Here is a 72,089-nt window from a genome sequence, read left to right as displayed (position 1 = left end):
TTGGAATCATTTTCTTTTGGCTTTCTTTCTTGAATGGTTTCCTTCATCAGGAAGAAAAAGATGTGGGTGATGGAGAAGGGGAAAAGGCATTTCTGTAAAGCTATCAAATGGTTTATTATAGAAATAAAAAGAGCTGGGAGGATTATTTGTAGTAATTCATGTAAGAAAATAATTGGTAAAGAAGTTATAAAATAGTTATATCTCCAATATATCTAAGCATAGCTCATATGCAAAATACATTTGATATTATGACAAAGTGTAATAAATAGAAAATTATACCAGGTGGGATGGAACCTAAAATGAAGAATCTGTCTAATGGTTCTGTACCCATTGTCAATGTATGGGGATGGTTCTCCCATACTAGCAAACAGTTCTCAGATCCCAGCTGGGTGTCCTACAATTCAACTCAATTCTGACACTATGTACCTGGAGCTAGCACTTTGTTGTTTAGTTGCTAAGTCATGTCTGACTCTTTGGAGACCCCAGGGACTGTAGCCTGCCAGGCTCCTCTGTCCATGGGATTTCCCAAGCAAGAATACTGGAGTGGGCTGCTATTTCCTTCTCCAGGGGATCTTCCCGACCCAGGGATCAAACTCATGTCTCCTGCATATCCTGCATTACAGGCAGTTTCTTTACTGCTGAGCTACCAGAAGCACTAGATCCCACGTTAGGGCTCAGTCCCTAAAGACTGTCTCCATGTACTCCCCACACCCCACTCACAGACCACTTCAGATGCCAGCTGCAAGTCCAGGTGGTCACCTGTGCTTTTGACCTACTGGCTATGAATTAAGGTTTCCAAAGACCCCCCAACCCTCCCCAATCCCCTAGGGTCTGGTTAATTTTCTAGAGTAGCTTTCAGATCTCAGAGAAACATTCTACTTCATAGTTTACTGATTTATTATCAAAGGATATACTTCAAGAACAGCCAAATGGAAGAGATGCATAGGGCAAGATATGGAGAAAAGGCACAGAACTTCCATACCACTCTTCCTGAATCTCCATGCGTTGTTCAACCAGAAGCAATCCAAATTCTGTATTCTTGGACTTTTCAGTTCAGTTCAGTCGCTTAGTTGTGTCTGACGCTTTGCGACCCCGTGGACTGCAGTATGCCAGGCCTCCCTGTCCATCCCCAACTCCCGGAGTTTACTGAAACTCATATCCATTGAGTCAGTGATGCCATCCAGCCATCTCATCCTCTGTCGTCCCCTTTTCTTCCTGCCCTCAATCTTTCCCAGCATCAGGGTCTTTTCAAATGAGCCAGTTCTTCTAATCAAGTGGCCAAAGTATTGGAGTTTCAGCTTCAGCATCAGTCCTTCCAATGAACACCCAGGACTGATTTCCTTTAGGATGGACTGGTTGGATCTCCTTGCAGTCCAAGGGACTCTCCAGAGTCTTCTTCAACACCACAGTTCAAAAGCATCAATTCTTCGGTGCTCAGCTTTCTTATGGTCCAACTCTCACATCCATACATGAATACTGGAAAAACCATAGCTTTGACTAGATAGATCTTTGTTGGGAAAGTAATATCTCTGCTTTTTAATATGTTGTCTAGGTTGGTCATAGCTTTTCTTCCAAGGACCGAGCATCTTTTAATTTCATGGCTGCAATCACCATCTGGAGTGATTTTGGAGCCAGAAAAAATTAAATCTCTCACTGTTTCCCCATCTATTTGCCATGAAATGATGGAACCAAATGCCATGATCTTAGTTTTCTGAATGTTGAGTTTTAAGCCAACTTTTTCACTCTCCTCTTTCACTTTCATCAAGAGGCTCTTTAGTTCTTCTTCACTTTCTGCCATAAGGGTGGTGTCATCTGCATATCTGAGGTTATTGATATTTCTCCCAGCAATCGTGATTCCAGCTTGTGCTTCATACAGCCTGGCATTTCACATGATGTATTCTGCATATAAGTTAGATAAGCAGAATGAAAATATACAGCCCTGATGTACTCCTTTTCCTATTTGGAACCAGTCTGTTGTTCCATGTCCAGTTCTAACTGTTGCTTCCTGACCTGCATACAGATTTCTCAAGAGGCAGGTCAGGTGGTCTGGTATTCCCATCTCTTTTATTGAGGCTTTATTGCATAGGCACAGTTGATTAAATCATAGACCATTGGTGACTGAACTCAGACCCCCACCCTTCCCCTCCCCAGAGGTTGGACTCCCAGAGTGGGTGTAGGGGGCGAGGGGAGCTGAAATTCCAATCCTCTATTTACACAGTTGTGTCCTTTGGTGAGTAGTTTCCATCCTTAGGTGCTTTCTGGAAGCCATATCATCAACATAACAAAAGATAAATTTATTGTTCTCATCCCAGGAAATTTCAAGAGTTTTAGGAGCTCTTGCCAAAAAAGGGGACAAAGACCAAATATACTTATCTTACTATAAATCACAATATCACATTATGTTAGAAAGGACACAGATTTTCTTTGGAGGAGAGAAGAGATAGCCTATATACAAAGTGCATGCTAAGTCGCTTCAGTTGTGTCTGACTCTTTGCATCCCCATGGACTAGAGCCAGGCTCCTCTGTCCATGGAATTCTCCAGGCAAGAATACTGGAGTGGGTTTGCCATGCCCTCCTCCAGGGGATCTTAATACCTAGGTAGCAATCCACCATGGAGTTGACACATGCTGTTGAAAATCATAATTAATATACAAATAAGAGAATCACAGAATTACAATTTTGAAATTATATTAAAGGACTGTTTAAGCAGACAGAAAATAAGTGATTAATGTGCCTCTAGTTCAAAATATAAGCTTGACATTAGGTTGGATATCTTAATTCATGAGGACTTTAACTGTCAAGACATAGACTGGAGCTTTTCTTAGGCTAAACCAAAAACATCTAATGAGGAGTGTTTGACTTTTATTATTGGCAGTTTCATTTGCCAGTAGGTATAAAAATTGACCTATAACAAGAACTGCATGACAAAGTAACCCTGCCATCTTAGTGTCCTTTGGTGTCCAGATCTCTGGGTTCATAAGATAAACTTTAGCTATAGGAGAACTGAATGTTTGAAGACACATTAAATAAGATAACACATATGCAACACTTAGTATAAGGGTTTAGATAAATACTAAATTACTTTGTAGAGCTCTAGTGTATAGCATTATTCATGAGATTGTCAGTATTTCTGGATCTTTGGTTTTTAAGAAAGTCAAAGTATTCTGTATTTAACATAGCAAAATACTTTCTTAGTTTGTTAACTATAAAATATTTCGTTTAAATCTCAATTTATTTATTAGAATGTGTCATTAAAACAGTGCTTGTTAGGACCAGTAGGAACCAGTGTGGGTTCACAAAACCAGCTCATTTTGTACAATAGGCTTACATTAATGCTTTCTTTTATAAAAAATTAGAATAAAGAAATGGTATATTTTTTACAACATTCTCATAGACATGTAGGAATAATGTGAGTTGGATGGTTTTTTAACTAGATGAATGAGTAACTGACAGACCATGCCCAGAGTAACTATAAATGGATTAATTTGAGCCCAAGGGAAGTAGTGGAAAAATTCTTCCACTGGTTTTAAACTGTTCAAATTTTATCAATAGCTTCAGAATAGATGTTTGATACAGATTTAATTTGCATTAGATAAGTAGTAGGAATATATTTTGTGAAAGAGTTAACATAAAAATATAAAGATTTACCAAGATGATATTTGATGAAAATAAATATAATTTTTATATTTTTCACTGAATAAATTATGCAACTATTAGATAATGGAAATATGACTAAAAAAGACTTAGAATATGCCAGCAACTTCTATGCCCACAGAATTAGGTCCAAGGTGGACCACTAAGATCATAAGTTTCTGCTCAACCTAATGGATTCTATAGAGTTCCTCTGAATTGGAGAAGTGAATATTTACAAGTGGGCTACACAATTAGCAAATAGTAATGTTACAGAAGAGTGAATAGTTTGCCAATCTGACCCTTCCAATGTTGTTCAGTTCAGTTCAGTTCAGTCGCTTAGTCGTGTCCAACTCTTTGCGACCCCATTAACTGCAGTATGCCAGGCCTCCCTGTCCATCACCAACTTCCAGAGTTTACTCAAATTCATGTCGATTGAGTCAGTGATGCCATCCAACCATCTCATCCTCTTTCATCCCCTTTTCTTCCTGTCCTCAATCTTTCCCAGCACCAGGGTCTTTTCTAATGAGTCAGCTCTTCACATCAGGTGGCCAAAATATTGGAGTTTCAGCTTCAACATCAGTCCTTCCAAGGAACACCCAGGACTGATCTCCTTTAGGATGGACTGGTTGGATCTCCTTGCAGTCCAAGGGACTCTCAAGAGTCTTCTCCAACACTGCAGTTCAAAAGCATCAATTCTTCTGTGCTCAGCTTTCTTTATAGTCCAATGCTGTAAAGAACAATATTGCATAGGAACCTGGAATGTTCGGTCCATGAATCAGGGTAAATTGGAAGTGGTCAAACAGATGGCAAGGGTGAACATCGACATTTTAAGAATCAGTGAACTAAAATGGACTGGAATGGGTGAATTTAATTCAGATAACCATTAAATCTACTAGTGTGGGCAAGAATCCCTTAGAAGAAATGGAGTAGCTCTCATAGTCAACAAAAGAGTTTGAAATGCAGTTCTTGGGTGCAATCTCAAAAACAACAGAATGATCTCTGTTCATTTCCAAGGCAAATCATTCAATGTCATGGTAATCCAAGTCTATGCCCCAATCACTAATGCCGAAGAAGCTGAAGTTGAATGGTTCTATGATGACTTACAAGACCTTCTAGAACTAATACAAAAAAAAAAGAGAGAGAGAGGAAAAAAATGTCTTCTTCATTGTAGAGGACTGGAATGTAAATGTAGGAAGTCAAGAGACACTTGGAGTAACAGGCAAGTTTGGCCTTGGAGTACAAAATGATGCAGGGCAAAGGCAAGATTTTGCTAAAAGAATGCACTGGTGATAGCAAACACCCCCTTCCAACAACACAAGAGACAACTCTACACATGAACATCATCAGATGGTCAACACTGAAATCAGATTGATTATATTCTTTGCAGCCAAAGATGGAGAAGCTCTGTACAGTCAGCAAAATCAAGACTAGGAGCTAGCTGTGGCTCAGATCATGAACTCCTTATTGCAAAATTCAGATTTAAATTGAAGAAAGTAGGGAAAACCACCAGACCATCCAGGGATGACCCAAATCAAATACCTTATGATTATACAGTGGAAGTGACAAATAGATTCAAGGGATTAGATATAATAGACAGAATGCCTGAAGAACTATGGACAGGGTTTATGACATTGTACAGGAGGCAGGGGTCAAGACCATCCCCAAGAAAAAGAAATTCAAAAAGGCAAAATGGTTGTCTGAGGAGGCCTTACAAATAGCTGTGAAAAGAAGAGAAGCTAAAGGCAAAGGAGAAAAGGAAAGATATACCCGTTTGAATACAGAGTTCCAAAGAATAACAAGGAGTGATAAGAAAACCTTCCTTAGTAATCAATGCAAAGAAAGAGAGGAAAACTATAGAATGAGAAAGACTGGAGATCTCTTCAAGAAAATTAGAGATACCAAGGGAACATTTCATGCAAAGATGGACACGATAAAGCACAGAAATGGTGTGGACCTAACAGAAGCAGAAGATGTTAGGAGAGGTGGCAAGAATATACAGAAGTATGCAAAAAAGAACTTCATGACCCAGATAACCACAATGGTGTGATCAGTGGGCTATAGCCAGGCATCCTGGAGCCCGAAGTCAAGTGGGCCTTAAGAATCATCACTATGAAAAAAGCTGGTGGAGGTGATAGAATTCCAGCTGAGCTCTTTCAAGTTCTAAAAGATGATGCTGTGAAAGTGCTGCACTCAATATGCCAGTTCATCTGGAAAACTCAGCAGTGGCCACAGGACTGGAAAAGGGCAGTTTTCATTCTAATCCCAAAGAAAGGCAATACCAAAGAATGTTCAAACTGCTGAACAATTGTAGTCATCTCACATGCTAGCAAAGTAATGCTCAAGGTTCTCCAAGCCAGGCTTCAACAGTATATGAACCAAGAACTTCCAGATGTTCAAGCTGGATTTAGAAAAGGCTGTGGAACTAGAGATCAAATTGCAAACATCCATTGGATCATAGAAAAAGCAAGAGAGTTCCAGAAAAACATCTACTTCTGCTTTATTGACTACGCCAAAGCCTTTGACTGTGTGGATCACTACAAACTGTGGAAAATTCTTTAAGAGATGGGACTACCAGACCAGCTGTCCTGTCTCTTGAGAAACCTGTATGCAGGTCAGGAAGCAACAGTTAGAACTGGACATGGAACAACAGACTGTTTCCAAATAGGAAAAGGAGTACGTCAAGGCTGTATATTGTCACCCTGCTTATTTAACTTATATGCAGAGTACATCAAGCAAAATGCCAGCCTGGATGAAGCACAAGCTGGAATCAAGATTGCCAGGAGAAATATCAATAACCTCAGAAATGCAGATGACACCGCCCTTACGGCAGAAAGCAAAGAAGAACTAAAGAGCCTCTTGATGAAAGTGAAAGAGGAGAGTAAAAAACTTGGTCTTAAAACTCAACATTCAAAACATGAAGATCATGGCATCTGGTCCCATCATTTCATGCAAATAGATGGGAAAACAATGAAAACAGTGAGAGACTTTATTTTGGGGGCTCCAAAATCACTGCAGATGGTGACTGCAGCCATGAAATTAAAAGATGCTTGGTTCTTGGAAGAAAAGCTATGACCAACCTAGACAGCATATTGAAAAGCAGAGACATTACTTTGCCAACAAAGATACATCTAGTCAAAGCTATGGTTTTTCCAGTATTCATGTATGGATGTGAGAGTTGGACCATAAAGCAAGCTGAGCACCGAAGAATTGATGCTTTTGAATGTGGTGTTGGAGAAGACTCTTGAGAGTCCCTTGGACTGCAAGGAGATCCAACCAGTCCATCCTAAAGGAAATCAGTCCTGGGTGTTCATTGGAAGGACTGATGCTGAAGCTGAAACTCCAATATTTTGGCTACTTGATGTGATGAACTGACTCCTTGGAAAAGACCCTGAGGCTGGGAAAGATAGAAGGCAGGAGGAGAAGGGGACGACAGGGGATGAAATGGTTGGGTGGCATCACCGACTCAATGGACATGAGCTTGAGCAAGCTCTGGGAGTTGGTGATGGTTAGGAAAGTCTGGTGTGCTTCAGTCCATGGGGTCGCAAACAGTTGGACATGACTGAGTGACTGAGCTGAACTGAACTGATCCTTCTAAATCTGAGATTCCAGTAATGATCCTTCAGTTTTTCAACACACAAATGCATTGAGACGCATTCCTTAAGCCTTCTGCTTTCATCTAATAAGAAAGCAGGAGTATTTACATACTCCTACATGACAGGTCACCTTGGGCAGGGTCTCTGAGTAAGCTCTCCAGAGCAGGTCCCTGGAACCAGCCCATGCTGCCCAGATCTTTGGGTCATGAAATAAACTTTAGCCTTTTGTGGCCGCTTCTGTAACCACATCAATTTGAAAACATGACAATTAGAGGCCAGTAGTTAAGTTTTGCAAATTAGTATGAGTATGGCAGGTCTGGAAAAATAGCTTGAAGGAACAAGTTTATGTTCTAAAATACTGCAGCCTGAAGCAATCTTAATCTCTGTTTATGGTTTTAGTGACTGCAGCTTTATCATCTAAGTTATAAAATCATTTCAACTACCATATTCTGTTGAACAAAAAAGTATATGCTTTGGTGCCTTCTGTGTTTTTATACTGAATCTGTAATGACTGAGGAGGATCATTGCTAGTTCATCTTGGCCTCCTAAGATCACAGTACCCAGGAAGGCTGGATGGAACATAGCTCAACTTTCATGATTATTATTATTCAGAGAATAACACTACGTAGGGGAGTGGAGGTAAGGACAAAAGATGACAGCATCACTGTGAATGGTGGAATAAAGAGAAACTAGCAGGGCTTCTCTTCCTGTTTTGGTGCAGAGAAGAACAGTTAGGAATCATTACAATTTGAGAGTTAATGATAATTTGTAAAGACTGAATGAAATAATGTGGATAACACAAGACCTAGCAAATGCCTGCCACACAGGAAGCAGTCAGTAAATGATGGCTATTATTTGGATTGTGATTGTCACATTCTAACCAGATGGTGTAGGATCACAGCCCCTCAGAATGACTTGGCTGCTTGAAGAAGTTACCTTCTTCGGAGAGTACAGAGTGATCTGATTAGGGCTCTAGCCTGAACAATTTTCTAAGAAGTGGGGAAAGTTCTCCTATCAGGGTTCTCTAATCCTCATCTGCCCTGCCAGTCCAATCATTCCGGTCCTTAACCTTTGAAAACTCATAGACTAGTGGTGCAAACAGCTATCTGTCCTTATATTAGTAATATACTAAATGGATGCTGTCTCTCTAAGCCTAGTTACTTAACAAACCTTTCCTCCCTGATGCCTTTTCATGCTGTGACATTCACATTGCCAGTATAGAGAAAGGCGTGCTGGTATGGGTTGAATTATGTTCTCCCAAAAATATGTTGAGGTCCTAACTCTGGCACCAGTGAATATGACGTTATTTGGAAATAGGATGTTTGCAGATATGGTTAAGTTAAAATGAGGGCCTACTGGACTAGGGTAGGTCCTATTCTGATATAGCTGATGTCTTTACAAGAAGAGGAGGATTTGGACACAGACACAAAGCTGATGGCCATGTAAAGACAGAGGCAGAGATTGGAGTTTTGCTCCCACAAGTCAGGGGATGCCTGGAACTTCTAGAAACTGGAAGGAAGGGAGGAAGGATTTTCCTATAGAGCCTTCAGAGGGAGCATGGCCCTTCTGACACCTTGATTTTGGATTTCTAGCCTAAAGAATTGTGAGAGAATCAATTTTAAAGCTACCCAGTTTGTAATATTATTTATAAGAGCAGATCCAGGCAACTAATACAGGTTAAAGAATACAAAATAAGCAGAGAAGAAAGAGGTAGAAAGAGAATTTCATAACTAATAAAAACAAGTGTATTAGGGCTGAAGGTATTTTAAAAGTTATTACTACTTTTTAAGCCAAAAGGTTCTGCTTGTGGATGATAAATACTTTAATTTTCAGGTGGGATAATAAAACTAACATGCTTCTGGGCATTTAAATTTTGAATTGTCTTGCATTAGAACAATTGTTCCAGTGATTCTAACAACAAGGCCTATGTGCTTCAGAGTGGAACTTCATTATTTCAAGAAATGGATGCCAACAGAATTTATTTAATATATGCTGCTTGATACAGGCATGATGACAAACCTGAAATTAGCCCAGTTAGAAGTCTCTTGTACAAAAATTTGGTAGTTAGTCTTAACCCTGTTTCACTTGGCCGTGGAAAGGCAAAACTTCAACTGATTGGGTCCCGAGAAGGCAACATTTTCAAAGAAGGTACCTTTGATTCATGATCAGAACCAGCTGGCTTACTGCACATCAGAAGTAAGCCAGAGCTTCTTGCTAAGACTCAATTGTCTGATTCTCCCCCCAAATTTTGGTGATGGTTTATTGGCATGTAGAAAAGTGTGAATGCCCATGAAGGGAGGGGTGGGAGCACTCTCATGAGAATGCTTATCCGTCGTGGTTGGTTGGAGAAGAGACATCACCAGGAGTGGAGAGCAATCCTGATTTTTACTACAGAGCATTTTCATACTTCAGGTCCAGATGGCTGAAGCCACATTTCTCATTGCTCTTAGCTATTAACGGAGCTAAGCCACAGAGATGTGTTTTGGTTGAAATCTAACTGCTGATACTATGCTTTATTTTGCAAATTCTAGTTAATGGCCTACAATCATTCTTGGAAACAACCTGAGAAAATATGTAGTGCAGTGTCTTAATTTGACAGATGAGAAACCTGAGGCCAAGGAGATGATTTGGCCAAGTTTATGCTGTCACAGTATAGAAATAGATGGGGAAACAGTGGAAACAGTGTCAGACATTATTTTTGGGGGCTCCAAAATCACTGCAGATGGTGATTGCAGCCATGAAATTAAAAGATGCTTACTCCTTGGAAGGAAAGTTATGACCAACCTAGATAACATATTAATAAGCAGAGACATTGCTTTGCCAACAAAGGTCCATCTAGTCAAGGCTATGGTTTTTCCAGTGGTCATGTATGGATGTGAGAGTTGGACGGTGAAGAAAGCTGAGCGCCGAAGAATTGATGCTTTTGAACTGTGGTGTTGGAGAAGACTCTTGAGAGTCCCTTGGACTGCAAGAAGATCCAACCAGTCCATCCTAAAGGAGATCAGTCCTGGGTGTTCATTGGAAGGACTGATGTTGAAGCTGAAACTCCAATACTTTGGCCACCTCATGCGAAGAGTTGACTCATTGGAAAAGACCCTAATGCTGGGAAGGATTGGGGGCAGGAGGAGAAGGGGACGACAGAGGATGAGATGGCTGAATGGCATCACCGACTCTATGGACATGGGTTTGGGTAGACTTCGGGAGCTGGTGGTGGACAGGGAGGCCTGGTGTGCTGTGGTTCATGGGGTCGCAAAGAGTCGGACATGACTGAGCAACTGAACCGAACTGAACTGATGCTGTCACAGTGCTATGTTTAGAAGCTGAGTCTCTTAGCTTTTAGTGCAAGCTTTATCTATTATGCAGTGTCCCCTACTTTTCCTTCATGATTGCACAGTCTTCATATTCTGTCAGTTAACCATATTATCATGTTGTATGGACACAAGTGTGAAAATATATCACGTTGGGGAAAATTTTACTATGGCATATGCTTGGCATTATTTATTAAGCAATATTATTAATTATGATTGACCTTAAATATGTAAAAATTTATTCTAGTTGTATCACTTACCTATTTGTGTGATCTAATTGTTCTTGTTGTTTAGTCGTTAAGTTGTGTCCAACTCTTTTGTGATCTCATGGACTGTAGCCCACCAGACTCCTCTTAGGATTTCCCAGGCAAGAATACTTGCATGGATTGCCATTTCCTTCTCCAGGGGATCTTCCTGACCAAGGGATTGAAACTGAGGCTCCTGCATTGGCAGGCGGGTTCTTTACCCCTGAGCCACTAGTGAATCCTAGTGTTTGGTATCCCATACGTGATCAAAATACATTAATTGAATCTGAATGTGGTGGTTAAATTTGTTATTTGTTTTACTTTCTTCTTACAAGTGGTAAATTTCATAGTATCTATTGAGCTGATGTGTAGACTTTTCTTAATGATGATAAACAAACAGTAAAATTTACTGAAGACTTGGTATGAGGTGGGTACCATGTAAACACAACATATGATGCCTCATTTAACACTTATCACAATCTGATGTGTAGATATGATAAAGACCTGTGTTTTGGGAATGATGTAACTGAGGTTCAGAGAAGTTAAGTAATTTGCCTAGCATCTAAGAGAATGTAAGTGATGAATCCAGAATTTGAACTATGCTATACTCCAAAGTTCTTGATGGTACTTGTTTTACCATATTGCCTCTTGTGGATCAGAAAAATTATATGAGTTATACACTAAAATTATTTTCTTTAAGGTTAGCATCATAATAGCTTTAAGTTAAAATTTTCATTTCTGAGAAGTAACCCTTAGGAATAAGTTGATATGGTTCTTGAAAGTGAAAGTGAAAGTCACTCAGTCATGTCCGACTCTTTGCGATCCCATGGACTGTCAGGCTCCTCTGTCCATGGAATTCTCCAGGCAAGAATACTGGAGTGGGTAGCTGGGTAGCTGTTCCCCTCCTCCAGGGGCGTCTTCCCAACCTAGGGATTGGACCCAGGTCTCCCACATTGCAGGTGGATTCTTTACTATCTGAGCCACCAGGGAAGTCCAAGAATATTGGGGTGTGTAGCTATCCCTTCTCCAGGGGATCTTCGCTACCCAGGAATCAAACCAGTGTCTCCTGCATTGTAGGCAGATTCTTCACCAGCTGAGCTACTAGGGAAGCCCATTATCAAGTCATTTCAATTCATGATTTACTTTCTAATAAAGTCATTTTCAAAGATTCTTCACCTAGTTACATACAAATATCCCCATATACACATATATACATATCTAACTCAAACAAACTTTAAATTCTTTCTCTTTTTAATTCCTGTGAAGATAAGATTATGGCATATACATTTTTCCTGCTAAATGTAAAGAAGTTAATTTGATAAAATTATATGTATTATTAAAATGAAGACATTTATTCATTTGTGTGTCAATAATTATGTAATTTAAAAAATTTTTGTAATTAACACATATATTTGATAATATAGAAACCTAGCAAAGGTTTTTAAAAATGATATCCTAAAAATGAGGATAAGTTTTACATTTTCATAGTCAGACATTAAGATTGTTCTGTGCATAAAACATTTTTATAGGCTCATTATCTTATTCAAATGTATATTTACCTATCATAAAACAAAATAACAGCTATATTAAAATGTGCTTTTGTGGGCAAAAAAATGATAAAAAAGAGTTACTGTGCCTTTCTATTTATTTTAATGATTGTATTGTCAACATAATCTAATGATTAGAAACTGGTCTTTATGAAGGTCAGGAGAAACATTTTGTTTGAAAAATACTTTTGGGGGGAACCTGAAAATAGACATGGTCTTCATTATTTAAAGCATAAGAGGGCTTTGGCACACATTTTTTGGGAGGGTGTTCTGCAGAAATTTTGGAGTGTCCCTTTGGAGAGCAAAACTTGCAAATTTTACTTTATGGTTTTTGTATGAAATCTGACTGCAAGTAAAACCACTTTAATCTCTGCATTTTTAATTTTTGGTTTTCTGTGAACAACTTTATCTTGTTTCATCAAATACTTGCCAAACTTAGAGGAAATATCTTCTTTCAATGTAACTTCTTTTGTACAGTTTTTGACACTAGAATTTTATCAGTTTGTTTCTTTTACATTGTTTTCTTTCAATCTATACTTTCATTGTTAGATCCCATCTAAGGAATAGTAGTTCTTACTTTTTCTTTCTGCCTTGTGGCTAGAATTATTTGGATATACTTTTCAAAATCAGAACAACAGAAGTTCAGGAGAACTGATAATCCTGGAAGTGATTGAAGAGATACTTAAGTGCAAGCATTCTGTGTGTGTGCTCAGTCACATCCGACTCAAAACTGTAGGGGTCCCCAAAACTCGCCAGGATCCTCTGTCCATGGAATTTTCCAGGCAAGAATACTGGAGCAGGTTGCCATTTCCTATGCCAGGGGATCTTCCTGGCCCAGGGATGTACTGTGTCTCCTGCATCTCCAGCATTGGCAGGTGGATTCTTTACCACTGCACCACCCGGAAGTGTTCAGTGTAAGCATATCATGTGGTTAAACTATTTATCATTTAGATGCCTTTAAAAGGCTATTTTCTGCTGACTGTTTTCTCTTTTTTTTTTTCCTATTTCCCCAAAGATAGCCCTTATGGCATATACTTTTTTCCTACTAAATGTCAAGAGCTTAATTTCATAAAAATACATGTCATTAAAATAAAGTTATTTATTTGTGGATCAATAATTATATAATTTTTAAAGTTTTATAGTTAACAAATATATTTGATAATATAGAAACCCATCAAAAGTTTTTAAATGATATTATAAAATTGAAGATAAGTTTTACATTTTCAGAGTCATATATTAAGATCATTCTTTTAAAAAATTTATTATTATGATTTAACAATGTTGTATTAACTTTTTAACAGTTTCAGGTGTACAGCAAAATGATTCAGATACACACACGTATACATATATATATTCTTTTTGAGATTCTTTTTTCCTTTTAAGTTATTATAATATATAATATTGAGTTGAGTTGCCTATATAGGCTTCCCTGATGGCTTAGATAGTAAAGAATCTGCCTGCTATGTGGGAGACCTCGGTTCAATCCCTGGGTTGGAAAGATCCCCTGGAGAAGGGAATGGCAACCCACTCCTTTATTCTTGCCTGGAGAATCCCATGGACAGAGGAGCCTGGTGGGCTACAGTCCATGGGGTTGTAAAGAGTCAGACATGACTGAGCAACTAACACTTTTCATACACTGGGCCCTCGTTGGTTATCTTTTGTTCTATTAATATGTGTCAAAACTTCCCACAAGCCTGAATAAACCCTGGACAAGGATATATGTGGCAAGAGAAATTGATTATAGTCAGCTTGAATTTTTCATCAATACAAAAAGCTTATGGGAAAAACAAATAACCAATAAAATAATATCAGATAGTGATGAGTTGGGCACATGAAACCAGAGGATTTGATGAAAAGTGACTGGCATTGCACTGGATGTACTTTTGATTGGATGGTCAAGGAAATAGGATTGCTTTATAAAGTACAGTAATCCCAGTTAAACTTGAATTCAGATAAACAACAAATTTTTAGGAAAAATGAGTATGTCCCAAATATTGCACATATATACACATCTATACTTAATATTGTTTATTGTTTATCTGAAATCCAAATTTACTTGGAAGACCTGTATTTTTGCTAAATCTGGCAACTCTACAAGGAAGGCCTCTCTGAGGAGGTGATGTTTGAACTGAGATCTGGATGATAAGGAGCCAACTATCAAAGGATGAGGAAGGAAAGCATTGCAAGCAGACAGAACTGAGGTTAAGAGTCAGGAGGTAGAAAGAGCTTGATGGGTTCAAGAAAAACATAATTTACTGTGGTTGGGTAACTGACATAGATGGACGTGGCATGAGATGCGTAGGGAAAGTAGGTGAGAGCAGACCAAATACTTGTCAGGCTGCACCCTGAAGACCTACAAGGCTTGCCCAGCTTCAAGACAGAAGAAAGAGTCCAGGGTCAACAACAGAGACATCAGTGGTTTAATGGATGAGGGGGAATTGCTGAAGCAAGGTCCTGGAGTGACACCCCACTGTGTGTGGCAGGAGACAGGCAGGACATGATGGCAACTTTAGCTGTGGGAGTAGAAGGCTGGGGTGAGGGGAAGGGGAGAGTACCAATTATAGGGGAACTGATGTCAGGTGGGCTCCTTAGTTACCAGGGAAAACAGTAGAGAGGCATGTCCCTCACTACCTCTTTGGTAAGAACAGTCACTAGCTGGGGCTGGGGCAAGAATGTGGGAAGGTCAGTCATGTGCTTAGGGTATAGTTGAAACAGGTACTAGTTGGGTAGGGGATGTACACGGAGCAAGAGAACAGCCATCTCCAGTGGACTGACCATTTAGAATGGGGAAATTTCAGATTTTATTCTAAGTGCTGTGGGGCTTACCCAGTGGCTCATACAATAAAGAATCTGAGGTTCAGTTCCTGGGTAGGGAAGATCTCCTGGAGAAGGGAATGGCTACCCACTCCAGTATTCTTGCCTGGAGAATCCCCCAGAGGATCCAGGCGGCTGTACTCCATGGGGTCGCAAAGAGTTGGCCATGACTGAGCGAGTAAGCACACACCCATGCTAACTGCTGTAATTAGCCACTTGAGGATTTTCAGCCAAGGTATTGTGTGTATGTTGTGTATGTGTAGGGAGAGTTGTGTATGTGTAGGGAGGATGGGGGTGATGTGTCTGGCATAATACTGACTTATGGCACAAAAATGTACCCTAGAGAATGGATTGTAGAGCATCAAGTGTGGAAGCAGGGAGGCTGGTGAGAATGTTGTCACAGTGGTCCAGGCTGGAAAGCATGGAGAGAAATGAAATAATTCTGTATCTGTTGTAGGTAGAGCGATCAGAACTTGCTAATGGACTTGCTGTTGAGTGGCAATGAAAAGAGAGAACTCCATCTCCACTTAGCATGAAAGCCCATGGTTCAGTGTCTGGCATTTGTTAAGTACTCATTAAATATTGGTTTTACTAGGCTTATTGTATATGGGGAATTAAATTTATTTATAGTAAAATCGATAAGGGAAATGCCATGGGCTTATTAGGATCTTTTGGCAGTTTTAAGAGAAATTCTTCATGTAATGTCTTTCTCTAGTCTCAAATTTCTAAGGTTTTAAGTCAGATTCATAAAGTAATACAATTCAAGGTACAAGAGCTGATTATCTTTCTGAGCAGTGATTCACAATCATGGAGCAATAACATCAGACTCTGTGGGGAGATACATGTATGTCTTTGAAAAGTACGTTCAGTACACAGAAGTACCTAGGTTTACACCTGAAAATGAAAAGAAACCTGTTACTTTAATAACACAAATTATGAAAAAGTAAAATTCAATAGGATCTTAGTTTGTTTGGTTGTAGAGAAGTCATAATGACCCTCAGTTGGGGTATTCTCTCCCAAGAGGACAATATTACAACTTCTGGAGACAAAAATGTTCAATCAGCTGTGCTGCAAGGGGAGCTCAAGGCATTCCTACTTTACTATCCAAGATAGAGCATCTGTGGCCTGGTCAAGGACAAAATGGAGCTGTCAAGGGCACACGAATTTTTAAATTCATGTAATACAGTCAGAGTTCATTTTTGTCATGGTTCATTCTGTTGCATTTCCTCTCTCCCATGCCCTTGTTGTCTCGGAGGCCTTCCAGTTCCTCTTGCTTGTGATGATTAGAGTGAAGTGTTAGGCAGAAGGGTGCTCTCTCTTTTTCTTTCTCTTCTTAGTATTAGAGCAAAAAGATTCTAATAACCAAGAACTGTGAGATGTGGTGAGGTTATAGGGGTCATGGGCCAGGTTGCTCAAAGTCTGCTTTTAGTCTAGACCTTATTCTAAATGGGCCAGAGAGATTCTTGAATCCCACAAGGCACAGCTTAGCTCAATGAAGAAAAGGAGCGGATAGTAATTTGGAATTGAAATCTTAGCTAAAATAGAGAATCAACATAGAAAGCCCTTAAGTAGTTTGTAAAGTAGACTGTAGGATTTAGAGTCTGTCCTGATTCTGAGTTCCAGCTCAGTCACATTTAACTGGGGCATTGAACAAATTATCCAGTTCTCTGAGCCTTAGTTCGGTCATTTATAAAATGATAATAAAAATGAGCATCCTCAGGATTGTTGGGAGAATTCAATAGAAAATGAGTGTGGTGGTTCTTAGCACAGCTCTGCCTGTTCCATAATGGATGCTCCATAAATTGTTGCTATTATTATAATTTAGCTGAGTTCCTGAATTTCTTTCTTGGTGTCATAAGAAAATGAGACTTTCAGAAGTTGGTTGGAAGAAGAGATTTCATAAATCAGTTTAGGGGTAACATACCTTGCAGAAAATATGTAGATAGAAAAAAGAAATAGGAGACCTCAGACCAAAGGTGTACTGCAGGAAGGCTTTTTTGGAGTGACTCTCCTGGGTTACATTTTATGGTTGATGGAGGGAGTTTTAGAAACACAACTTTAAGGTAGAATCAATAATTTCAACAACATATCTGTTTTTTTGTAAACCATCTCATGATCTTAAGAATAGCATAAAATGACCTTAGGGGACAGTTCTATTAAAGGAAGAAATAAAGAAGTATATTTGAATGTCAAGACATTTGATACTGCTTGTAGTTTAAGATCCTGGAACATCCTAGAAGACATCGCTGCAATGTTTCAGTTCAGTTCAGTTGCTCAGTTGTGTCTAGCTCTTTGTGACCCCATGGACTGCAGCATGCCAGGCTTCCCTGTCCATCATCACCTCCTGGAGCTTGCTCAACCTCATGTCCATCCAGATGGTGATGCCATCCAACCATCTCATCCTCTGCCGTCCCCTTCTCCTCCTGCCTTCAATCTTTCCCAGCATCAGGGTCTTTCCCAAGGAGTCAGTTCTTCACATCAGGTGGCCAAAGTATTGGAGTTTCAACTTCAGCATCAGTCCTTCCAATGAATATTCAGGACTGATTTCCTTTAGGATTGATTGATTTGATCTCCTTGCAGTCCAAGGGACTCTCAAGAGTCTTTTCCAACACCATAGTTCAAAAGCCGCAATGTTTAGTACAGTTTTATTTAGTACAATTTTCAGCTGAGTGGCCGTTTGTGTATTATAGCAGAAAGTACCAGATGCTTACCAAAAGTCGTTCCACTTCTAGTAGCAGGACACAGATCAACACAGCTACCTGTGCTTTCCAGCCTGTGGTTAGGCTGGGCCATGTGACCATGTTGACTCCAGTGGAATCTGAATAGAAGTCGAGTGTGACACTTCTAAGCTTGCCCATAAAATCTTTCCCAAGTGCTCCTCCATGACTTTATTTCCCCTGGGATCCCATGGGATGGCGACGTCCAGAGTGATTATAGAAGGTTTATGAAGGCAGCAGTGCTTCTGAAAGCTGAGGTCCCTGAATGACTGGACAGAAAACCCCTAACATGTTGCTTATCCTTCCAACCTGTCATCCTGAACTTGAATGAGAAAATAAATGAGAAACAATGACAAAAGAGTCTACTGTGGTTGAATTATTGTATTCTGGGTTTATCTGTTTGTACTTTCACCTACTGTAAACTTTTAGTCAAAATGATGTGTTAAGTTCATTCTTTGGAATTCATTATCTGTTCCAAATGTATAACAAAGATAGGGAAACTTTATTTAAAATATAAAATAATAGTGAACTTGAAGCAAAATAGGCAAAAATGAAAAAGAAGAATGGGTGAATATAGAGAATATTGGGAATAAAAAAATGTGATTGTTGAAATGAAAATCCAGCAGAGAAGATGAAGTCTACATTGGTCTTAACTGACAAGTGAATAAATGGTTTGGAATATAATACTAAGGAATTCAACCAGAACTTAGCAAAAAGAAATTATGAGTTATAAAAATACAAAAAGCATTTTAAGAGAAATGAAAGTTAGATTGAGTGACTTCAATATACATCTAACGGGAGTTTCAGAAGAAGATGGTTGGGTGAATGATAAAGAAGCATTGATTAAACAAATCATGGCTGAGAATTTTTAAGATGTGATGAAATACATGCATCTTTACACTGAAAGTGCAATCTGAGTACTGAATAGGGTAATAGTAGCAAGTAATCTGTGGGCTTCCCAAGTGGCACACTGGTAAAGCATCGCCTGCCCGTGCAGGAGATGTGGGTTTGATCTCTGGGTCGGAAGGATCCCATAGAGTAAGAAATGGCAACCCACTCCAGTGTTCTTTCTTGGAAAATCCCATGAACAGAGGAGCCTGATAGACTACAGTCCATGGGGTGGCAAAGAGTTGGTATGATTGAGAGACAGAGCATACACACATGCAGCAATTAATCCACTCTTGGAGACAGTGAGATGAAGCCACAGAATACTGAAAACATGGAGAAAACCTTAAGAGCTATCAAAGAGAAAAGATAGTTTACTTATAAAGGAACAATTACATTACTAGCAGATTTCTTATCAGCAACAACAGAGTGCCAGATGACAATTAACTAATATCTCTAAAGAACTGAGAGAAAATTACTGTCAACCTATAACTCAGGATAGACACTAATGGAAGAAACAGTTTACACCTTAATGGTAGGAAAACAAACCCATAGAAAGCATGTAGGATGTAAGAATCAATAGTGAAAGCAAAATTTCCTAAAAATATGTGAATAAATGCAATTAATTCATGACTGTGAAAAAAACACAAGAAGAAGAATGTGAAAAGAAGCTCTAAGTAATAATACGATGATGAAAGAGAGTCCAGTGGGTAGTCATATCATGTTAATCTCTTGTTTAAGTGCCAGTCAGAGGTACTAAATAAGTCTGATTTTAAATGAACATTTATAGTGAAGTAATAATTTAAGGGAAAATTTTATGCAAGGATGGGCATGATAAAGGACAGAAACAGTAAAGACCTAACAGAAGCAAGAGAGGTTAAGAAGAGGTGGCAAGAATGCACAGAACTATAGGTCTTAATGACCCAGATAACCATGATGATGTGGCCACTTACCTAGAGCCAGACATTCTGGAGTGTGAAGTCAAGTGGGCCTTAGGAATCATTACTCCCAACAAAGCTAGTGGAGGTGATGCAATTACAGCTGAGCTATTTCAAATCCTAAAAGATGATGTTGTTAAAGTGCTGCATTCAGTATGTCAGCAAAAAAGTTGAAAAACTCAGCAGTGGCCACAGGACTGGAAAAAATCAGTTTTATTCTAATCCCAAAGAAGGGCAATGCCAAAGAATGTTCAAACTATCACACAATTGCACTCATTTCACATGCTAGTAAAATAAAATCCTTCAAGCTAGGCTTCAGCAGTACATGAACCAAGAACTTGCAGATGTACAAGATGGGCTTAATAAAGGTAGAGGAACTGAGATCAAATTGCCAACATTTGTTGGATCATAGAGAAAACAAGGGAATTCCAGAAAAACATCTGCTTCTGCTTCATTGACTACTCGAAAGCCTTTGACTGTGTCAATCACAACAAACTGTGGAGAATTCTTAAAGAGATGGGAATACCAGACTACCTTACCTGCCTCCTGAGTAACCTGCCTCATGTTGCAGGAAGCAACAGTTAGAACCTTACAGGGAACAAAAGACTGGTTCAAAATTGGGAAAGGAGTATGACAAGCCTGTATATTGTCACCATGTTTATTTAATTTATATGCAGAATACATCATGAGAAATGCCAGGCTAGATGAAGCACAAGCGGGAATAAAGATTTTCAGGATAAATATCAACAACCTCAGATATGCAGATAATACTACTCTAATGGCAGAAAGTAAAGAGGAACTAAAGAGTCTCTTGATGAGAGTGAAAGCAGAGAGTGAAAAAACTGGCCTAAACTCAACATTCAAAAAACTATGATCATGGCATCTGGTTTGATCACTTCATGGCAAATAGAAGGGGAAAAAGTCGAAGTGGTGACAGATTTTATTTTCTTGGGCTCCAAAATCACTGTAGACAGTGACTGCAGCCATGAAATTAAAAGACACATGCTCCTTGGAAGAAAAGCTATGACAAACAAGTACAGTGTATTAAAAAGCAGAGACATCACTTTGTCGACAAAGGTCCACCTAGTTAAAGTGAGATTTGGACCATAAAGAAAGCTGAGTGCCAAATAATTGATGCTTTCTAATTGTGGTGCTAGAGAAGACTCTTGACAGTCCCTTGGACTGCAAGGATGTTGGCAAGTTGATCTCTGGTTCCTCTGCCTTTTCTAAAACCAGCTTGAACATCTGGAAGTTCACGGTTCACGTATTGCTAAAGCCCACCTTGGAGAATTTTGAGCATTACTTTACTCAAGTGTGTGAGATGAGTGCAATTGGGTGGTAGTTTGAGCATTCTTTGGCATTGCCCTTCTTTGGGATTGAAATGAAAACTGACCTTTTCCAGTCCTGTGGCCACTGCTGAATTTTCCACAATTGCTGGCATATTGAGTGCAGCACCTTCACAGCATCATCTTTTAGGATTTGAAATAGCTCAACTGGAATTTCATCACCTCCACTAGCTTTGTTTGTAGTGACGCTTCCTAAGGCCCACCTGACTTCACATTCCAAGATGTCCAGCTCTAGGTGAGTGTGAGTGATCACACGTTCGTGATTATCTGGGTCATGAAGATCTTTTTTATACAGTTTTTCTGTGTATTATTGCCACCTCTTCTTAATATCTTCTGCTTCTGTTAGGTCCATACCATTTCTGTCCCTTATTGAGCCCATCTTTGCATGAAATGTTCCCTTGGTATCTCTAATTTTCTTGAAGAGATCTCTAGTCTTTCCCATTCTATTGTTTTCCTCTATTTCTTTGCATTGATTGCTGAGGAAGGCTTGCTATTCTTTGGAACTCTGCATTCAAATGGGTATAGCTTTCCTTTTCTCCTTTGCCTTTCACCTCCTTCTTATCACAGCTATTTGTAAGGCCTCCTCAGACAGCCATTTTGCTTTTTTGCATTTATTTTTCTTGGGGATGGTCTTGCTCCCTGTCTCCTGTACAATGTCACAAATCTCCATCCATAGTTCATCAGGCACTCTATCTATCAGGTCTAGTCCCTTAAATCCATTTCTCACTTCCACTGTGTAGTCATAAGGGATTTGATTTAGATCATACCTGAATGGTCTAGTGGTTTTCCTGACTTTCTTCAATTTAAGTCTGAATTTGGCAATAAGGAGTTCATGATCTGAGCCACAGTCTGCTCCCGGTCTGTTTTTGCTGAGTGTGTAGAGCTTCTCCATCTTTGGCTGCAAAGGATATAATCAACCTGATTTCGGTGTTGACCATCTGGTGATGTCCATGTGTAGAGCCTTCTCTTGTGTTTTTGGAAGAGGGTGTTTGCTATGGCCAGTGCTTTCTCTTGGCAGAACTGTTAGCCTTTGCCCTGCTTCATTCTGTACTCCAAGGCCAAATTTGCCTGTTACGCCAGGTGTTTCTTGACTTCCTACTTTTGCATTCCAGTCCCCTATAATGAAATGAAGACTCTTGAGAGTCCCTTGGACTGCAAGCAGATCCAACCAGTCCATCCTAAAGGAGATCAGTCCTGGGTGTTCATTGGAAGGACTGATGTTGAAGCTGAAACTCCAATACTTTGGTCACCTGATGTGGAGAGCTGACTCATTGGAAAAGACCCTGATGCTGGGAAAGATTGAGGGCAGGAGGAGAAGGGGATGACAGAGGGTGAGATGGTTGGATGGCATCACCAACACAATGGACATGGGTTTGGGTGGACTCTGGGAGTTGGTGATGGACAGGGAGGCCTGCTGTGCTGTGGTTCATGGGGTCGCAAAGAGTCGGACATGACTGAGCGACTGAACTTAACTGAACTGGACTGCAAGGAGATCAAACCAGTCAATCCTAAAGGACGTCAACCCTGAATATTTATTGGAATGACTGGTGCTGAAGCTCCAATACTTAGTCCACCTGATGTGAAGAGCAGACTCATTGGAAAGTACCCTAATGCTGGGAATGATTGAAGTCAGAAGAGGGTGGCGGAATATGAGATGTTTAGATAGCATCACTGACTCAATGAACATGAATTGAGCAAACTCAGGGAGATAGTGAAGGACAGAGAAGCCTGGCGTGCTGCACTCCGTGAGATTGCAGTGAGTTGAACACAACTTGTGCTGCTGCATCAGTCGTGTCCGACTCTGTGTGACCCCATAGGCAGCAGCCCACCAGGCTCCCCCGTCCCTAGAATTCTCCAGGCAAGAACACTGGAGTGGGTTGCCATTTCCTTCTCCAATGCACGAAAGGAAAAGTGAAAGTGAAGCCGCTCAGTCGTGTCTGACTCTTAGCGACCCCATGGACTTCAGCCTACCAGGCTCTCCGCCCATGGGATTTTCTAGGTGAGAGTTCTGGAGTGGGTTGCCATTGCCTTCTCCATGAACACAACTTAGTGACTGAATAACAACAACAACTTTAGCAGTGGAAACTCAATGGTGCGACACAATTTATTTCTTGATAACCTATATTCCAGTTAGGGGCAGATATGGTTCATGGTGATGTCTCTGTTCCACATTATCATTCAACAAACCAGACTCATAAATTCTTTATCTTCAACACAGGCTTTCAAAAAGTTCCCTAGGGCATTGACACATAGCTGGTGAGGGGTGGAGGTCGGGGGAAATGAAGGTTCTAATGGACTGAACTTAGGAGTGGTATGCCTCACATCTATATACATTCTGTCTGCTTAGCTAGAGCTCAGTCCTATATCCCTGTCTTCTCAACTTCAGAGGAGGCTGCCAAAGATAGTTTAGCAGTGTGCCCAGGAGAGGAATAAAATAAGTTTTATGACTGTTAGCCAATCTCTGTCTCTGTATTTATTTCAACAGCCAAAAGTAACGCCCAGAGGAAAGTTACAGAAGAAAAAAAAGGATCATAGAAATTTTTATTCACTCAATAGAAGGCAGGAATGGGGGAAAAAAGCATAAAGGAAAGAGGATGGCAAACAGAAAATACAAAATAAAACAGGAGAAATCACTCCAAAGATATCAGTAATCACAATAAATATAAATACAGTAACAATCCAATTAAAACAATACAGCACTACCCAATTCTTACAAGGCAAATTCCTAAAACAAACCCACACATGAAGTTTGAAAATTAAAGGCATGCATGGAAAGATGTCTCAGTCAATGATAACAGAAGGAAAGTTCGAGAAGCAATATTTTTTTCATTTTGTTCCTTGATAAAAATTATCTCTGAAAATTCAGACTTCTAAGAAGGGGAATTACCTTTTTAGAAATAAAATTTTCTTAATTTAAAAATGTTCTGAAATTTTAGTGTTCTCACACATTTTGGCAATAATCTCTATTACCTATAAAAGGTGAGGGCTCCCAGGTGGCACTAGTGGTAAAGAACCTGCCTGCCAATGCAGGAGACATAAGAGACTTGGGTTTGAACCATGGGTTGGGAAGATCCCCTGGAGGAGGGCATGGCAACCTCCTCCAGTATTCTTGCCTGGAGAATCCCATGGACAGAGGAGCCTGGCAGGCTGCTAGTGCATAGGGTCGCACAGAGTCGGACATGACTGAAGCGAATTAGCACACGTGCACCGCGTGCATTGCAGAAGCCAACACTACATTGTTAAGCAATTATCCTTCAATTAGAAAAAAGAAAAGAAAAGCTCCTTTCCTATTTCTCCACTAGAAGAAATGGCTGCTCATCTGTGGGCAAGTTTAAGCTACATTTAACTATTCATGTTCATTGTTTTACTAAGTAGATCATTTACAAACGCATATTGAGCACTTACTTTAATGTATGCTGTTAAGAGCTGGACTTACAAAGACGGTGAGGCCTGACTGTCTCCAGGCACAAGTGGACCAGTGAAGGAGATCAGCATGTGGCCGAGCAGCGTGGGAAATGCAGTGCTTGCACTAACTCATGATGTGGGTGAAGAGCAGTGGTGGTGTCTACATGCAGAAACCAAACAGGCTGTTGAATGGATTTACCAGATTAGCTTGATTCCTATTGTCTTGTTGCTGCTTGTCAAACTGATAACTAATAAAGAAAACAAAGCAGGCCATGCATGAATGTATAGAAAGTTGCTCCTAGAAAATGTTTTTGACTAGCTCTTGAGAATCAAGGTCAGTTTAAATGTCCTCTGTCAATTAAGACTTTTCTGAAGAATACAGCTACAAATGACAAACAGGCGTCCTGGGAACAAACTGACTAGTACATGTGAGCCTTGCTTTACTTGTTATCTTAGTCATTGTTTCTCATGTTTTGAGGTCTCAGACGGCCATGTGAGTCAATGAACCACATGTAACCAAGGACAGAAGGTTCTGGTTGAAGGCTTTTTTTTTTTTTTCTTTCACAATAGTAAAACAAAAGATTGAAGGATGGGACCTTAAAGATGAGAGAGACAGAGAAAATATTTCTTCACCTCATCTGGATACTAAAATGTCCTTTCTCTTGCAAGCTTTGTCTACTTTCAGAGATGCTTTGTTGACTTGAAATGTACTTATCCTACTGGCAGACCATCTAGTTATTTAATGCTTTGTAATAAACCACACCAAAGCCTAGTGGCTTAAAACAACACTGTTCACTTTGCTTACAAATCTGCCATTGGGGCAGGCCCTGGCAGAGATGACTGTTCTCTTTTCCACATGATGTCAGCTGGGGCAGTTTGACTGTGGCTGGTGGATCCGCTTCCAAGATGGATCGTTCCATGGCAAACAATCTGGTGCTGATTGTTAGCTTGTAACTCAGCTGGGGAATAAGGCTGGGCGTCTTGTTTCCTTTCTGTTTGGGCCTCTCCCTTGGGATGCTTGGGTTTTCTCAAAACATGGTATCGGGGTTCCAAGAAACAGGAAATAGAACTGTTAGTCTATTAAGGTCTGGGCCCAAAAACTGTCACAGCTTTACTTCCATAATCTATGGATCAAAGTAGATACAGAGCCCACCCACCTTCGAGAGGGAGGAATATAGACCCCACCTCTCTATTGGAGAAGTATCAAAGTATCTGTGGATGCCTTTAATAGACCATGAATACCAGGCCCTGTCTTGTTTCTGTCGCTGTTAATCGTGATACGAGTCTTGGGGCCAAACACATTGGAAAGGCAGAGATATACATGCTTTTGCAACCATAAATAATTCTTGCTGCTGTTTGAGTAACAATGCTGTCCCCTAAGGAATGCTTTTGTTGTTGTAAGGATGTAGGGGCAGGGGTAAGGGGTTTTAAAGATTTCTCTCAGGTCAGTTTCAGTGAATGCATCATCTAGAAGTTACTGCCTTTGACCTGTCTTTCTTTCTACACTCGTATCTGCTAATTTCACATTCTAATTTTGTTTCCTCCTATTCGTTGCTCTGTCTTCATTTCTCAGGCTCGGATGATTGTTTTTTTTCCCCCCTCTGTTTATTTAGTCTGCACAACCAACTCTCCCCGCCCCCCTTTTCTTAAAAGTCTTCTTCTCTTACATCTACTGCTCTGTAATTTAAATAAATTACAGATGTGGTGAAAATATTTGGCCTCCTAATTTGACTCTCAAAGAACATATTGAGAAGACAAATGATTGATTTAAAATGTTTTATCATAGGAAAAACTAAAGCGAGTGGGAATATCTTGGCATCTTAAGCCAAAAGACATTTTTTATTCGAATCACTTATTTGTTCAGGCAGCCAGATACTACTATATACCTAAATATACTTTCAACTGTTTATTTGTATCTTGAAGATCCATGTCAATTTTAAGTTTATCAAGACCATAAGGAGTATTTATTTATCATTTATTGAAGTATAAGTTGACTTACAGAACCATAGTTTCATGTATATAGCATAGTGATTCAGTTATATATTATATATGTGAATATATATATAAAAGATCCCCATAGTGATTCAGTTGTATACTACATATATGAAAAATATATATATATTTTCAGATTCTTTTCCATTATAGGTATTTTACCAGATATTGAATATAGTTTTCTTTGCTATACAGTGGTGGTAATGGTGGTTTAGTCAACAGTAAATCCTTATCTATTTTATATACAGTAGTGTGTATCTGTTAATCCCACACTCCTAATTTCTCTCTAGACCCTTTTGCTTTGGTAACCGTAAGTTTGTTTCTGTCTATGAGTCTGTTCTGTTTTGTAAATAAATTCATTTGTATTATTTTTTAGATTCCACATATAAGTGGTATTTGTCTTTCTTTGTCTGACTTCCTTCACTTAATATAATAATCTCTAAGACTACAAGGAGTTTTGTTCAATTGTATCAGAGCCCTTGCCCACATGGGGATCTTAAATTAGTCTAATTGTAAAATTAAGCTGATCTTAGTCTAAAAAATTTTAAAAAGTCTTTAAAATACTGAATAATTATCTTAAAGCTTTTCATTGATGACACATTCATTTTTGGATACTTACTTTGGTCTTAATTTGCCAAAATGACTTCATAATTCATTTTCAAAGGGAAAAAAAAGTAATTTTCTTCATGTCGTTGTCCTCATTTTTTTTTCTTAAATAACAAATAACACAAAAGCAAAAAGATAAAAATGTAATAAGGTTATTTCACATTATTATTTGCTGAAGGTCAGGTTCTAGAAGTACCTGTTCCTATCTTCTTGCTACTTATGTTCAAAGTAGAAATCCTTAGATTGGAATTTTGTAATAGAGATAAGATTCTTATTAGCTAAAACACACTTGTATTATTTTTCTATGGACAGCTTGCACTCTGGCAGCACATGAGACTATGCTTGATTGGCTGTATAGGGGAACAAGTATCCATGGTTAAATCTGTTCCACAGGGAAAGACTGGAGTTGGGTCTGGGTGCTAGTTAGATCTAGCACTGAGCACTTGCTTTGTGACTTCATGTCAATGTTTAACATTCGCTTTAGCTAAATAAAGCTGTTATGTTAAAATATAGGAAGAAAATCATATCTTAAACCATGTATCTTTTAAAATATAATGAACATTAATATATAGAAGTTGTTATTGGTGAGAATATCATTCATTCACTTAGCACACATTTATTAAATGCTTATTTGAGGTAGTTTTGGAGCTTTTAATGGGAACCAATAGATAGTATTCCCTCTCTTGATGAGGTTTTAACAAGTTAATAGTCAAGTATTTACTGACTGCCTAAAAGGGCTTCCCAGGTGGTGTTAGTGTTAAAGAAGCAGACTGCCAATGCAGGAGACCTAAGAGACATGGGTTCAGTCCCTGGGTCAAGAAGATCCCTTGGAAGAGGGCATGGAAACCCACTTGAGTATTCTTGCCTGGAGAATCCCATGGACAGAGGAGCCTGGAGGGCTATGGTCCATAGGGTCACAAAGAGTCGGTCAAGACAGCACACACATTGTTCTAAAAGCTGCGACACAGTCATTAAAATTGACACATGTTCCTGGACATACAGTTGGTTACATTCTGATAAAACAGATTGAATACTGAGGATGATCTTTATCAATAATAAAGTTAGAAAAACTTGGTTAGTGTGAGACTGAAGTCGTCCATTAAATCCTGAGATTCATCAAACTTCCCAGCATACCCAGTCTCAGACAGTGCCAGACCAAGCTAGGCCTCCTCATGTGGACGCAGACCTGTGCCTGAAACTAGCTCCTGGAAGAAGAAATGGGGAGATTGCCCAGTTATTCCCAAACTCATCATTCCAATAAGCCATTCACTCTCCTTTGGGGTGAGGTGAGTCAAGGCGAAAAGTGAGGTACATTTTAGGGAGTCTTATAGGTGTAGGGTACCTACATGCGTGCCTGCCTGCTTAGTCTCTCAGTCGTGTCCAACTCTTTGTGACACTTTGGACTGTAGCCCCCCAGGCTCCTCAGTCCATGGGATTCTCCAGGCAAGAATACTAGAGTGGGTTTGCCATCCCTTCCTCCAGGGGTTCTTCCCAACCCAGGAAGTGAACCCTTCGTCTCCTGTATCTCTTGCATTCCAAGTATATTTTTACCCATTGAGCCACTGGGGAAACCCATTCCCCCTAATTCTAGTTGTTAGGGTCTGTGGTCTTAATTGCTCATGATGGACTCTGAGAACCCCAAGGCCAGGGAAAAGAACAGGGCAGCAAGCTTCCACTGTAGTGAATCACACAGGTAATAGCAATCTTCAACAAAACATCTCATTTTTCTGGTCAGATCCAATCTACAATGTTTACTAAGTAGCTATGATATGTAGATTTTGTGCTGGGTGACAGTACACACTGCAGCCCTCAGGGAGCTTCCTCTAGGGCAAAGGCAGACAGACGTTTACCAATAAAGCTACAGCAGAATTTGGAAAACATGCTTCTGGGAAGTATTTTAACAATAGGAACTGTGAAGCCTTCATTTAGGAATGCATTCACCCCAGGCCTTGAAGTTCCAGAGAAAATGTTTTCTTTTCCAGGGAGGCTCCTTTGATTCCCATGGCAGAAATCAAAACTTCTTCCCTCTAAATTCCCACTGTGATCTCTTTAACATCTCTTATTGCATTTATTATTCTTACACCTTATCTGCTAGTTAATTATCATGAACCTATTATTTCTCCTTTACATCATAAGCTCATTAAAGCCAAGCAGCATGCTTCTAACACAGGTTATATTCAAGAAATGTCAAGTGAATAAACAGTATATCTACAATGGAGACAATCTGTTGAAATGGTTATGAATATCTCTCTGATTTTTTTTTTCTGATGGAAAATTGAGGTGGTAACATCTTCACACCTCACCTTGTGTGTGAAGAAGTTATTCCGATTATTTGTCTGCCTAGTCCATGCATTTGAATGTTCATTTACCTACCCTGGTTGTTTGCTATCTTCTGAGTATCTGTCATTTGTGGCTCTTCATATACGATAGGAGAATTTCTGCTGGAATGATTATATAGAATTTGATCCAGAAGGAGACAAATAAGAGCTGTATATTTTTGCAGTTGCCTTCTATAATTTGGGACTAGGAAACTCCAATATGCTTTTTCAACTCTTGTTATTTGTGGCTCTTTCTGTGATTTTTATGGGCTATGCATGATTTGAATAGCACAAATATAATGAGAAACAGATCATAATAGTGCAACTAAATTTTTTAGAGAAAAATTATCTGTAGCTGTCTGTTCCAAATTCTAAAGTCTATTTCCATTAAGTTAACTGTGAAAAATTTGCTGCAGTATTTACTCAGTGTCTGAAATCACAAACAAACAATGTATAAATGGCACTGTAGAATCCCAAAGGTTTCTAAGTTTTCAGGGACTTGAATGTATGATTGAAGACTTGGCAAGATCGATAACCAGTGCTGGCAAATGCAAAAATGCTGAAAACCCCATTTTCACGCTAGCTTTCTTACTGGTCTGGTCATCTTTGTAAAGTGTGGCTCTGATCTGAGCTGGCAAAACTTGTCTGGGTTTCATTTTACTTCTGAAGTTCAGTGTTTCAATAGTGTGGTTTGGCTCCTGCTAAACTGCATTGAGAATTTTGGATGAAACTCCTTAGGTTTGAGGCTATGTGAATCACATCTGATGAAAAGGCATATTGACAGTGCTTAGCTCGTTTCAAGTTCCGCAGCCCTGTGGCAACTGTAATCCCTGCTACGCTCAGTATAGTCGTCTATTCTCCCTTTCATTCACTACTTGAGTGTTCTCATTAGAGATTTTTAATTGATTATATATGTGCAGCCTCTTTTATAGATGCCTTAGTAATGTCCTCTATGTCCTGTTGGCATGGAACTCAAATATCACTTTCCAATGTAAAGTGTACATTTCTAGGATAACTTGGAATCCTGGATAATTCTGTGGGACACCTAGGAAAACTCACTGGAGTGCAAATTATGAACTAAAGAGTAAATTTAGTAGAACTGTGGTTTGATTAAGTTAAGCTGCTCCAAATAATGAACACAAAGAAATACACATCAGGGTTCCCAGGCTTCCAAGGAATCCCCAGGTCTCTCTTGCATGTATAATATTAGTGTGAATTGTGTGTGCCTGAGGTTTGCTATGCTCTAGACAGTGCTTCTCCATTGGACCTCTAGGGGAAATTTGTGATGCCTGGAGGTATTTTGGGTCCTCACAACTGGTGGAGGTGGGAATGGAGGTAATTTGGCATCTAGAGGGTAGAGGCTTGGGATGTTTTAAACACTCAACAGAACACAGAATAGTCTTCCTCCTAATCCTCCAAATTATCTGACCCGACATGTCAGTACTACACTGAGAATAACCCTGGTCTAGAGCTATTTACCAAGTAATCTTGATTCTTGTTAATGAGTTCTTATAGAAGGGAGAAAGCAAAAGAGAGAGAGACAGAGAGAGGAAAGAAGGATCAGAGGACATTTTAAGAAGTAGTAATTGAAGTTAAGTAATTGCAGGTATTTCTCTGGGAGAGAATGAGCAAGGAAGTTACTTGGGTCTGACTGATGCCTGCACCTTAGTGAGGTTATAATGAGTTTAGGCTAGTCCTCATGTTTTAAGTTAAGAAAATTAAATTTGAGCACTTCATCAAGGGTGATCAGATATCTGCAAGAGCTTTCACTTTGCTGGAGTAATCAGTCATTTAAATTAGACAATTTTCAATGTAAAAATGCATTTCCATGTTAAGTGCCATTTCAGTTGAAGAAGTCCTATGAAGGGAGAGAATTCTACCAAATGGGATAATTACCACGTTGAGAATATATTTTTCAGATCTCAGCTCTCAGGCTACATAACTTGTTGCCTGATATTCAGAAATATTTAACACAAATTTTGGGGCATTTACAATGGGTCAGACACTGTAGGGGTTCCATTAGGTTTTAAATGTGTGTGTTTTAATGATAGGTACACAGTAACTCTCCACCTTGATAGAGCACTGTGGCACTAAAGAGCAGGTGCTGAAGGCGAGGTTCAACTGGGAGAGCTCCATCCTGCTGGATACATCAGGCTGAAGGGGTCCACTCCATAGTTCTTACCCTCCATCTCCTCTTATTCCCACCACTGTCCTTCCCCAAGTCTTGCCTCTTAGCAATTTTCATTTGCCACTAGAGTTCTGGTTTCCTTTTTGGTCCTCTATAGAAATGAAAGTGTTAGTTGCACAGTTGTGTCCGACTCTTTGCAATCCCATAGACTGTAGCCCTCCAGACTCCTCTGTCCATGGAATTCTCCAGGCTAGAATACTGGAGTGGGTTGCCATTTCCTTCTCCAGAGAATCTTCCTGACCCAGGGATAGAACCCAGGTCTCCTGCATTGCAGGCAGATTCTTTATGGTACTTAATATAAATTAATCATCATCCTCTGGCTGTGCTGCACAGCTTGTGGAATCCTAGTTCTCCAACCAGAAATCAAACCTGGGCCCTTGGCAATGAAAGCATGGGGTCCTAACCACCAGACTGCCAGGGAATTCCCTACATCGACCTTCTTAAATGTTAATTTTGAACTCAAAGCCCTTCAACTATAGAGCATTGCCTACACAATAAAGTCCTAATTTCTGTCATCCAATAAATACTCTTATCTGCCCCTAATTTTTCCCTGAAGCATGTATTTCGATTGCTTTTAACATGCCGTGGGTTCCAGCCAGACAGAACCACTTGTATGTTTTACACGCTCCCGCTGTGGGTTTTTACCTGTTTCTTGTGTAAAGGTCACCCTGTTCCCCGTCACTGCCTGTACATGTTCTACCCTTTCTTCAAATATCAGGTCAAATACACCATCCCCAGATCTCTTCAGCTGGAAGTTCTTTGCCTCCTCTGAACTCTCCCTCCTGAAATTCTCTCTTTTTTTCCCCATGATACAAAATACTTCTTGTTCTTGATTTATGAGCAAGGAATTTGTTATTCCTTTAGAAAAGAAAGAAGTTCTGTGAGAAGGGAGAGAGGCAGCATGTAGCACAGTGCTTCTCCAAGTGTAATGTACATACAGATCACCTGGGAATCTTCTGAAAGCTGGGTTCTGATTCAAGAAGTCTGGCTTGGGGCCTGAGAGTCTTCATTTTTAACAAGTTTCCAGGGTTGTTGCTGTGGTTGCTCCATGGGCCGCACTGTGAGTAGCAAGGGTGAATAGGATTTGGAATAACTGTTGTTGTTGTTTAGTCGCCAAGGCATATCCGACTCTTCACAACCCCATGGGCTGCAGCATGACTGGCTTCCCTGTCCCTCACCATTTCCTGGAATTTGCCCAAGTTCATGTCCATTCAACTGGTGACGCCATCCAACTGTCTCATACTTTATTGCCCTCTCCTCCTTCTGCCTTCAATCTTTTCCAGCAATCAGGGTCTTTTCCAACGAGTTGGCTCTTCACATCAGGTGGCCAAAGTTTTGAAGCTTCAGCTTCAGCATCAGTGCTTCCAGTGAGTACTGAGGGTTGGTTTCCTTTAGGATTCACTGGTTTGATCTCCTTGCTGTCCAAGGAATAATAACTAAGAACAAAAGAACAGTTACTGTCTAAGCCTGCAGTAGGTTAGCTACAAGTGACTAGCAGGTTCCATTGTGCTGAACAAATCTTTTAGGGTTTGAATATTACAGTTCTGTGTTGCATTTTTGGCCCCCGTCATTTCCTGGCTATGTTACACAAGGCGGTAAATTTCACTAAGCCTAAGCGTCATCATCTGCGAAATGAGGGTGGTAACTTGGTTATCAATCTCTGTTGTCTCTTGTTCGGCCTAGCTGCTACTAGTAATTTGCTATCTGGTGGCTCAGTCCCCTAAAGCCACTAGCCAGTGAGAAGTAATGCTAGATCTTGGTTTGGGGCTCTCTCTCAGTTATCAAGAGTGGCTCGGGAGACTTCCTTGGTGGTTCAGTGGTTAAGAATCTGCTTTGCAATGCAGGGGATACAGTTCGATCCCTGGTGGGGGAACCAAGATCCCACATGTCTTGGAACAACTAAGCCCATGCGCCACAACTACTGAAGCTCACGCACCACAGCTAGAGTCTGTGTGCCACAGTGAAAGATCTCACATGGCGCAAAAAAGATCCTGTGTGCTGTCACAAAGACCCAATGCAGCCAAATAAATAAGTAATTTTTTTTTTTAAGAGTGGTTCAGCAATGGTGGTTTGTGGTTTCTCTGGTTTGGGGGTTGGAGGAATCTTCACAGTTGGGTGAGTTTTGGATTTCAGCCTTCCTACCTAATCTTTATCATGGGTGGTCAAGTTTCAGATGGTTTTCTGTCTTGCACCTGGTTTTCACTTAGTCACCTACTGGGTGACTGACCTCTAATTTCTGTTACCTAGTTGCGGCCAATCTCTTACCGTTAGGGCTAGCCCTGCTCCTGTTCTACTTGTTATCAACTGAAATGAATCTCCCTGCCATTAGCCTAAGGTCTTAGTTGCCTATCCTTTCCTGTGTCAAACTGTTCTAAATGTTTTGTATGTATTTACTCACTCAATTATCACAGTAATGACATAAAGTAGGTTCTATTATCCCCATTTTATGGGTGAAGAAGTTTCAGAGGTTGAGTAATTTGCTCAAAGCCATGCAGTTAGTAAGTAGAGTAAGCAGAAGTTGCAAAATACACACTTCCCAATTAAAAATTCATATTGATCCTCTCACTAAAATCCCTGGCACCTGCTACAGAGGTCCCACTGTATATTCTTGAGGAATCAAGATTAGTGTTTCTTCTTTGATTGAGAGAAAGGATGATAGAAGCCACCTTGAATTCCTTCAGAAGATTATGTTGCCACAGACAGACTGAGGAAGAAGAAAGTGTTTCCTTTTCGCTAACGTTTGGGGAATAGCAAAAGCTTCTTGAGAACTTCCAATTCTACACATCAGTTTACAATGGAAAAATGTATATTCAAGGTAATGCTAAAAGTATACTTATTTTAGTTAATGCTCTAACAGATGGTTTTATCAAGGACAACACACAACTGCATTAATTAATACTTTTTTCCCCTTCATCTTTCTTCTTTCTTGCCATTGCTCTCTATTCTATGGACGTCTGTATAAAATAGGGTTGTTTCATAAAACAACTGACTCCTTGGTTTTTAAGTGCAAGATGTCTTCTCCCACTTAGTAATTTTTCGTTTAATAAATTATCTATTTCTTTGTGATTTCTAATAAATCGATGCTAATTTTTTCAGCTCAATTTTCAATTATGGTAAAACATACTTAAAATTCATCATTTTAACCATTAAAACTAGTGTACAATTCAGTGGTGTTTAATACACTCACAATTTGTACAACCTTATCCTGTTATGTAGTTCTGTAACATTTTCATCACCCCAAAAGGAGACCCCATGAATCAGTCACTTTCAATTCCCTATTCCTTTTAGCTCCTGGAAAACACTTCTCTTCTCTTTGTCTTTATGGATTTACCTATTCAGGATATTCCATATAAATAGAATCATGCACTTGAAGCCTTCTGTGTCTGGCTTCACTTAGCTTTCATGCAGCATAATGTTTTGCAGTTCATGCATGTTGTAGCATATATCAGTACTTCACTCCTTTTTATGGGATAATTGTAGTTCGTTGTATAGATATCCCAGCTTCTCAGGTAGCTCAATAATAAAGACTCTACTTGCAATGTAGGAGACTCAGGAGACCAAGTCTGATCCCTGGATCAGGAAGATCCCCTGGAGGAGGAAATGGCAACCCATTCCAGTATTCTTGCCTGGAAAATCCAATGGACTGAGGAGCCTGGCAGTCTACAGTCTGTGAGATCACACATAGTTGGACGTGATTGAGCATACAGGCATATGCTCACGTATGGATATCCACATTTTGTTTATTCGTTAATCAGTTAATAGAAATTTGGATTGTTTCCATCTTTTGACTACTGTGGATAGTGCCGCTATGAACATTTGTATACAAAAGGTTGTGTTTTAGCATCTACTTTTAATTCTTTTGGATATCGACCCAGGTTTGGATTTGTTGAGTCATATGGCAATTTCATGTTTATTTTATTGAAGAATCACCAATTGTTTTTCATAGCAGCTGCACCGTTTTACATGCCCGCCAGCTATGTATGAGTGTTCCAATTTCTTCACCTCTCCTAACACTTGCTATTTTTCCTTTATTTTATTGTAGCTTGTCCTAGTCGGTGTGAAGTGGTATTTTGTGTGGTTTGGATTGCATTTCCCTAATGACTAATAGCACTGAGCATATTTTGATGTGCTTGTTGATCATTTGCATATATTTTTTGGAGAAATGTCTCTTCAAGTCCATTATCTGTGTTTAATTGGGTTTCTCTTTTTGTTTGCAAGGTGTAAGAGTTCTTTATACACTCTGGATACTTACCAAATACATGATCTGCACACATTTTCTTGTATCCTGAGGGTTGTTTTTTTTCACTTTCTTGGTTGTGTCTTTTGATGAACAAAGTTTTAAAATTTTGGTGAAGTCTAATTTATCAATTTTTCCTTTTCGCTTTTAGTGTCACATCTAAGAAACCATTGTCAAATTCAAGGTAATGATGTATTCCTCTGTTTTCTAAGATTTTTATAGTTTCAGCTCTCATATTTGATCCATTTTGAGTTAGTTATTGTGTATGGTATGAGAAAGGGGTCCAACTTCATTCTTTTGAATGTAGTTGTCGCAACACACCATTTGTTGAAAAGACTACTCTTTTCATAATAAAAAATCAACTAAAAGTGGATTAAAGACTTATTCATAGATGTGAATCTGTAACATCATTAGAAGAAAACAAAGGGTTTGACACCAAGGGCACAGGCAAAACAAAAAAACAAAAAGGAAAAATAAGACAAGTGGGACTATATACAAATACTACATAATTCCACTTATATGAGTTATCTAAAATAGTTAAATTCAAAGAGTTAGAGTAGAATTGTTGTTGCCAGTGTAAGGGGAATTCATATCTGTTATTTTGCTAGTATGGTAGCTGTTTTGATTACTGAAGCTTTGTAGTAAGTTTTGATATTAGGGGATGATATTGTTTTAGTTTTTTGCATTCTTTCACTGGATAAATTTGTCTTTCTTTAGATTCTGTCTTCCTTTCTTAGATTGTATGTGGTGGACCCACGAAACTGTCCCTGTCTGTCTGAGAGGGCTGTTGGTGTAGGTATGTGGAGAGAAAGGAGGCCATTTGTGATATTACTTGCAGTTCTTCATGCTCCAAATCTTTGAGTTAAAATTAGATATGAGAACTTTATGTTTAAACATGCAATACACTAGGACATTTTTTGTTCATGTATGTTTATTAAGCCATGATCCTATTTCTGTTAACATGAATTTCTTGAAAAATAATGGCTGAATCATAATACTTGCATATTTAAAAGTGTGATAGGACTTCCAAAATACTGTTAGCAGTTTTTACTTGGACTAATGATATACCAGAGACTAACATGGCCAGCAGTGATGTCTTGAAGGATTTTATATAGAGAACACAGAGTTACTGAGTGATGGAAAGAACAACAGTTGTCAGCAACTATGTAGCAATCAGTTCCACATATGGTGCTATTTTAACTCACAAGTGATAATTGAAGCCATGCTTTGGCTCACCTCTTCTCTCTTCCCCTCCAGTTTCCTGATGAAGAGTGACTTACCTGGAGTAGGTCTTTTTCTTCCGTTAAGTATTCTCATTATCTCTAAGTGGCCTTTCCTGGCGCTTTTCCAAGTCTTACCCGGGAAAGAAGGATACCTGCTTCTGTGGTACTTCCTTCCCCTGTCCAGTAGGCTTTAGAGATGTCTAGAAGAATGCTTCTCTTATTTTGTTCCAGTAACTTGCTTACAGACTTGTCTGTAAGTAAGAACACAAGTTTGTGTATATTATTTAAATATAAATAAAGAAAGGAAGATTTCTAAAGAAAGGAAGATTTGACTTTCTCAGAAATGGATTTAGTTTAGAAATTCTGAGGTTTTAAAGGAGTAGAAAGGTAGTTGAAGAAATAGCAGAAACATTAATCAGGAGATAAGATAAAAAGATTATTTCTTAAGATAGGACTTAAGGAATATTCTAGAGCTCAAGTTCAAAAGACATCAAGATTTCTGGAAATTTGCTAGTGGGGTTGAAAATGGATGGGACAGACTTAAGTTAAGTTTGAAGCAAACTTTAATAAAAATGAAGCAAGAGAAAATAGTTGAAAGTTTTTCTATTATTTATATAGTGATAGAAACCAGTGTTCTTTATTATTTGATTTTATATATACATGTATCAAAATAGGCTCTATAACTTTATCTTTCTCCTTAATTTTCTCCTCGACTCACACACTAAAATATGATATAAAAGACATGATAATATGATATAAAATTTTTGTTAACAAACTGATAATATATCATTACTGATTTACATTTTTCCAGAAAACCTTTTCATTCAAGCCACTCAGTTCCCTGACTGCCTTGTCATAGCCGCCAACATTTCTAGTGCTGTATGTTAATAAATTGGTTGAAAATTGGTACAGAACTTCTTTCAACTTTAATGTAAAAGTCACAGTTGCTAAAAGTGGGTGCTGAGAAAGTCAAATGACAAGTTTCCCAGCAGACCGACCACATCTGTAGATGGGTGGGGGTAGAGGCTATGGAGACAGACACACCATTACTCATCATAGGCCTCCTATCTTTCTGTCTAGCTGAGCACAGTGAAAAGGCACTAGCAGAAAAAGAAAACTTGAACACTAAAACTCACCCCTAATGTTGAAAATAATTTTATTGGGATGTAAAGAGTTATTTAAGTAAGTAAAGGACAGTACCTCTTATATTTGCCAACTTTCATTAGAGTCATGGTCATATTAATTTCATTTGCCCAGCATGTTAGTCTTAACTGAGGCTAACGTATAACAATTTCTCTGAATCACTGAAACAAGTCATGGCTCCAGGCCTGCTGTTGTGTGAATTTAGGACACAGTCTTGTTACTCTGGTCCCATCCCTGAGGCAGGAACGATCCCTCTGTCTGTGGTGTGTGACTCTCTGAAGTGCTAGAAGTTTGTGTTATATATTTCAGTGCTGAAGGCTAAGCCAGGTTAACACTGGCTCTCTTAACCTCTGGGGTAGTTTGGCTACCATCCCATGCTAATTTTCCTAAAGTGTTTTGGGTTCCTTGTTGATGATGCAGTTTGGGGTCCTCATTAAATGGAAATTTCTCTTGATAGATGGATACAATTTTATTGGTGTTGACCCAATTTTTATCTTTTAAGAGCACTTTATAGGAAATGTAGAATTAGCAGCAAAGTTAAAGAACTAGCATTCAAATGACTGAGACTACTCAAAACTGTTTAAGACAGTTCAAGCCCATGGAAAGAGGGAAGGAGGCTGTTAATTCTTTGACAGATTAATGATTGTCTAAATCATATTAAAGCTTCTACTAGTGCTGTTCCATTGGTTCAGACAGTGCACATCACCATGCAGATGACTAGTGTCTCATGTCCTTAAAGAAAGTTTGTCAAATCTTCTTCCCAGGATCTTTTCTGAATATTTTGATTCCCACTGATCCTTACCTATTCCTACACCCATAGCACCTACTGTACCTATTATTATACTCTTGTTCTGGATAGGCAGGTTATTTTGTTGTTTTCTGGCTGTTTTGTGAGTATGTCTCATATCCCCAGTAAAGGATAAAGAATGTTTCTTGAAAGCAGCATTTTTACTTTGACATCTAACCATACCTAATGTGGTACAAAACATAAAGTAAGAATACCTATTGAATTGATTCATCCATTTGGACACATAGCAAAGTCTATATCCTCACATGAAATTTTTGACAATACAAAACCTCTTCTAAACTTCAGTTTCTTTGAGGGAATATGGAAGAAAAGACACCTAAACAATAAGACCTCAGTGAATTTGGATCTTCGTGAAGTAGTTCATTGATAACCCTGGATGATCTACTGAAAACCATTTTGTTGAACATCTCTTAAAAATGTGCTAATTAGCTTTTCTGCCTTAATACTTGTAATACTATGTGTATAAGTGAATCTATTTTTGATCATTAAAATTATTTTTTAAAGTTCATTTAGTCCAATGCCCATGAGGAAACTGAGGCGCTCAGAAATTAAATTCAAATATATCCCATAATTTAAAGAAAGTATGTATCGTTGCATATTTAAAAGCAGAGACATTACTTTGCCAACAAAAGTCCATCTAGTCAAGGCTATGGTTTTTCCAGTGGTCATGTATGGATGTGAGAGTTGGATGGTGAAGAAAGCTGAATGCTGCAGAATTGATGCTTTGAACTGTGGTGTTGGAGAACACTCTTGAGAGTCCCTTGGACTGCAAGGAGATCCAATCAATCCATCCTAAAGGAGATCAATCCTGGGTGTTCATTGGAAGGACTGATGTTGAAGCTGAAACTCCAATACTTTGGCCACCTCATGCGAAGGATTGACTCATTGGAAAAGACCCTGATGCTGGGTAGGATTGGGGGCAGGAGGAGAAGGGGACGACAGAGGATGAGATGGTTGGATGGCATCACTGACTCGATGGACATGGGTTTGGGTAGACTCCGGGAGCTGGTGATGGACAGAGAGGCCTGGCGTGCTGCAATTCATGGGGTCGCAAAGAGTCGGACACGACTAAGCGACTGAACTGAACTGATGTATCATTGAATGCTTATCATTAAGAAATTAAGAGGGATATTTTCATTCATTCATTTAACAAATATTTGTTGGGAATCTACTATAAGCCAGACATAATTCTAGGCCTTTGCTATCTATTTCCTTGTAAAGCTACATCTTTGTCAAGGAGTGAAAGTGAAAGTCTCTCAGTCATGTCCAACACTTTGCGACCCCATGAACTGTAGTCCATGGAATTTTCCCAGGCAGAATACTGGAGTGGGTTGCCTTTCCCTTCTCCAGGGGGTCTTTCCAACCTAGAGATTGAACACAGGTCTCCTGCATTGTCAAGGAGAACAGACCAATAAATGATACACACATTTAAGTAAATTATCTTATACATTAGGAGATGAGTCACAGAAGAAGACAAAAGTTAAGATGTAAAAGCATATTTGTACCTCTAACGTGAGATACAGTGTTTAATAGGTGATTTGGTTTAGGTAATATTTGGTTATGCTTTCAGAATATGGGTTAAATATAATCATTCTTTCAGTAACTTAACAAATATTTACTGAGTACCTACTATATGTATTTTAAAAATTAAAAAAAATTAACTAATTTTATTCTGACTGCGCTGGATCTTCATTGCCACATGTGGGCTTTCTCTAGTTGTGGCGAGTGGGGCTACTCTCTATTTGAAGTGTGTGGGTTTCTCACTGTGGTGGCTTCTCTTGTTGCAGAACACGGGTTCTAGGTCTTGTGGGCTCAGCTGTTGGGGCCCCCTGGTCTCTAGAGCACAGGCTCAATAGTGTGAGGCACGGGCTTAGTTGCTCCACAGGATGTGGAATCTTTCAGACCAGGGACTGAACCCTTGTCCCCTGCGTCGGGAGGCAGATTCTCAACCACTGGATTGCCAGGGAAGTCCGAGTACCTACTGTATTTAGTCACTGTGCCAGGGAAAAGGGACTAAAGTGTTTGGTGGAGCTTGCATTTTAATGAGAGACAGATGCTAAATAAACTCACAGGTACATATGTATTTACATACTGTGTTAAATGCTATCGAGGGAGATGACTGGAGGCACCCTTTTTATGTTGGGGGTTGGGGAGAGCCAGGCTTTCTGAGACAGAAACATGAGCTTATAGGACATAGAAGGTGGAGCAGAACTTGAGTGGTGCCTAACAGAGCAGAGTTCAGATGTGAAGGATTGCTTGTTTGTGTCTGTGGCATATTTGAATGGTTAGCACTGAGGACAACTTAATTTGCAGGATAGAGAGTTTATTCATCTGCATGGTGCTTCCCTCTGTCTTCCTTCCACCCAGAGCTCCTACAGAGTCTGAGGTGTGGAGGTTAGTGTTCTCTTTGGCCTGAAGATCAGCCACAGAGGAGAATTGAACCATATGATATCTTTATGCTCTACCTAGTGGGAGCACAGCTTGTAAGGAGGCAGGTGAGGGCTGGGGCTCACTCCCTACAGGACTTTGGGCTGGTGCCTACTCTATGAACCTCAGCCTTCTCTTCAGAAGATAGAGGTGATAACAGAGTGCCCAGTCATGAAGATAAAAGCTGTCTTCTGCTGAATCTCCAGCAATTGACATAGTATCTGGTACATGGTCGAGATGCTTAATAAATAGTCCTTAAATGAATAAATCTATGTGTGTAGCATGTTGAGAAGAGCAGTTGGGTTTATGTTTTATCTTCAAATACAGCAAGCTCAGTGCCTTCCTGTCTCACTTAAGCAGCCATAATGGGAAATGGGTGGTTTATCTGACCAGCTGTCTGGTTTTGTTTTGACCTATGGTGAGGTGTCATAAAAAAAGGCAAAAAACTCTTTGTTTCTCTTTCCACTCCTATTAAAAGAACTTGCAAAATCTAAGTCTTTGGTCTTTAGGATCTTATAAAGAATCCAAGTGGCTTAACAGATGTGAGAAGCTCTGGAAAATTTTAAACACTTGGGTCAAATGGTGTGTTTGACTTTTTTCCTCAACACCCTTCTCAAGCTGCAACTGCCTTATGTACCACAAAGGGCCTCCCCTTTCTAGCTAGTAAAATCTATACCCCAAACATCCTCTAATCTCACTTTTTGTAAGAACCAAAGTGAAAAAGTATTAGTCACTCAGCCGAGTCCTACTCTTTGTGACCCTATGGACCGAAGTCCACCAAGCTCCTCTATCCATGGAATTGTCCAGGCTTGAATACTGGAATGGGTAGTCTTTCCCTTCCCCAGGGGATCTTCCCAACTCGGGGATCAAATCCAGGTCTTCTGCATCACAGGTGGATTCTTTACCATCTGAGCCACCAGGGAAGCCCTTTATGAGAACTAAGGATCCTTATTTAAAGGCTCCTAGAAGGGCATGCATTTTTAAATTTCTCTTTTCTAATAGTCTTTATTAGTCCACGTGAAGTTTGTGAAGGATATAGAAAAGTGTAGCTGACTCTACTTGATCCAACCTTTGCTTATTTAATTCATAAGGGCCATCCTATTGCAGCTTGGCATAGTTTTGCATTACTGTCAGTCAGTATTTATGTAATGCTTTATAATGGGAAAGTGCTTTCCAGCCATTTATTATGGAAGCTTCTGTTATCAGTGACAAATAGTGCCAAGATACTGTTCATCACACAGATCTGTCTGCTTTCTGGTGTCAGCTAAAACATTAGACTTTGGCAACACACTCTAAAAGGCATTTTTAGGACAATGACTTTTTTTTGGTAGTCATGGGATTTTAAAAACTTTTGGTGAAGAATTGGTCCTTTTGGTATGCGTTTTTGTATGGGGCAAGAAATGATGTGCACGTGATACTGAAGGATTTGAGTAAGTCTAGATAGGAAAGTGATGAAGTCTCTTTTAAAGTCAAATATCTGATAAATTATGGAAGTTTCTAGGATTAAATGATTATTTCCCAAGGCAGCCCACTGTGACTCATCAGAAAAGCAAAATATTTAAGCTTTGAAGTTAGATAAGCCTGGGTTCAAATTCTTGTTCTAGTTACTTACTAGATGACTAAGTGAGAAGGAAGCTGTCAAATTAATGACACTGGACTTCTCACTTTGACCTTGGACAATCAATCTACTTAAGGTCCTAAGCCTGAATTTCCTCAGTTGTAAAAGAGGATGATGTCCCCTTCCTTGAAGAGTGATCCCAATGGGGATTACATGGGGTAAAGCCCAGAACAGTGCCTGTTTGTAGTTCTCATTGACTTAGTGCTTCCTCTTCTCCTCTCCTCTTTTTCTTCTCTTACAATCTCTGCTGTCTCACAAAGAAATAACAATAGAAAAGGTGAAGGAGGTCAGATGGTTAAAAAAAAAAAAAAGAAAGGAATCTTCTGTCTGGAAAGCTTCCCAGACCCCCAACTTTCTTGCATACAATGCATTTCTTCTTTTCTCTCCTCACTGAGGAGCCTGTCCTTTGTTCTCTGAGTGACAGGGAGCCACTGAAAGGTTTTGAGGAGTAGTTTGTTTGGGTTTTCATTTTCACAAGGATGCTCAAAAGGGGTTGTTAGTAAGTTGGTTGAGTTAGACTCATCATGGAGGACCCCAGCCTTACGTGACCCATGAGCACCCCATCCCCCCACCTCTCCCTGCTACAGTGCTGATCCTCAGGTAGGGTCACCTGTTCTGTCCTTTCCCTTGCTAGAATGGCAGGCACTAACTCATGCTCATCATTCTCTCCCCGATGTCCAGCATAGAACCTGGAACACTTCTGGTGCTCACTAAATGTACACATACATTTTTAAAAAGAATGTCAAATGGAACTATTGCAGAGGTACAGGAAAGAGAAAATCAGGGTCTGGATGAACTAGAGCCATGACAGTGGGAAGAAGGGTGGAGGGAAAGCAGGGTGGTGGGCAGACCCAGTAGCAGGTCAGTGGCTTCCTATTCCTGTCCGTTTTCTCATTTGTAAAGTGAGGGTTTTAATGCCTGCTCATGGAGATGTGGTGGACATGAAACCAGAGTGTGAAGTGGAAGCTCAGTGCCAGTGTGATGGCTGGCTGCCGGCTGCCTGGTTTTCCAGTGTGATCAGTCTGTAGACTACTGGGAGCAGAGGAAAAAGGGAAAGCACAATTTGAAGGAGGTAGAGTTCTCTTTTCTACTTTCTGTGTCTAAGAGAGCAGCTGCTGTCCTAGGAGACCATGCCAATGAGATGCATGTCCCTTCCTCTCACAGGCCCCTGAATTCTCTGGCCTCATCTTTTCTAAAAGATGACAGATTTATACCAAAATCAATTCTGGAAAATTCCAAGCACTCTATGAATGAATAAAATGAACAAATTGCATTTAGTCTGAGCTCTATCATTTATCATGACCTAGAACACCCTCCCTTCCTGAGCCTTAATTTCAATTCAGTTCAGTCCCTCAGCCGTGTCTGACTCTTTGTGACCCCATGGACTGCGACACACCAGAATTCCCTGTCCATCACCACCTTAGTTTCCTCTAAACAGGCATTAGGCTGTGTTCCGCACAGGGTGGTTTTAAGAATTCAGTTAGTTAATGCATGTGTGAGCACCTCCAAAATTCTAATGTGCAATAGGAATGTCCTTTTATCATCTCATATCATACCCCCCATAGAGTGTACACAGAGAAGGTTGCTGGCTGAATGTTGAACGGGTAAATTGTGTCTATTTGATGTACTTATTGTCTTGTATCTTGTTACATAAAGAATTTGCAGGCCAACAGATACTTGTGGAGTGGTGGGTCCCAAAGAAGTGGGCAGTATTACTGGCTTCAATGGGTTGCCTTCTTTTGGTCAGTTTGACTTTCCTTGATCTTCATAAGTTTGGATCCTGACACTAATCCTGCTGGAGGAAGCATCTTCCTTCCACGTCCCATTCTGCATGGCAGAGCTGAGATTTAACAGGTGGGCCATCTTTGTGCAGGCCATATATCCTTATCCCCATTCAACATCCCCACTGTACCAGGAAACACCAATTCATTTCCATGCAGGGATATTCAAGAGGTGGTGCCAGCTGGAATAACACAGCAGCTGAGGCGTCTCAGATGGGGTGACATGCATGACTCCATTGCTCCCGGCTGCTGGAGGAAGTAGTGGGCTTCTTGAATTTCTGATGCCACATCAACATCTACTGATTTGAATGTCATTTATTTATATCAAATTCTTCTTTTAAAATGCAGATATCCTTGGAGGGTAAATTCTAATGGTCAGTCACCATTACAAATGGTCATTTGTATGCATACAAATATGAGGTTTTAGCTTAGCAACAGAATTTAAGGTAATTTGGCTGCAATATTTGCTACTGCATGCCTCACCAGGGCGAATTTGTCTGATCTGGCCAACTGTGTTTGTATCCTTCTCTCCTTCATTTCTTTATCTGTACACCTTACAACGTCTGTGTTCAACATATTAGGTACTCAATTCTAAAGGGAATGACCTTTCAAATAAGAAAAATACCTTTCTTTGGCCTTGTGTATGAAAAGCTGTGTTCCCTTGTTAGACTTAATGAACAACCCAATATGAAAACAAATAGAGTTGTTTATTAATTCTACTAATGAACAAAGGGACATTTTGCCAAGGCAGGAAGAAGGAACTGAATAAATATTATAATCCATACTGGGACTGGCAGAAATGATTTCTGACAGCTCTATGGATTGGTGAGACTGGTGAGGAGGGTGGAGTTGTAAAGAAATAGGACTCAAAGGGAGAGAGAGAAACTTGGAGGGAGTCTGGGATAGACTAGTGAAGACCAGGCATTCAGATAACTTCTCACAATTTGTTGTGATTAGTTGTGTAATAAATAACTGAATTGTTTGTGACAGAGTGTAAGAAATATCATATTTTTCTTTGTTAAAAGTCTAGCTTTCAGTCCCTTTTCAAGGTTGACAAGAGATACAATTTGAGACATTTTTTGAGATCTATCCTCCTCCTTTGGGTTGAATCAGGGCCCTAGTCCTATGTAGTACAGGACAAATGGGGGAGGGGTTGGGGGTTTGTTAAGGTCACCCCTGAGAGGCTCTGGTCCTTTCAAAGGCAGAAACTCCACTGGTTACCCACTTACTTTGTGCTACGATGTCTTTGAAGCCAAGATATTATTGCTGGCATCTTAGGCATTCTTGTGTCTTCCTCCATCTAGGAGTTTTGCCACATTCAGGGTGTTGGGTATGAGCTGCTGTAATCATCTCTCTTATTCCCTCCATGGCCAACCCCCACTCTGAACTGTGGGTTTGGACCATTACCCCTTCTCTTTCAAGCATCACTTTCAGTGTCTATCACCCTCTCAGCTCACTTGGCTTGGTTTTTTTGTTTACTTGACTTACACATTCAAATAAACATCAGTCAAGCTCCTTAGACAAAGAGCTACAAACTCTGGAACACAGAGGACTGCTCTTATAAAAGGAAGATCAATGTAAGTTTTGTTGATGAATCCACAGAAATAAAAAATATACATATATATATGTAAATTTAAAAAATTAAAGCATCAGTTAATTTCTCACTAACTCATTTTTTAAAATTTGTTAATTGTACACCTTTCCTATTACTCTTAGGTCTGCTAAGACAGCAGCTGTGTCTCCCAAGCATACCATGTCTCTCTAGTACTGAGAATATGGCTCAATAAATATTTGTTTAAAAAAGAATAATTAGGTAAGCCTGCTTCGGAGGATCTTTCCGACTTGGGGTTCAAACCTGCATCTTTGTGTCTCCTGACTTGGCAGGCAGATTCGTTACCACCACGCCACCTGAGAGGAGGACTTTGGGGTTATAAGGTCATAAAATAAAGAATCTTCTTAGGAAGTGTTAAGGAGAATTAAAGTTCTATTGACTTCTAGAGTTTAGAACCTAAAATAATGAAGAACAACCTCAGGACCTGGCCAGAATAAGAAGAGAACTCTGCTTCTCCACAGACCTAGAAAGCTGAAATAAACTGTGATCTATATATGGGGCAAAAGAATGACCCAGCTTTGAGGCTTAAGGAGGTCTATCACGGGCAAGACTGAAGATCAGGTAAAGGCTGAAAGATGAGCATACTCATTTCAAACATTTACTAAGCTGAGTGAGTTGTTTTCATGTGTGTATCTGTTCTCTGGCCCCTCTCTACAGAAAATTTGCCCTCTGTGTTCATTCACCCTAGTAAAGTGAAGTACACTCCTAAAGCGGGTATAGGACTACTGGAGAAACCAGTCCCTGAATCCCTTCATGATTAATAGTAACTTAAAAGTGACTATGATTACAAAAAATTACTATGAGAATTATTTGTCCTAAAGGAATTTGTTTTCTTATTTGTTAAATAGCAAAAGAATGTGTGCATTAAAATATTTCATCTGTTTACATAAAAAAGTATTTTATAAGTATTTACTATGTTCAGGGACTATAAAAGTTTTTAAAATGTCATAAAAGCTTATGAGATGTCAGTGCTGCAGTCTAATATTGATGAAGGTGGCGATGGTGGTATTGGTGTGTGTGATAAGGAGGAGGGATTAAACCAAGTATAGAAAAAAACTAGAAAATAAGGTTCTATGATATGCCCACATAGGCAGGATACACAATAAGGCATTCCCAAGAAGGAGAGATTTGTATTTAACAGAGTGATCATGAACAATTCAACGGAAGAAGGGACAATTATCTGAATATTGAATGATTTTAATTGGTGGAGGTAATAGGGAAAGATTGAAGCAAAAGGAGAAGAGGGTGACAGAGGATGAGATGGTTAGACTGACTGACTAATCTAACCAGTCCATCACTGACTCAATGGACATGAATTTGAGCAAACTCTGGGAGTTAGTGAAGGACAGGGGATTCTGTGGTGCTTCATGGGGTCACAAAGAATTGGACATGACTTAGTAACTGAACAACAGCAACAACAACAGAGGAGAAGGCAGAAAGATATTTCAGATGGAAAATAAAATGGCATTATCTCTAGAATAGCTTTGTCGTCTTCTTCCTGGTAATCAATTGAGTAAGCATATTGATAGTGGTGTGTGGTTGCCCCGCTATGATTATTATCTTGTATTTATATATTGTGAATTTCAAAGCTTGGTTGGCATAATTTCTCTACTATTATGAAGGCCTAGAAGTGGTTTGTGGTCTTTGGGTATGGCAAGATTTCCCAGAAAAAAATAGTGGTGAGATTCTTAGATTTGGAAAGTACTAGACATGCATTTTTCTCTGGTTTTGAGTGATTCCTTTTAGTTAACTGACTTATCTGGGAAGATGGCTGTTATTCTATTCCATGGTTTGGACTCTTCTATTTGAGTCTGATCCTGAAGAGGTCATATATTAGGGTTTGTTACCCTTTTCTAGTAAAAAAAAACCAAAATCTCTCATTACATAAGTCAAGACCATGCCTTTAATCTTTTTTTACCCCAAAGGAGCTGGGGTTTAGGTAGTTTCTTTTTTGAAATATATTGTGCCAGAAAATGAGAAGCTTTACACAAATATTTGCATACACAAATATTTGAATACACAAATATTTAAAATATCTTTATGTACTTAAAGAACGTAATAAAAATTTAAAAATAAATAAAAATAAGAAGTTATAGCAAATATGATAAAGTAGTATTATTTTTAATACATACAGAAATAGAAATTGTATATAGAAATTAATGATGAAAGTTCTGAGATCTCAAGATAGTTAAAGGGAATGAATAGAAAAAACTTAAAAGAAGAAGAATGAATGACCAATAAACATGTGGAATAATCTTTGGTACAGCTAATAATCAAATAAATAAAAACTAAGACAAGAATGAAGCTTTATTTTCACTTATTAAATACACAAATATTAAAAAAGTGATAATATTCTAATATTTATGGAGAGAGCAGAAGAGGCAATTGCCTATATTTTTGAAAGGCAACTTCCCTGGTGGCTCAGATGGTAAAGAATCTGCCTGCAGTGCAGGAGATCCAGGTTAGATCTCTGTGTCAGGAAGACCCCCTGGAGAAGGGAATGCAACCCACTCTAGTATTCTTGCTTGGAAAATTCCATGGACAGAGGAGTCTGGCGGGCTACTGTCCATGGGTTACAAAAAGTTGGAGATGGCTGAGCAACTAACTTCCTTTCTTTTGAAAGACAACTTAGTTATATGCATCATGTTTGGACCAATTCTTTTTCCTTGGCCCACTTCTGGCTTCATGTTCTCCCTCTCTTGGAAATATATTCTAAGGAAAAAATATTTAAAGAACAAACAGTAGAGAAAAATAAAGTTTTATGCATGTTTATTGCAATGTTGTTTGACTTCAGATTCAGAAAAATCTGGACTCGTTTATATTTACAATTATAAATAGGGAAAAACCCAATGGAAAAACATTGAAATGTTAACTCTAGTTATCTTTGATAGGATACTTTGGATGAATATTCTGTCTACATTTTATTTATTTTTAATTGAAGTATAGTTGATTTATACCATGCATTAGTTTCAGGTGTACAGCAAAGTCAGTTATTCATATATATGTATTAATATATATATACACATATATATTCTTTTTAAGACTGTTTTCTTTTATAGTTATTATAAAATATTGAGTATAGTTTCTGTGCTTCACAGTGTAGGTCCTTGGTGGCCATCTATTTTGTACATAGTAATATGTATATGTTGATCCCAAACTCCTAATTTATCCCTCTTTCCCTTTCCCCTTTGGTAACCATAAGTTTGTTTTCTATGTCTGTGATTCTATTTCTGTTTTGTGTGTAAGTTCATTTGTATTATTTTAAAAGTTTTATATTTTTCAATTTTCAGTTCTATTAAAAAATGAAAAAAATGCATCATACTATATTACCAGAGAAATTCAAGTGTATGAAAACTGGTTTGTTGAGGAACTAATTTTCACTTTTTTAATGGTAAGGTATCTGATTTTATTCATTATCTCATGCTGGAGTTCACAAAGAGAGTCATCCAAGATGGCAACACAGGAGGCTCCTGAGCTTCACTCTTCCTGTGCACACAGGGAATGTACAGCCACACATGAAGCAATTCCTTCTGAAGGGGAGCCAGAAACTACCTGGGCAACTCCTACACATCTGACAACTGAGAAAATACTCACATAGAAACATATAGACAAGGCTGAGGCACACTCTTGCCGTACACCCACTGCCAGTGGAGCACCATGCAATTGGGAGGGAACCCCTCAACTCCAGGCTTAAGTTTGGACTTCACATTCAGAGCTCCAGTTTTTAAAATTCCTGCCAGAAAGGCAAACTCTCCAAACACCTCACTCTGAAAGCCAGGAGGGCTTGTGTCCTTGGGACCTAGAAGACCAAAGTAAACAAAGAAGCAATTTCTAAGGATGTGTGCTTAGTCAGAAAATAGACCATATTGCAGATTCCTCAAATTCCTGAGTTATATAATGAATTGTTTAGGAATTGGTTGGAATAGTTTGGGTAGATGTTGTGTTTATGATTTATCAGTGTAGATGATGGGAAGTCAATTCATTGTACTCAGTGACCCCAAATTCTCTTTCTGTGCCTGCTATCTTTTCACTCCTGTGACCCTAATGTAGACACTTTGTGTTCTCATATATAGCCTCCAGCCTCTTCCAGGTAGGGTATTATCCTTCCCAGGGATAATATTTCTTAGAGGACCTTTAGACAGAAGGCACTGGAACTTAACATGACAGAATTGCTACTGGTGAAATTTAGGGATTTATGGGTGTTAATGGACTGAATGTTTGTGTCCTTGCAGAATTTAAATGTTGAAGCTCTAATCTCCATTGGGATGGTATTTGAAGGTGGGACCTCTGAGAAGTAATTAAGTTTAGATTAGGATTGTCATGATGGAATCAGTGGCCTTAAGAAGAAGAGAGTGATCTTTTTCCCTTTGTGTGTAGGCACTCAGGAAAGGCCATACAAAGACATAGCTAGAAGGCTGCCATCTCCAAGCCAGGAAGAAGGACCTCACTAGACACTAAATCTAAGGTATTTTGTTGTAGCAGACCGACAGACTAAGACAGAGGGGAAGATACCTTTTGGCTAGGGTCATTTTTGCTTTCTTTTTGTTCCTTGGGGGTGTGTATGCTATTTGTTTGCCCTTATTTTCTTTTGTTTAACATGTCTCTTCCTGAATGTTGGAACTACTTGTAACCAACCAAAGTCCTCTTTCCCTGACTTGTGTTTATATTTTTTGACTGATGGGTTGTTCTTTATTCCAGCAGCAACTCTTGGACTTCTAAGCTCTATTTGTTTATAAATTATCTTTTTTCCCAAGTCAATTGCCTTCTGGGGCAACCCATTTTAGTATTCAGTAAGTCTTGATTAATATAATTTGCAAGTCTCTGCCACAAAATGGTTGTGTCCACACATGCAAATAAATTTGAATTCAGCAAATTGGGTTTCATTTTTCTATGTAAAGGTGAATCACTGATTTGATGGCATGTTCAAATTTTTGGTTGTTGGATTTTGTCCTTGTAGAAGTAATCTGTCAGAATCATTAGGTTATGTAAATATTTTATTGAAAGTTTTAAAAAGTTAAAAAAAAACTTTATCACAAATAAAATTTGCCTTGGCATCTTATTTTACCTAAGATTGCCAATAAATTTTAGAATTTTATCTATAGTAAGCTTCTTAACATAGTCAGTTTTGTTTCATACATAGAGCAAAAAAAGACCAGTGTCTGTTTTTTTCTTGTCTTTGAGCTTATTTGGACACATTGCCATGAAATTATTAAAAAAACATGATAGACTCATACTGAAAAACCCTTAGCTTGATTTATGTGAAATTACTATTAGGTTATTTTTTACTTATAAAAATGGCAACAAATATTACTAATAATTATTTTCATAGGCTCACTGATTTTCTCTCTCTGAAGTTAATGCTTTCATCACAATTTGGAAAATTAAGCACTGTGCTCACTCATTTTTTGAAGTCCTCGGAGTCAGTAATGGGCTTCTGCCATTATCTGATTAACTGATTTTCACATTTTTGTATTCATAGTATATATATATTGGTAAAAACATATATATGGCTTTTGGAGGGTGGCTATTTTACTTGTCAAGAATGGATCTACCTGTTTTGCAAATTCAGGTCAGAATGAAATGTGCCAGTAATGATTTGAACACCCTAATTTTGCTAAAGATTGATAGTACTCACATTCCCTGTGTCCTTTGGGCAGGTCTTATGAATGTTCTTGTGCTCAATCCAGTTCATGAGGATTTATTAAGCTCCTATTGTATGCTGGAGAGTGAGTCAGGTGTTAGGAATACAAAGATGACTAGGATATAAATATGTGAAAATAGTGTCATGAATTGCAGCATTGAGGGTTAAATAAGGTTAAAGTACATCTGTGAAAAATCTCCGTGGTCATTTCAATAGCAATGAATTAATTCAACAAATATTTATGAAGGCCAGCCATAAGCCAGGCACCATGTTAGGCGCTGTGTATACAATGAGATAAACAAGACACACTCTTCCTGGCCTCCTGGAGCAAAGCACTTAAGAGATACATATTTGGCAGTACATAGAAGACCCTTTGTAATTGTCTCCAATTTGTTTTGCTCACTGCTGCTGGAGTGAGTGCTCTGAAACAGAAATGTGATTATGTCACTCTCCTTGCTTAATAACCCTGAGTGACGTTCTTGTTGCCTAATGGAAAAAGGTCAAATTCCTTAGTATGGCTTTGCACGCTGATCCTAGATTAATTTTCCAGTTTCTGCTCCTTCTCATGTGTCTTAGGCTGTGGCCAAACAAGAATACTGCAGATCCCCAAACATATCATATGCTTTCATGTGTCTCTGCCTTTGCTCACATGGTCCCTTTTGCCTAGAGGGTCCTACCCCCAGCCCCTCCCCCAACCACCTGCTCACACACATCCTCCACACTCATTCTGTTGGCAAACTCCTACTCATACATCACATCTTCAGTGACCTCACAAGCATAACTCAGTGTGTTTCTGTAGCAATTTGTCTTCTCATCTAAACTACATAATTTATTATAGTTATTTTCATGTCAGTCTTCTGGACTAGATGATAAGGTCTTTGACGGTTCTAGACTGGATGTATATTTTAATGCTGAAAGATCCTCCATCCTACTTCCTAGTCAATTGCTTTTGTTTCTCAAAATAACAACAAAGCCATATGCCCCCTTTTGAAGAACTTCTAAGTACACAGTCTCATTATAAACTTAGAACTACCTTGTGGAGCTTTTAGGGCAAGTAGAATTATATTCAATTCACAGTCAAGGGATCTGAAGCAAGGATCTGTGAAGTGCTTGTTTCAAAATAAAGTACTGGAATCAGGACTGTTTACAGTCTCAGGCCTGTCCATTCACATTCAATTTGCTACCTGTCTACACCAAAAATTTCATAGAGTTACTTCCCTTTTTATAAAATTGCAGCCATATCAGAAGTGGAACCCAAGCCATGGTTTCTATACTGGACTGAATAAATACTGAATGAACAAAATAGGATTCCTCTCTGGAGTCCTTATTTGCAAGTAAACCAAAAGCATGGGTAATCATAGTGGTGGTTTGTGCTGATTCTATCAGGTGTTATTCTTGGTCTTTCTTTGACTGTAGCTGAGGGGTCCTGAGCACTCCTGGCTATGAGCTGCAGTTTTTACTATTGCTGCTGCTCTGTTTTTCTTGCCTTAACTCCAGGACTGTTGTCTGTCAGTGTCTCCTCTTCTACCATGGCTCTTGGAGCAGTGTTGATGGCCCAGTTCTCAAAACTGGGGGATATTCTTTGCCAGGGAAGGAGATTTGGGGCCCACAGAAGGTAGCCAAGGACATTGAATGGACCTCACACCTGTGGAGCTCAGTCATCATTCTCTAGTAGTGATCACTGTAGGGCCGCACCTGAATCTTTTGGCATCCTTTTACTTTAGAGTGTGTTTCCTATATTTTGGTGAGTATTTCCTACTGAGATTGGGGAAACTCTTTGTTATGCTTAGTGTATTAATCTTGAACATCATACCACAGACCTCTTCATTATTTTTAAAGGAATTTTAGGGGTCTGATACATGCAGATTTTTCTTTTAAGTTTATTTTAACCATCATTTATTGAGCACCTATATGTCTCAGGCACTATACTAGATTGCAGAGTGTTCCATTTAATTTTCTTGAAATTGCAGGGTTATCCCCACTGGCCCTCTGTTACAGATGAGGGAACCTAGGATTGGAAAGCTTAGTAAATGGTCCAAGGGAACAAAACAGAGTTGGGATCGAAACTCAGGTCTGTCTGATGCCACTGTCTTTTGCTTCCTGGTATGATCGCCACCAGGATCCATAGTCACTTCAGATTTCAGTGGACTTAACAAGCAAGAATGACATTATGCTGAAGCTACCATTTGAAGAAATGACTGGGGAATGGGCTTTCATGATGGCTTATACGGTAAAAAGTCTGCCTGCAGTGCGGGAGACCCGGGTTCGATCCCTGGGTCAGAAAGATCTCCTGCAGAAGGAAATGGCAACCCACTCTGGCAGTATTAGCAAGTATTCTTGCCTGGAAAATACAATGGACAGAGGATTCTGGCAGGCTACAGTCCATGGGGTTGCAAAGAGTCAGACATGACTGAGTGACTTCTTTCTTTCTACTGGGGTATACTCTGGCTACCACTGCAAGTGCTAGTAGAATATATAAGATTTATAAGGCAGGATAAATGCCAACAGAAGACAGCTCCCTGTGTGTACTTAATTTTGTTATCCGTCTTTAACTGCAAATATAAGAGAAAGAAAGACTATTTTTTTGCAACTTAACGTTCTAAATGACTTAGACATTCTTGGGGGGATTCTTATTTCCTCTGCTCTCATGAGTCCTCTAAGGACTAACATGTTAAAAATTAAGATTATTCTTTCCAGATGTTGGAGTTTTGATTGCAAGTAGAATATGAGTAGCTAAGTGGTGGCAGAGTTGGCGTTGCTTAGTGGAAAATGTTCAGACAACACTCGAAGACCTGCCAAGTCTCTTGTGATGTTTTATTTGTATTGATACGTGTTTGGCTCTGTCAGTTTGGCTTGAGGTTCCGAGGCTGATTGGAATGACCAGACGAAAGAGCTCTGGGGGTGTTCCTCCCCATTCCACTATGATTCCCAAGTCCTGAGCAGATTAAAGATAGTAACAATTCTGCAGGTAGGTAAGAGATTGAAAAAAATATATACCATTAGTGAATCATGTTAAGTATCTTAAGAAATTGCTTACATCAGAAAGTAAATGAAAAATCAGATTGGAAATTCAGAATATTTAAATGAATATTTGTCTCTAAAACTGTCACTGTGTGATTTAAGAAAATCATAGATTCATTATGAAATCATTTAATTTTATCTTCTGCCTTAAAAAAGTACTTCAGGTCCTGTTCATTTTTGTACTTCATGGAGATTCCTTATTCCTTGTCTGTCCTAAGAAAATGCTTCTGTTTATTTCAGGGGTAACGGCTCAGCTTGCCTTTCCATCTCTCTCCTAATGGGAACTAACTTTTGAACCATCTGTGTTTTCCCTGAAGATTTACCTTGTCAGTCTAGAAGCTGACATGTATCAGTAAAGCTGGTGACAATTTTGACCACGACTATATCCCCATTTTTAAGTAAAAGGCATTTTGTACTTTTCATTTGTTTATCACTCAATTTTGATCTTGTTTCCAAGGTTGCCTTAGTTTTTCAACCATGAGATAGGAGAGCAGGTGTCACAAAGTGGTGCGGATGTGTTTGGTTGATGCCCAGAGAGGGAATTTCTATGTGAGATTCCTGCATTTTGTTCTTTGGTTTCTGTTATACAAGAGACAAAGTGGGAGAGAGAAAGGAACACTGTATGTGATCAGTCCAAACAAACTGTCAAGGTGAAGCTTTTGTTATTCTAAAGTTACCTTTAGTTTTTATTTATTTATTTTTTTATATTGGGAAATTATTCTGTGTGACAAAATCAAATTGCAGAAAAAGTTTTTGGGGTATGGTTTTGTTGGAATAGTGGTTAGCAAATCCCAGACATCTTTTTGGAGTCTCTAGGAATTTTGGACTCAAGAAGAAAGAACAGTTTGAAAAACAAGTTTATGAATTCAATTTGATTAACAAAAGTCTTCCAGTAGAGGCAAATGGAAAGGCTTTGGAGTCAGACAAGTCTCCGTCTGAATCCTGGTTCTGCTACTTACTAACTGTGTAAACTAGATCAGACAATTTCACTTCCGGAATCTTAATTTCCTTGTCTGTAAAACATCGAAATGAATACATACCTTTCAGAATTACTATGAGAAAGAGATGTGTACAAATATAGATCAGAGAGGGTCTCCTAATAACTTAGAAATATTTTAAAATAGAATATGAAAGTTGTTATCATACAGGTTTAATTTGTGCTACAAAGCATACTGTTCACACAAGGCAAAAGATTACTGTGCCACAGCCTAAAATGTGGATTTGATTCTTCCTCCCTGTTGCTATAGCTGTAAATAAGGATGTTAATGGCTGTCATTTACTGCATTCTATCTCTGAACTAGCTATTGTATAAACATTATGTCATTTAATTTTCAGAAATATCCTATGTGTTAGTTTATGTGATTCCAAACAAAAAGCTTAGCTGAAATAAAAATTAAAGATTTAATTTACTTTGTCATTATACAAACAGGGCCACTGGCTTTTTATCAGTATAAGTTACGCTAAATCACTGCTCCTCATAGACTTTAGAAATTGTGATTCTAATCCTGTGGGAAAAACTCCAGGAAAAACTGAATTGTAAATAGAACCAGAATGTTTTATTTATTCATTTTTAAAGCAGAGATTTGTTTGAAAAGATAAATCCTAGAACCTACCCATCAGCTTTGCTGGGACTATGAACTCTATGAGCTGAATGGTGTCAGTGAGCTCTGTGAGGAAGCTGGAAGCTGCTTCCATCTGCTTGGTGCAGAGCATAGATGCTTGAACTAGGTGCTTAATACCTACTTAATAGGTATTTCATATAGTAGGTGGGCTTCCCTTGTGGTTTAGCAGTAAAGAATCCACCTACAATGCAGGAGACACAAGTTCGATCCCTGGGTTGGGAAGATCCCCTGGAGAAGGAAATAACAACCCACTCTAGTATTCTTTGCCTAGGAAATCCCATGGACAGAGGAGCCTGAAGGGCTATAGTCCATGGGATTGCAAGAGTCAGCCATGACTTAGTGACTAAACAGCAACAACAACATAGTAGGTACTTATAATGCTTATTACATGAAATTTTTAAAATAAATTAATTTTTAGTATGGAAAAGTATACCTCCTTAAGATAATTTTTTCTCCACATGGGTAATTTTAAAGTTTTCAAAAACTCATTTTTTTTTAGGGCAAGTATATTATTTTGTTAAAAAAAAAAACCCTTTTAAGTACTTATATTTTACAGAAATTTTGAGTCTTCCCACATGAAACATTCTATTTTGTCATTTTTTTCCCCTAATGATTTATTTATTTAACATGAGGAGAACAAAATATAGCAAATAAGGAAAATATTCACATGTACAATTGTGAAGTAGGTACAGGGAATATAGCTTTTTTTAATTGGAGGATGATTGCTTTACAGTATTGTGTTGGTTTCTGCCATACAACATGAATCAGCCATAAGAATACAAATGTCCCCTCCCTCTTGAACCTCCCTCCCATCTTCCCTCCCACCTCATGCCTCCCTCTAGATATTGATTTTGTCATTTTTTTAAAATTTGAAAAATTTTTAATATGTGAGAAAATGCATATATAAGAAAATCTCATATTTAAATCTTAAATATATGAAATGCTATAATTTCTAAAACTATTATGAGTAGCCAAAGGAATAAAAATAATGAATTTAAAACATTTCAATGAGCTAAAATTTCAAATAGAAAAAAATCCAGTTTTTATGTTTTCTATTAGTGTCTTCTGGACAGTAAAAAAATGGATAATAAAATAGCTAATATTACAGTAAATAATATTCTGAACTTTACAAAGTACTCTGTATGCATTACATTTCTTAATCTTCATAACAACCCTGTCAAGCAAATATTGCTATCTTTCCCATTTTACAGATGAGAAAACTGAGACATGAAAGTCAAATGACTTGCCCACATACCCAGCAAATGGCAGAACCAGGTTTAAAGTACATCTCTTTGACTCTACATTCTACAATTCTGCTTGTCTGTTGTGCTCAGAGCTTGGCCTGAGCTTGGTGAACACATCTGTAGAAACTGGTCCCCACAGAGCAGAGATGAGGTCATTGAGCCCAACTAGCAAATAGCTTGATCCCCCTAGAGTATCAAAATTATTTGCTCTGGCCAAAAGATTATCCACATCCCTTCTCAAGAGAATCAGATGAGGGAACTCTGGGCTTAAAAGAAAGATGTGTGCAGAAAACAAAAGCTCCATTTTGAAACTGAAATTTTAAAAAAAATTTTGAAGTGTTATAGAGTCAAGCTGAATTCTGAGGAGCCTCATAAACTATGGAATTAATTTCCTGAATTAACATTATCGCTCAGTCCAGGAGTTCTCAAGAAATACGACTGTTTGTTTATTTTCCCTTTGTATGACTAGACCAAACTATGGTGCGATGTAGTTTGGAACCTGCACCCCAAAACCATTCAGGAAGATTCATTCTTCCAGGTTAATTAATGCAGAATTTTGATTCTGTTTGTCTTATCCCAGATGAATCTTGTGTTAAGAGCAAGGAAATTTAAATGCGAAAATGATTTTTATGCAATATTAGGATGAGATTTTTATTATACCAAAGCAAACATTAAAATTAAAAGGACTGTACAGTAATAGTAATATATGAATTTCTCCCTCACTGAATTTATAATGTCTTTCTTTATACTACTTTACCCTCTATAATATAACATATTTCAAATAAAAAACAATAATGGGGTAGTGAGGAGAGGAAATTCTTCTTTTTGCTAATGTGAGAAAGGTTAGTTTTGAAAAGCCTAAGTAAATGTCTGCTTATTTAAGTATACTTTTTTCTAAATGTATTCAATTAGCTAAACTGATTGCCAATCTTGTGTCTTTGCACCTTTATTTTTATAATAATGTGAATGGAGTCAACGACCTTATAGTAGTACTTTAAAAAGTCAAAACTAAGTAGAATAACCAAAAGAATATACAGTATTGTAATAACTGCTGTCAAAAATGGTGTCTATGTTTATTTGGTTATGTGATCTTCAGAGAGAACTAAATGGATCTACAAACTTTCCCAAACAAGCACACACACACACACACACACACACACACACACAAATGGCAAACCAATCCAAAACAAAAAACTTTACCCTCAGGATTGGCAAAAACATGAGACTTCAAGCCTAATAGGTAATTATTTTGGAAATTTATGTTTATAAAAAGAGGAGGGGGGCAAAATGCAAACACTATCGCAACCATAGCTAATTAAAAACAGTTGGTGAATGAGCTGATTTTGGCAAAAAGAATTGAGTTGCAACAGTTGAAGTGACTGGTGTAGAACTCAGAAAGAAGTCCAGGAAAGTAAACATTTCTTTGCTTTTTGGGCGATTTACTTTAACCAGACAACACTGAAGGATGGTAGTACCCAGAAGGTTGTTCTCTTTGAGATAAAGAGATAACCAGCCTTTTAAGCAATAGTATTCTCTGGAAAAACAAACAAATGAACAAAACCCCCTGGAGCTCAAAACTCTCTAAGCAAAATTTTTTTCTCAAGGAGTGGTCTACCCAATTAGGTACTGAAGTGAAATATTACCACACTTCAGTACTGGAACTGAATATTACCACACTCAATCCTAGTCAAGAGGAACTGAATAGCCTCTTGATGAAGGTGAAAGAGGAGAGTGAAACAGCTTGCTTAAAACTCAACTTGCAAAAAACTAAGATCATGGCATCCAGTCCCATCCCTTCATGGCAAATAGATGGGGAAACAACAGAAACAGTGATAGACTTTATTTTCTTGGGCTCCAAAATCACTGCAGAGGTGACTGCAGCCATGAAATTAAAAGATGCTTGCTCTTTGGGAGAAAAGCTATAACCAACCTAAACAGCATATTAAAAAACAAGGACATTGCTTTACTGACAAAGGTCTGTATAGTTGAAGTTATGGTTTTTCCAGTAGTCATGTATGGATGTGAGAGCTGGACTATAAAGAAAGCTGAGCACCAAAGAATTGATGCCTTTGAACTGGGGTGTTGGAGAAGACTCTTGAGAGTTCCTTGGACAGCAAGGAGATCAAACCAGTCAATCCTAAAGGAAATCAATCTTGAATATTCATTGGAAGGACTGATGCTGAAGCTGAAACTCTAATACTTTGGCTACCTGATGTGAAGAACTGACTTATTGGAAAAGACCTTGATGCTGGGAAAGATTGAAGGCAGGAGAAGAAGGGGATGATAGAGAATGAGATGGTTGAATGGCATCACTGACTTGATGGACATGAGTTTGAGCAAGCTCTGGGAGTTGGTGAAGGACAGGGAACCCTGGCGTGCTACAGTCCATGGGGTTGCAAAGAATTGGACATGACTGAGCGACTGAACAATAACAATACTAGCAAGGGGAAAGAGAAGAAACTCATGAGAGGGCAACTTGTAAGAATTTGGGAAGGCAATTTGCTTTTGTATTTTTTTATATTTAAGAAATTTTTTATTGGAGTATAATTGATTTATAATATCGTGTTAGTTTCAAGTGTATAGCAAAATGAACCAGTTATACATATACATATATCTTCTCTTTTTTAGATTCTTTTTCCATATAGGTCATTATAGAGTATTGAGTAGAGTTCCAGGAGTGCAATTTGTTAGTACTGTGTATGTGTGTGTGTGTTTGTGTGAGTCTCTTCAGTCATGTCCAGTTCTTTGTGACCCTATGGACTGTAGCCCATCAGGCTCTGTCCGTGGGATTCTCCAGGTAAGAACACTGAAGTGTGTTGCCATGCCCTCCTCCAGGGGATCTTCCTGACTCAGGGATCGAACCTGTGTCTCTGAGGTTTCCTGCATTGGCAAGTGGTATTTTTACCTCCAGCACCACCTGGGAAGCTCTTGTTAATACTATCAAAACCTTAATGTGTTTACACATTTTAGCTCAGTGATTTCACTTTTAGGGAATTATGCAAAGGAAACAGAGGTTCATATACAAAACATCAGCTTTTGTCAACTCTATGTCAACTAACAAGGTTAAAAAATAGATTCATCTGTTTAGCAGAATTCTATGCAGCCTGGTTCTGAAAAAAATTTCTTGACACGAGAAATAATTATAATATTGTAATATACTGCTAAGGGCAGAAGAAACAGACCAAAGACACCACTTAAATAAAAATAAAATGAATATATCCCCTGGTATGGGGGAGCTTGATAGGATGCAAACCACGACAGGAAAAATATGATTAATTTTGAAAATGACTGAAGAGATTGCCCTTATCTGGGATGAGTTATCAGCTTCCTGCTGGAGTTGTGAGCCTGTATTGAAAGCAGAACTTCTGAGTTGACTTAAAGGTATGTGTACATCTGTGTGATGACTACCTGTAGATTCGCATTTGGAGTGGTCCAAACCTGGTTTGAGAAATATTTTGTATCAGATTATAAATTACATTAATTTAGAACACTTCTAATGAAAACTCTCAAATTATTAAGCACTACAATCATTAAGTCCAAGAAATGTGTGTCTTGTATGTTTACATTGTGGGCTTTTCCACTCTATAAATAATGTCACCATGCTGACCATTATATACAAACTTAGGCTGTGTATTTACTGCTTCTGGCCATCAACTTGTCAGCCACTGTGGTTAGGGTAGCTGTCATCTCTTTAATGGCACATTCTTAAAACCACACATGTGACAGGCTGTCTGGAACTGACCTATGGAGTGCCAATTCTGGTTTTTAAAAATTAGCTTGGATATGAAATCATGATGGCATGAATGGTTTTCCATGCCAGTAGGTAAACAAAGACATGAGCTGCCCTGATGAATTTCAGCATTTTAAATTTACATGGAAACTTACTGTGTTCTTCCTAAAGAGAGAATCACTTTTCTGCTCCAGTGCCTACTCTGTGTGTGCCAGTTGAAAAACAGTGGCAGAATCAGCATTGCAAGCCAGACACCCAGAAATGAAATGGCCATGCAGTGAACAATTAGATAGATTTTATTTTACAAACCTTCACATAAAACTTGTCAGGTAGCTTGCAGAGACCATTGCCTTGTTCTGACATCTCTGCTTTATCTTTTTATGATGTGTTAAAGGTTCTTGTACTTCACTGCATTTATGTTAGTGTTTGTTTATAAAAAGATATTTTACATTGAAGTAATCTCAAATTTACAGAAAAATTGCAGGAAGACTATTTGAGAGCAAGTTGCCCATAACCCCTGGATACTTACTGTATTTCCTTCTACTGCCAACATTCTCCTAATGAATCACAGCAAAACCGTTAGATTCAGAAATCAACATTGACACATTACTACCATCTAACCCTCAAACGCCATTTGAGTTTTGTGAATTATCTTGAAAATACCCTTTGTAGCAGAACGATCCATGTCAAGATCACATGTTGCATTCAGCTGTCAAATGTGCCTCTGCAGTCTCCTTCAATCTTTTTCTACTCTTATTTTGACTTTCATGACCTTGAAAATTATAGGGCGGTTATTTTGTGAAAATTCCTCAACGTGTATTTTTGTTTTCTATTGATTAGAGTCAATGTATGTGTCTTTGGCAGAAATATTACAAAAGTGGTGCTGGGTTCATCTCTTTGTAACACATCAGGATTTCTATTTGCTCCATTATTGACAATGTGTTCATCAATCATTTAATGATTTGTGATCGTTTGATTAAGACAATTAATCTGTAAACTGGTGTATACAAGTTTATCTTTGTAATTACTCTTTGTTATTAACAAATGTTTTGTAAATGCATCTTTTGAGAATAGCTAGACATTCCATTCTTAAACAAACGTTTTCCCTTTCTTCCTTTCCTTCTTTCTCTTTCTTTTTCTTCCTTCCTTTCTTCCTCCTCCCCCATCCCTTCCTCTATCCCCGCTCCTATCTATCTACCTACCTACCTACCTATCTGTCATTTTGCACTTTCTCGCTCATGACTCATGAATTCCTACTTTATCCAACACTTATAATCTATTTCTATCACTATTTATTTTGAACTTAAATTATATACTCTTTTGATCGGGGAAATCTTCTTTAAGGTGGCTCCTATGTCCTTTTGACGTAGCTCATCCTTTGAACACATCTGTATTTTCTGGCCCAAGAAGAGGTTCTGGGATCATTTTTTATTTTCCTTGCCTCAGTCCTAGAATCATCCATTTCTCCAAGGATCTCTGAGTCCTTTCATTAGAGAATGATATTTGGAAACCAAGATCTTGGTGCTATGTAAACTCATTGCTGCTATTGTAGTATTACTGCTTTCAGATCCCTTGAATGCACAAAGCTGGGGAATGATGTTATTATAATTATATATTATTTATTTATTATGTAAAATGTATAATTATAATATTATATATTCTTTATTTGATATTATATATATGTATGTGTAATTATATATTCCCCTGCTTTGTCTACTCAAGCACCCACCAAGGAGCAGCAATAGAAAAGGTAATATATATTTTTTACATCCATATTTTTCTATTTCTATCTAAATGTTGAAACTGTGAGGTCACAGAGATAGCTCCAGTTCCAGTCTAACACCACAAGATTCAGTCTAGTTTTTTTCCTTTCTACATTTGTAACTCCCTTCACCAACTGTGGAAAATCTAGCTCCCAATATCCTCAATCTATTTCTTTTTTGCTCAGTTCTCCTGTGTATTACCCATCTCCCACTGTGAACACCCCTTGCGTTAATGCTCTATTCACCTTCCATAGACTTTGAAACCAAACACCTCAGTCTGCTTGGGCTGTGACACCTCATGCTGTCATATGCATAGAGACCTTTCTCACTCCATTTGGACAGCCTGCACCTGGCCATCCCTCTACATCAGTAACCTTCCTCACCCTGCTCAGACTTTGACAATCAACTCTGGGATGTCTCTTGACAAGGATATTCTCTTCACTCATTTCAGGGCTCCTCCACCCCTAACTGGATGCCACTATCAGTTTGTGAACATGCTCCTCTTTCTGCATGGGCTCCATCCAGTTTTCTAGCCGGGATGCCACTGCACACCCACAGTCCATGGTCTGATGCTTACCTTGCTCAGCCCCACCTAAAAGCTTTTAGATTGAATTGTTTAGGAAGGAAATGGAAAGGAAAAAAAGAAGAGTAAGAAGAAAAATTGGTTTATAAGTTTGCCTTACAGACAATGCAGTGGGGCAGAAACTGTGAAATGAGAAGACATTGTTAGATGATCTTAAGGAATAGGTTTAGTAATGATGTGGCATGAGCACTGGTTAGTAGTCAGGCAAAGGCCTGCCAGAATGAACATAAAAAGTGGCCAAGGGGCATTCTGACTCTGGACTACCCTGACTTTTTTTATTAGATGAAGGGGCAAAACAATGTGGGTGGCTTGACCAAGCAAGTTCTCAGGAATATGACCCAGGAATAAGGATTCTGTGCATAATTTCATAACAAGTTAAAACAAATAATGCTTCATATTTATTTTGTACTTATTATGTGTTGGGAGCTCAAATTTATTATTTAGCAATTTTTCTGATAGGTGGGCCTTGTCCTTCCCATTTTACAAAACAGGAAATAGGTTTGTAAAGATTCATCAACTTGCTAATGATCAACAAGGGTCTGAGCCAGGACTCTAAAGCTGACAGACTTCTATAATCATTCTTTATTTTATTGAACATGATTGAGAGTGTTAATTTAGGAGAAGTGAGGAAGATAATTTAAAAAATTATTTAACTTTGACATGGGTTTGTGTACAGATGTATCTGAGGTTCATAACTCTTTCAGCCAAGTCATTCTGGAAAAGTAGATTCAGGAGTTGCTGGGAAACTTCCTAGACTTGACTTTACCTGTTCTATCATGGGAGGGTGAGAAGGTTGCGTATCAACTCTAAGGGGAGAATGACCCAGAAACACAGCAGGGAGGAGTGGGGCCCAGGAAACTGAGAGAGTCATTTCCTAGGCAGGTTGATAAGAAGTCTAGGGGTCCCCAAGGAGAGAGGGGTCTGGAATTCTCAAGGAGGAAGAAAGGACAAACTTTTTTTTTCTTTTCTCTCTACATTCCTTAGAATTATATAACAATAATGTATCCTGCCTGAGGACAGTCTCTGGATTAAACCTTCTGGCTAATCCTGTTATCTTAGAGTATAGAACTCCACTGCTAACACTAGCAAGCGGTACTCTTTCTGCCCCCTTCTGATGCCTATGTCAGAAGCTTTCTCTGTCTCCTTTATACTTCAATAAAACTTTATTACACAAAAGCTCTGAGCGATCAAGCCTCGTCTCTGGCCCCGGATTGAATTCTTCTCCTCCAGAAGCCAAGAATCCCGGGGTCTTTACGTGGTTCAGCAACAAACCTTTCAAAATGAAGCTTTATTTAGATTGGTTTCTTAGAACAATCAGTCTGCATGTGAAGGATATTTGTCCTCAACATGTATCCTTCTGTAAAAAGGAAGAGCTAATAAATATTTGTATCATTGCCTTATCTCCATTCCAAAGACCCCTTCCCGCTTTTAATTTCTATTGGACAGGAGACAACTGAGATCATGACAATTTCAACGAGTATTTTTGTCTAGGTTAGGCACAGTTAGGTGATATCTCTTGGGGCATCAAGAAACTGCCATTTTGTCAGTGATTTATCTATATCTGCATTGAAGCTGAGTATAAAGTATGTCACATAATATCACAGACTCTGACTGCTCTTTGGTCATCAGCATCACAGTGGGGAATGCATCCTTTGGTTTCCAGAATCTTGCTATTCTCTGATGTCAGTATCTGTTGTTGCAATCATTCAGTTGGCATGCTTTAATCACCCTATAATAAATAGAATAGAGGTTGGGTTTTATAGTTTCTCTTATATATCTATAAGTGTTAGTCACTGTGACCCCATGAACTGTAGCCCACCAGGCTCCTCTGAATTCCATGGAATTCTCCAAGCAAGAATACTGGAATGGATAGCCATTCCCTTCTCCTTATAGGGTCTTATAGAACATTTGAGCCAGGAAACATAGGAGAGGGCAGTCAGCATGACTTTGACTTCAGGGGGAGGGAATAAAAGCTAGTGGCAACTTCTCAGTGTTCCTTTTTATTTGCTGTGTTTGCTCAAGTGATCTTTATTTCTAATGATGTAATGGCACTTAGTATTTACATTTTCTTTTTATATGAGGCACTTTTTGCTTTTCAACACCAACTTATTAATTTTCACTCTCTGCTAGGGTAGGTGAGCAATAAACAGCACTGCCCACCTTGTGCAGCTAGAGGAAATGGACCTTGTTTTTATGAAGGGATGTGGAGAATTGAGCAATTAACTGCTTTATTTCCCCCAAGTTAGAAAGTTAAATTACTTATCTAGTAAAACAAGCTAAGGCTATTTATCTGTAGGACTCTATTAAATTTTTTGTAAATTATGCAGTTCTAATGTGGTTATTTCTTCAGCCACAGGGCTGAACCCTGCTATGAAGATGGGGTGAATTTTATGGCTGAACTTCATATTGGTTATAAACTGTTGGACTATTTAGTGTTAAGCATAAAAATAGGTTATTCAGCTGCTTGAAGAAAATAGTATGACTGCATGGTGAAAACAGGTACTTATTAAGAAATTATAATATAGTCTAGAGAAGTGGGAAATAGGGCCATCAGTTAGAAAAAATAAGACTATGTTCATATTTTGTTTTTTTATTTAGCAAATTATTTTGTATCCTAGACACAAAGATAGATTATTAAGGAGTTGAACTAAACTATTGCAAGAATAGAAAGAATTTTAGGTTATCAAAGGGTTTAAAATTATTAATATAGGGAAGAAATAATTATTATATTATATGAATTACATTTCTTAAGTGAATTAAGAGATTCTACTGTTATTGATATTAATAATACATGGATTGATATTGTTGCAGTTACTTTGGTTTAAATCTCACACATGCTATCATATTTAATTTGTGACACAGTTCTGTACATGTATAGAAGTTTAACATTTCTTGAGTTTCAGTATACATATATATCCAGTTACTATTTAGACATTTGAATGAAAGTGAACTTGAAAATGTATGCCAGAAGCTTGGTCACTGTCAATGAGAATTCACTTTAAAAATGTTACCAAGTCTGAAATCAAGTAGTTTTAAGTAGAAAGATAGGGGACCCACATTATTTTAATGAATTAGAAGTTAATATAGGTCTTAAGAAATAAAAAATATTTTATAAATATTAAGAAAACTCTTTATAGAAAAGTTTTCTAAGTATACAAATATGTTGCCACACAGGAGTACAAATCCAATTGTATAGCCAGAAAATCCATCTAACCTAATGTTTGAATATGGTAGTTACAGGAAGAAAAGTCTACAGAAAAATAAAAAACGAAAACTACTAGGTGATCCTTATGGGTTGTAGAGCTCAGAATGGAAATAGTACCATGGACTAAAACTTCAGAACAGTGATAGGTGAAGAGTTGTTGTCGTTACTGACACTCTGATTCTTCATGGTTCTCCTGTGGACACATTTATGTTGTGAACCAATGACTCAGAATTCAGTGATGTATCCGAAAGAAAACAGTAAGAACAGCAACAGTTATATAACCCAAGGCATTTTCAAGGTGTTGTTCCAGCTCCTTTCAGGAAGGCTGCAGTCTGGTGTCCAGGGGAGAATTCTTTTATCTTCTCTCTGGGGCTTTTTCTTCAGTTCCTAACCAACCAAACTACTGTGTGCATTTCCCTTTCACATAAAAGAAAAAAGAATGTAGATAGTCAACTGTTCTCCTTAATGCATTCAACAGAATGAAAAATAACAGTTATTGAAAGGGTAGGAGAAAAGGGGAAGACAAGCCCATTCACATCTTTATGAGGACCAGTATTCTTAAATGCTGGCCCTTCTTTCTCCCTAAAGAGATACCAAAAGAAAGGCAAGTATTGGAATGTGATGTAACTAAACTCACTTGTCTTTAGTCTTTACAATAAGCCTTGCTGCTTTTGACTTGTGAAAGGATAGAAAAATCTTGTCTGGAGCAGTAGAAAGTGAGGGACCTACACTTCACAGCTGTCTCTTAGTGATCCAAGAATTGAGTGTAAACAGGATGAATGGAGTTTACCAAGACTGAGACAAATATTAAGTAACTAAACAGCTGTATGTATACACATTTTATTCGCCTTACGCATACAAGGGGCTTCACGCACTTGAATGCATTGGGAGAATGGAACTAACTTATGAGTGTTTGTTTGTGGCCTGGTTCTATGGCAGACATTTTATTTAAACTATTTCTTCAACTCTAAAATACCTGTTCGATTATGACAGCTTATTGAATTGTTTCAGGATTGTTGTGAAGATTCAATGACACATAATTGGTAGCATTTGGTGCATTTGATTCTCACAACAACCCTATAAATCTCAAAAAGGTTAAAGTGACCCAGTCAATGTCACACTGCTAGAGAGTGGTCAAGATAGTGTTCTAATCCAGAACCGACCCCTTAGCTCTCCTCCCTGCTGTTGCACTATATGACTATAAAATAGTGCATTTGCTGGGGTGATTGTCTATGACTCATATGATAACAGGGATCTTCGCCCAGAAATTTCAAGCAAAATCGTATTACTGTTAAACAAAATCTATCCTGAGGAATAATTTGTAGTTACTGGGAGAAGTGTATTTTTCTGCTTCTTCTGCTCTTGAAGTACAGCGGTTAACAAATTGCTTAATTTCCTCTGTAAGCTGAGTGCTGCAGGCAGGCTTTGTTTTCCCACTGGCAACGTATTTCCCAATCTGTATCCATGGAGAGGAAGTTTGAGGAAATTTAACATCCCAAACTTTGGGTAGTGAATATGTAACTTATTTGAGAACTTTGTGATCTTATGATGATAATATAATGTCTCTAAGTCTTCAAAGGTGGAATCCTTAAAATAGTAGTTTCTTGATCTGGAAGACTGGTATGCGCCACAGACAGAAATGTAAATAGAATCTGCTATTCATAGAACTGTCAGGGCTGTGGTTTTTAGTCCTAATATCTATTTGTGATATTTTTTGATGCAGACATTAGGGTAGGTGTACAAATATCAGATACAATTGTAAGGAGCTAAAGGATGAAATACTTTTAATGACGCAAGTGATGATTAAGCCATTGTTAATGCACTGAAGTATATCCTTAGTTATAACATTTAATTTTAAGTTATCTGACTACTATCTATCCTTTCTAATTAATTTTATGATACTAACATATTCTGGAATAAAAATTCCATATGGACAGAGATTTTTGTCAGTTTTACCAACATATGTAACCTTAGAACTTAGAAGAGTGCCTGGTTTATAGTAAGTGTCCAATAAATAATATTTAAAAAAAGAATGACATATTTAGCAAAGGGATAGAAGGTTAAGAAGTTGAACTCTAATATTGTAGGAATATAAGGAATTGTGCTCAGAGGAACAAAATATTAAAAGGATAAACTACTTTTAAAATTTAATTAATTAATTCTATGAAGCATAGTTGATTTACAATGTGTTAGTTTCAGATATATAGCAAAGTGATTTGGTTTTATATTTATGTTATTTTTCAGATTATTTTCCATGATAGGTTATTACAAGATATTGCATATAATTACCTGTGCTATACAATGGGTCCTTGTTGTTTTCTGTATGCATGTGTGTGTGTGTTTAGTCACTAAGTCAAGTCTGACTCTTATGACCCCATGGACTGTAGCCCACCAGGCTCCTCTATCCATGTGATTTCCCAAGTAAGAATACTAGAGTGGGTTACCATTTCCTTCTCTTGGTAATCTTCCTGACCCAGGAATCGAGCCTGCACCTCCTGCTTGACAGGTGGATTCTTTACCACTGAGACACCTAGGAAGCCCATTAGTAGTGTGTATCTATTAATACCAAACTCCTAATATTTCCCTCCCTTCCACCTTTTCCCTTTGGTAACTGTAAGTTTTTTTTATGTCTGTGCATCTATTTTTATTTTGTAAATAAGTTCATTTGTATTATATTTAGATTCCTCAATAAATGATATCATATGATAGTTGTCTTTCTCTGTCTGACTTCACTTAGTATGATGTTATCTAGGTCCATCATGTTGCTGCAAATGGCATCATTTCATTTTTTATGGTTGAGTAATATTCCATTGTAAATATGTACTACATTTTATCCACTCATCTGTTCATGGATATTTAGGTTGCTTCCATGTCTGGCTATTGTAAATAGTGCTGCAATGAACACTGGGGTCCATGTATCTTTTTGAATTAGAGTTTTTGTCTTTTCCACATATATGCTCATGTGTGAGTGGGATCACTGAATTGTATAGTAACTCCATTTTTAGTTTTTTAAGGACATCCCTACTGTTTTCCAGAGTGGCTGCACCAGTTTATATTCCCACCAACAGAGTAGGAAGTTTCCCTTTTCTCGACATCCTCTCCAAGCATTTATTGTTTGTAGATTTTTTCATGATGGCCATTCTGACTGTTATGAGGTAATACCACATTGAAGTTTTGATTTGCATTTCTCTAATAATTAGTGATGCTGAGCATGAGCTGTATGAGTTTGTTTGTACATTTTGGAAATTAATCTAAAGGGATAAACTATTAATGTAGGAGTAGAAATAATTTTATAGACTTAAATCTTCAAATTAAATGTACAAATTTTAATGTTACTGGTATTTATGTTATAGAGCTATTTGTGATTGCCCTCCACTCTTCCTCAGTAGCATATTGTACACCCTCTGACCTGGGGGGCTCATCTTCCATTGTCATAACTCTTTGCCTTTTAATACTGCTCATGGGGTTCTCACGGCAAGAATACTGGAGTGGATTGCCATTTCCTTCTCCAGTGGACCACATTTTGTCAAAACCCTTCACTATGACCTGTCTGTCTTGAGTGGTTTGTATGGCATGGCTCATAGCTTCATTGAGTTAAGCAGGCCCCTTCACCGCAATCTGTCACTGCTTCCACTTTTACTCCTTCTATTTGTTACCACTTCATGGCAAATAGAAGGGGAAAAAGTAGAAGCAGTAACAGATTTTATTTTCTTGGGCTCCCAAATCACTGCGGGTGGTGACTGCAGCATGAAATTAAAAGACACTTGCTTCTTGGAAAAATAAAAAGCTATGACTTAAAAAGCAGAGACATCACTTTGCCGATAAAGGTCTATATAGTCAAAGCTATGGTTTTTCCAGTAGTCATGTACAGATGTGAGAGTTAGACCATAAAGAAGGCTGAACACCAAAGAACTGATGCTTTCAAACTGTGATTTTGGAGAAGACTCTTGAGAGTCCCTTGAATTGAGAGGAGATCAAACCAGTCAATCCTCAAAAGAATCAGTCCTGAATATTCATTGGAAGGACTGATGCGGAAACTGAAGCTCCAATATTTTGGCCCCCTGATGTGAAAATCCAACTCTTTAGAAAAGACCTTGATGGTGGGAGAGATTGAAGACAAAATGAGTAGGGGGTGGCAGAGGATGAGATGGTTAGATAGCATCACTGACTGAATGGACATTAATATGAGCAAACTCTGGGAGATGGTGAAGGACAGGGAAGCCTGGCGTGTTGCAGTCCGTGGGGTCGCAAAGAGTTGGACATGACTTAAGAGACTGAAAAACAACAACTGTTATAAAGAGGCAGTCTTTCCAAATGATCAAAGATAGTTTGCTTAATTCTAGGTTATTCAGAAGAAAAGATAAAAAGGATCATAGCACGATGTCAAATGTTAAATTTTAATGTCTCATTTAAAAAATGTATGTGTGTGTATGATAGGGCAGTTGAAGAGAATGGAGGGGCAAAATGATACATAAAAATATTTTAATTTGCTCCCTTGATTGTGTCTTATTTCAGGGAACTAGCTATCAATAATGACTATTTGTCAATTTAGTCTAGTGTCTCTTTGGTTTTAGCATTATCAGTGAAAATATGGTGCTACACTGTTATTTCTTCATTTAATTATTGCTTATCTTTGTTTATGCTCCATAAACTTTACCAAAGTTGTCACTTTTCCTCAGAGATCAAGTTCTTTTTTTAAAACTTAATTTATTTTTAATTGGAAGATAATTGCTTTACAATATTGTGTTGGTTTCTGCTACATATCAACATGAATAAGTCATAGGTACATGTATGTCCCCTCCGTCTTAAACCTTCCCACCACCCAACCCATCCCATCCCATCTCTCTAGGTTGTCACAGAGCTCCGGATTTGAGCTCTCTGTGTCATATAGCAATT

Source organism: Giraffa tippelskirchi, chromosome 5, assembly GCF_054371585.1.
Source record: "Giraffa tippelskirchi isolate mGirTip1 chromosome 5, T2T-mGirTip1v1.2.pri, whole genome shotgun sequence".
Classification (NCBI taxonomy): Eukaryota; Metazoa; Chordata; class Mammalia; order Artiodactyla; family Giraffidae; genus Giraffa; species Giraffa tippelskirchi.
This window is presented reverse-complemented; position numbering follows the sequence as displayed.